The sequence below is a fragment of the Nicotiana tabacum genome, chromosome 20 (assembly GCF_000715075.1).
Source record: "Nicotiana tabacum cultivar K326 chromosome 20, ASM71507v2, whole genome shotgun sequence".
NCBI lineage: Eukaryota > Viridiplantae > Streptophyta > Magnoliopsida > Solanales > Solanaceae > Nicotiana > Nicotiana tabacum.
The window spans coordinates 44,206,299-44,278,387 of NC_134099.1; the positions used below are offsets into that span (position 1 = coordinate 44,206,299).

General features: G+C 41.6%; 1 long non-coding RNA gene across 1 annotated transcript; it reads right to left on the reverse strand.

Moving 5' to 3' along the window:
* Positions 1-38,722: 38,722 nt before the first annotated feature.
* Positions 38,723-46,282, reverse strand: LOC142174844 (uncharacterized). Its single transcript, XR_012703924.1, has 2 exons — positions 45,930-46,282; positions 38,723-39,049 (listed from the first exon to the last, which is right to left on the reverse strand). It is a non-coding gene; the product is annotated as an uncharacterized LOC142174844 (long non-coding RNA).
* Positions 46,283-72,089: the final 25,807 nt, after the last annotated feature.

Consider the following 72,089-nt stretch of genomic DNA (forward strand, 5'->3'; position numbering starts at 1 on the left):
TTGCCTCAACCTGATGCGGGAGGATCCTCTTTAACACCTGCTGCCCTACTTCAAACTTCCTGGGGCGTACCTTTTTATTATATGTTCTCGCTATTCTCTTCTGATACAGCTGACCATGGCACACTGCTGCCAATCTTTTCTCGTCTATCAAGCTCAATTGTTCCAATTGAGCTTTGACCCATTCATTGTCATCAATCTCGGCTTCAGCGACAATCCGGAGGGATGGAATTTCGACCTCCGCTGGTATTACAGCCTCAGTTTCGTACACCAACAAATAAGGAGTTGCACCTACGGAAGTCCGGACGGTAGTGCGGTAACCCAACAAAGCAAAGGGTAATCTCTCGTGCCATTGTCTAGATCCTTCCACCATCTTTCGCAGTATCTTCTTGATGTTCTTATTGGCTGCTTCGACCGCTCCATTCGCTTTGGGACGATATGGGGTGGAATTGCGGTGTGCAATCTTGAATTGTTGTCATACCTCTCTCATCAGGCTGCTGTTAAGATTTGCACCGTTATCCGTGATGATCACTTTTGGGATCCCAAATCTGCAGATGATATGGGAGTGCACAAAATCCACCACTGCCTTTTTACTTACCGACTTGAAGATTTTAGCCTCAACCTATTTGGTGAAGTGGTCAATGGTTACCAGAATGAATCTATGACCGTTGGATGCTGCCGGCTCGATAGGTCCAATGACGTCCATGCCCCATGCCACAAACGGCCAGGGTGCTGACATCGTATGTAACTCTGTTGGCGGAGAATGAATCAGATCTCCATGTATCTGACACTGATGGCATTTCCTCACGAAAGTGATACAGTCATGTTCCATGGTGAGCCAATAATACCCTGCCCGAAGGATCTTCCTTGCCAATACATATCCGCTCATATGTGGCCCGCAAACTCCAGCATGTACCTCTGCCATAACCGTCATGGCTTGACCGGCATCTATACATCTCAACAATCCCAAATCCGGGGTTCTTTTGTAAAGCACTCCTGCGCTGAGGAAGAAGCCATTTGACAAACGCCGAAGGGCTCTTTTTTGGTCTCCGGTGGCCTGTTCCGGATATATCCCCATTTTGAGGTATTCTTTGATATCATAAAACCAGGGCTCGCCATCTGCTTCCTCTTCTATGACGTTGCAATAAGCGTGCTGATCACGGACCTGGATGTGCAGAGGGTCAACATACATTTTGTCAGGGTGGTGCAACATTGATGCTAAGGTGGCCAATGTATCTGCAACCTCGTTATGAACTCTCGGGATATGTTTGAATTTCACCGATCGAAATTGCTTGCTCATATCGTGTAAGCATTGTCGATAAGGTATGAGTTTCCAGTCCCGTGTTTCCCATTCGCCCTGAATCTGATGTACCAAGAGGTCCGAGTCTCCCAAGACCAAGACGTCTTGGACATCCATGTCCGCAGCCAATCGCAGACCCAAAATGCAAGCTTCATACTCGGCCATATTATTGGTGAAATAGAAGCGTAGTTGAGCCGTAACAGGATAATGGCGTCCTGTTTCAGAAATGAGTACTGCTCCTATTCCAACCCCTTTCGCATTTGCAGCTCCATCGAAGAAAAGCTTCCAACCCGGTTCCTCAGGTAACTCCAGCTCATTTGTATGCATTACCTCTTCGTCGGGAAAATACGTTCTTAAAGGCTCGTATTTTTCATCAACGGGATTCTCTGCCAAATGGTCGGCCAGCTCCTGGGCTTTCATGGCTGTCCTTGTCACATAGATGATATCAAACTCTGTGATCAGAATTTGCCATTTTGCCAACCTTCCCGTGGGCATAGGTTTCTGAAAGATATACTTCAATGGGTCCAAACGGGATATGAGATAAGTAGTATACGAGGACAGGTAGTGCTTCAACTTCTGAGCTACCCAAGTTAGGGCGCAACATGTTTTCTCGAGTTGAGTGTACTTGACCTCATATACTGTGAATTTCTTGCTAAGATAATAAATGGCCTGCTCCTTCCTTCCTGTGTCATCATGTTGCCCCAGTACACAACCAAATGAATTTTCTAGGACCGTTAGATAAAGAATTAAGGGCTTCTCTGGCTTAGGCGGGACCAATATGGGTGGATTAGACAGATACCCTTTGATTTGGTCGAAAGCCTCTTGACACTCTGCCGTCCAACTTACCGCAGCATCCTTTCTCAGCAGCCGAAATATGGGCTCACAAGTTGCTGTGAGTTGAGCGATGAACCTGCTGATGTAATTGAGTCTACCCAGCAAACTCATTACCTCTGTTTTGTTCTTTGGCGGTGGCAAATATCGGATGGATTCGATTTTGGATGGGTCTAACTCAATCCCCTGTCGATTGACGATGAATCCTAACAGCTTTCCTGACGGAACCCCGAATGCGCATTTGGTTGGGTTAAGCTTGATATCATACCTTCGGAGTCTTTGGAAGAATCTCCTTAGGTCTGCTACATGGTCTTCCTGACGCCAAGACTTTATGATCACATCATCTACGTACACCTCAATTTCTTTGTGTATCATGTCGTGAAACACAGCAGTCATTGCTCGCATGTACGTTGCCCCGACATTCTTCAATCCGAACGGCATTAGCCGATAGCAGTAAGTTCCCCATGGCGTAATAAAAGCTGTCTTTTCCGCATCTTCCTCGTCCATCAGGATCTGATGATAACCCGCATAGCAATCCACAAAGGATCCGATCTCGCGCCCAGCGCAATTATCGATCAGTATATGAATGTTGGGCAACGGAAAATTGTCCTTGGGACTTGCTTTGTTGAGGTTGTGGTAGTCGACGCACACCCTGATTTTTCCATCCTTCTTTGGAACTGGTACCACATTGGCTAACCACTCGGGATATCGAGTGACCCGAATGACCTTCGCCTGCAACTGCTTAATCACCTCTTCTTTGATCTTTACACTCATTTCTGTTTTAAATTTCCTTAGCTTTTGCTTGACCGGAGGGTATGCCGGGTCGGTGAGCAATTTGTGAACCACTAAATTGGTGCTTAATCCCGGCATATCATCATATGACCATGCAAAAACATCTTTGAATTCCACGAGGGTTTTAATCAATTCTTCCCTGACATTCGGTTCAATATGGATGCTGATTTTGGTTTCTCGGATATTATCGGCGTCCCCTAGATTCACAGCCTCAGTTTCATTTAGGTTAGGTTTGGGTTTTTCTTCGAATTGGCACAATTCTCGGTTTATCTCTTCGAAGGCTTTATCCTCGTCATATTCGGATTCATCGTCACAAACGACCTTTTGTATCATTGAGTCGGATTCATATTGATTTATTAGACTAGGTCGAAGATCCGATGTGCATGCCATGTCATTAGAACCAATAAAAAGAGAACTGTTCAGAAAGAAAAAGAACAAAACAAAATTAAAATAGGACCAAAGAAGAGAACTTTATTAAACTTGCGGGATAAAAGGGTTCACACTTTTACAAAAAGTAAACTTTGGATTACACCCTGGAATAATCCGAACAAAACAAAACAAACAAAACATAAATCAAAGCCTACTACCAAGACTCCCCTCGGACAGGAAGATGAGTAACTGTCCAATTGTTGGTTTTGGCCTCAGGCCCCACAAACTGTATCTCTGCTATGCTGGAACCTTCTCCAGCCTCTACCATACTGACATCAGCGAATAGCTTCTCGAAACTCTGATTCAGGTCCCCATCCATACCAATCAATGGTCCTAGAATCTTCGGGACTGGCGACCCCTTGGCACTTGCACTGACAAAAGACCTTGAGAGACGTGGCACTGGTTTGGGCAGAAACCAAACCCTCTTCTTCATTTTTCGCGCTTGCTTCCTATCTGCTGCGGTTGGTTTGAACCCCAATCCGAAAGTTTCCCGATTTTTAGGCAGGGAGACAGGTTGGACAATCCCCTGAAGCTCGACTCCCAGGCCCTTTCCCGGCACAAATCCATTACCCAGCATTTCCGAGACCATCATGACTGTCGCGGCAGCTACCCTAGGGTGCGGGATGATTTCTCCTTTAGAAATTTTGTTTGCCGACACTGTATCGAAAATCTGGTAGACCCAAGGACCTTTGTCATCATCGGTCTCTATGAAAGGTACAATGGCGCCACCCATGGTGCACGCCGTGTCCTCGCCGTGTAGCACGACCTCTTGTCTTTCCCACTCGAACTTCACCATCTGATGTAGGGTGGAGGGCACTGCTTTGGCTGCATGAATCCATGGTCGTCCTAACAGAAGGTTATAAGATACTGTGGCATCTAACACCTGGAACTCCATGGTGAACAGGACTGGACCGATGGTCAATTCAAGTACAACATCCCCTACAGTGGCTGTTCCATTTCCGTCAAATCCTCGGACACAGATGCTATTCTTGTGGATTCTTCCGTGGTCGATCTTTAACTGGTTCAGAGTGGATAATGGGCAGATATTGGCACTTGACCCGTTATCCACCAATACCCGAGTAACTACCGGGTTTTCACATTTGACAGTTAGGTAGAGAGCTTTATTATGCTCTGTACCTTCCATCGGCAGGTCATCATCTGAGAATATTACCTTGTTCACCTTGAAAATCTTGTTAGCAATGGTTTCCAGGTGGTTTACAGAAATCTCGTTGGGCACATGAGCTTCGTTCAATATCTTCATCAAGGCCGGACGATGCTCCTCAGAATGGATCAGTAATGACAGCAGCGAGATCTGGGCCGGTGTTTTCCTCAGCTGTTTGACCACAGAGTAGTCCTGCACTTTCATCTTTCTCAGGAACTCCTCAGCCTTTTCTTCGGACACAGGTTTCTTGGTTGCAGCCGAGTTGGTTCTTCTTAGCTCCACCGGAGCAAAACACCGACCTGATCGAGTCAGCCCTTGCGCTTCATAACTAACTTCCTCCACCTGTTTTCCTTTGTACATCACCACTGCCTTCTCGTATTTCCAAGGCACAACCTTGCTATCAATCATCGGTAGCTGGACTACAGGATTTATAGTGACCAGTTCCCTGTACACCCCTTTCAACACAACTGCAGGCGTGGGTGGAGTCCCTGATATTACCAACTTGTTTGACTCGGGTTTACTTGTTATGGCGGACGGGCTCTTTCCCAATATCACCACTGGCTTGACGCCTTCTTCCTGCGACTGTACCCTCATCCCCCCACTGGTTGAACCTTCTTTCGGGGCGGCCTGGATCATCATCACTGTTTGTGAGGGTTTTCTCCACTCTCCTTCCCCATACACCAACTCAATCATGTGAGTCTCGTGGTGCGCTGGCAGTGGGTTCTGGTTGATGTTGGGAGCCTCCGGTGTCTGGACCTCGATCTTATTGGTATCGATAAGATCCTGTATGGCATGCCTCAATTTCCAACACTTTTCAGTATCATGCCCCAACATCCCTGAGCAGTACTCACAGCTTATTGATTGGTCCAAGTTTTGGGGCGGGGGATTTGGTCCTCGAGTCTCGACCGGACTAACCAAACCCAATTGCCTCATTTTGTGGAACAAAGTGATGTAGGTTTCTCCCAACTCAGTGAAGGTTCTCTGTTTCCGCAACCTGTCATTCCTAGCAGCCGGATTTCCCCGAAAGCCTGTACCTGGAGGGTTTCTATATGCCCCTGGTGGAGGATAGGTGTTTTGTGGTGCATATGTATTCTGGGGAGCCGGCATGCACCATTGAGGGCGAACTGGAGGCTGAGTGTATGTCTGGGCCTGGTGTACGGAACAATGTGGTTCTCGAGGTGGATTGCAATGTTGTGGTGGGTTGTATGGGTAGTTTGGCCTGTGAGGTCTGGGTTGGTTGTAGTATGGCTTGCTAGCCCTGGACCAACTGTCTGCCTCAATCGTGGCAATTTCTTCTTTCTTTCTTCTTCCTAACGCACCTCCGGTGCCGCTCTGAATAGCTTGGGTCGTGGCCTTGAGTGCCGAATAATTCAAGATTTTGTCAGACCTCAGCCCTTCTTCTATCATGACCCCTATCTTGACCACCTCGTTGAAGGATTTTCCAACCGTTGTCACCAAGTGACCAAAGTAGGTTGGATCCAATGTTTGTAAGAAATAATCCACCATCTCTCCCTCTCTCATAGGAGGATTGACTCTGGCCGCTTGCTCTCTCCAGCGAAACCTGAACTCGCGAAAGCTTTCCCCGGGTTTCTTCCCAGTTCTCAATAACGTGAGACAGTCAGGGACTATCTCGAGATTGTATTGGAAATGACCTGCGAAAGCCTGCGCCAGATCATCCCAAGTGTACCATCTACTGGAATCCTGCCTGGTATACCATTCTAGTGCAGGTCCGCTCAGACTTTGGCCGAAATAAGCTATCAGCAACTCATCTTTGCCGCCTGCCCCTCTCATTTTGCTACAGAATCCCCGCAAATGTGCCATGGGATCACCGTGACCTTCGTACAAATCAAACTTAGGCATCTTGAACCCAGCCGGGAGTTGGACGTCCGGGAAAGGGCATAGATCTTTGTAAGCTACGCTGACTTGGTTGCCCAATCCGTGCAGATTCCTGAAGGACTGCTCCAGGCTTTTGAACTTTCTCAATACCTCATCATGTTCAGGGGCTTTAACCGGCTTTTCAATCTCCGCCGGTACCTCTAAGTGCGTATTGTATGCATGTGGTTCGGGGGCATGGAATGTAGGCTCAGGGGGATAGTATTGCGTATCGTGAGCCTGAAACAATGGCTCACTGGTCGTTCTTTGCAAGGTGGCTGATGTGGGTCCCACAAAGGTGGGAACATTTGGTGTTGGGAGAGGTTGATGGAGTGGTGGAGCTTGGGAATCATGTGGGCTTCTTTCCTGATGATAACGGGGATTCGGAAGGCTTGTTGAAGGGCCGGAATGAGGGTATTCCGGCATGTGCCCCAGTGGCTCAGGGCTCTTTTGTGCTTTGGCTAGAGCTAGCTGCATTGCATTCATCTCTAGTCCCATCCTTTCACTCTTTTCCATCGCTTCTTTTAACAACTGGCTCATCGGCCTTTCTTCCTCATTACTATTTTCTGAAGTAGTCATGCTTGTTGCTACCGGTCCTTTGGATCTGGTTTGGTAAGAGTGTGTTGCCAGAATTCTTTAACAACTAACTGTCTGGATTCAGACAACAACAAACTTTGTTAGCGTTAGAGCCTTAACAGATTTGATCATAACACATAGATGATGCAATGCTCCTAGGCAGTTAACTATTTCTACATGCTTTGCTTCAAACAACATGCGTCATCCCGGCTTGCTCATTTGTCCTTTTTTTAAAGTACTTTGGGAAACCCTGTGTTTTATTTTATTTTTGTATTTTCTTTTCTTTCTTTATTAAAAGCGGTCGAATCTTATGGGGATTACCTACGTATCACGTCCCCGCGTGAATCAGACCAGGCGTAGTTCTGATTTCATTCTCAAAATTTGCTATTACACATTACTTCAAACAAAAATAGCAACAGTACAGACTCCACAGTTTTTAACTTGGTTTGACTAAAAGAAAAGAAAACAACATACAGGAAAGCAACAAAGCCAAATAAACAGGACTCGACCAAAGATTAATTTTCCAACTTAAGGGCCCGCGAGGCATCATTCGGCCTTTTCGCGGCTCTAGGTGTGAGGTCTCTCTGCAAGCTTTTCAATTCATTCATGATCCGGTGGACGCAGCCCATGATGGAATCAAGGAGGGTTTTCCAAGGCATTTGCTCGCATGCTAGGCATCTCATGTAGATGTAGTGTCCAATCTCGTCGATCCTTCCTCGAATGTTGTCCCTTTCAGCGAATAATTGCTCTATTTGCCGGTTCTTTAATCCCAGTGCTTGAGCGTTGTTGGCAAGTCGATCCTGGAACAACTCCATTTGTCTTTCCATGCAGGCCATTGCATCGTAACAATGTCTTCTGTCGGTCTGGGCATCTCGTGCTTGTTTGATGATCCGATCATGTAGAGTGGAGTTCGTTTTCCTTAATATCCCGACGCTCATTTCATAATCCCTTATGACCTGTTGCAGACGCTGCCTCCGGGCCATTGTGCATTTTGCCTATCTGTCCTTCATCCTGGCTACGCGAGCTTCTGATTGCTCTAATTCTTCTTGGCTTTGGACGACCTGATTTTTCAAACCTGCTATCAACCTTTCGTCGGAGCGACGTCTCTGTCGGTCCATGTTACTTTTGCTGGCTTGGCGTAGGCGGGCCTTTAGTGTCTGGTTCTCTTGGGCTAGCTTGTTTCTTTCAGCCTGTTCCGAGGCGACTTGCACGTTGTTCTCAAATACAAGCCTTTCAACTTGTTACTTTAGCTTCCCGATTTCAACCCGGTAACCTTCTTCCCTTTTTAACCATCCCCATTGCTCCTGTGAATCATCCATGAATTGTTGGATGTGAGCTCTTTTAGCAGGTCTCTGCCGAATGTGGAATCTTCTTTCGAACCAAGCATCGTACTTTGGGTCTACCTCACCTTTAGCTAGTTCTCGCACCATAGTCTTGGGTTCCAAGAATCTACACTCGTGCCACAGCTTTCTAATCTTTCCCTCGGGAAATATGACTCCCGGGCTTAGCTCAATGGCGTGCTTGCTCAGATCTTCATCAGTAGGGATTACCTGAAACCTGCCCAGCTGTCGTAATACCCGATGAGGAGCATATGGCTGGATGCTGCGAAGTCCCATTAAGAGAACATGACATTGTTCAGCCGACATGTAGATCACCTCAGTATCAATCAACCAACCGAATACCCATTCAATTTGGTCAGTTGTTGTTGATCTTAACCGTGTAAACCATGCTTCGACACCTTCAGGAAATCTGGCGCCTGTCATGCGCTTCTCGAAACCGCTGATACAATTCCTCTCGGTCAACCCGTGGTTCATGTATCCTACTCGGTGATGGAGGTGTTCTTGCATCCATAACTGAAGTAACAGATTGCAACCCTGGAAGAACTTGCCCCCTTCTCGGCATATAGTCAAAGCTCGGTAGATTTCGGACAAAATCAAAGGAACCACAGTACTGTCGGCTCTTTTGATTGCGACGTCGGCCATCCTTACAAGGCCTATCTCTATCTTTTTATCCTTCCTAGGACAGACCATGACTCCCAAGAACGCTGTGATGAAAGCCAAAGTACGTCTTGCTTCCCATTTGTTTCTGTTCCCTCCATGAGTTAGTCCAAGGTTTGGTTCCTCGAAACCTTGTAGAGCTCCATACCGCTGATACAAGAAATGGAGATCACAACATCCTCTCGATAAATCATCATGTTGTATCTTTCGATTGATGCTTAGCAGATCCAGAAACGCATGCGGAGATACTGGCCTCGGCGAAAGTAAATATTGCCCTCTTAACCTCTCATTCAATCCCGCATATCCGGCGACTTCCTCAAGTGTTGGTGAAAGTTCAAAGTCAACAAAGCGGAATACATTGCGGGTTGGGTCCCAAAACGGTATTAGAGCTTCCCGAATATCTGTCCTCGGCTAACACTCAACAAATTGACAAAACCTCCCAATACTCTTCCCACTATCCCTTTGCTATCGGCTTCCAAGTCATTCCACCACATGTGGAGTTGTAGAGGGACCTCGCTGAGGGCCGAGAACGGTTCATTTTGCTCTGTGCTCATCCTGCACATTTATTAAGGTGATTTTTTAGGCGAAAACAAAAAACCTTTATTTTGACTCCAAACAAAAAAAAAATCTTTGAAAACAATATATTTATTTATATACATGTGTATATACGTATATACATATATACTTTATGGTATATCATTATTGGTAAAATGAAAAAGGGAGTTGGACCCGATGAGGGTTGCCTACGTATCCCACATCCGGTGAGAATCAAACCGACGTAGTTCGGGTAATAAACTAACTAGTTTATTTATTTATTATTATATTTTTTTTTATTTGAAAATAAAGTAAACTAAAATAAAAACTCATTCCTCATTCTCAGCTTGCTATTTTTCTCTTTTCTCTTGTTTTTAGTAAAACAAACTATTAAAATAAATATACCCATTTTCTCTTCTATCTGAACTTTGTCATTTTTTTATTATTATTATTATTTTTTATTTTTTTATTTTTGTAAAAATTTCCCAACATTCAAAACCGGTCATCATGCATGTTCGAAGCAAATAAATGCACAAGCAGTGAGCAGGATGCATCAGGATGGCCTTTTCTGTTTCAGGTTGCTATTCCTAGACGGACCCAACCCCTGTGTTGAGTCCCCTAAGTCAAAAATGCACATGATGCAAATAAGCGTTCCTACTAGGGATCCGGCATGAAGTTGAGTTATTCTAGGTTCAGAACCTGGGTGTTTGTTCTAGACCTGGCTTACCCGAGCGGACAGCTCGAGCCGAGGGGGGCAGCGTACCGGGAATACAGAAGCTTCACCGGCTTAGCAACTTGTCCGAACCTCATTCTAAATTGGGATTTGACATTATACAGAAAAGAAGCCGTACAAAGTACGCCCTTCTTCATGATTTAGAAGACTCAGAGAGGATATGGGTTTCGGCACAATTTATATACAGTTCACAAAATATCAAAGCGGTAAAGCAGTTAGTTAACACATTGAGCACAGATCATGTAACAAAATCAGATAAAGCTGAATATAACAATTTATTTAAGCTCGAATTTCTAACTCTGAACCAGTGGTTCTGGGTAAGTAAATAAATTTCCCAGCAGAGTCGCCAGAGCTGTCACACCTACTTTTTACGTACCCGCGAGGGTACAAGGGAGTTTTTTCCAATTAAAGGACAATCGAAACGGGATTTGTTTATTTATTTCAGAGTCGCCACTTGGGAGATTTAGGGTGTCCCAAGTCACCAATTTTAATCCCGAATCGAGGAAGAGAATGACTCCATATTACAGTCTGCGTACCAGAAATCCGGATAAGGAATTCTGTTAACTCGGGAGAAGGTGTTAGGCATTCCCGAGTTCCGTGGTTCTAGCACGGTCGCTCAACTGTTATATTCGGCTTGATTATCTGATTTTATACAAATATGAACTTATGTGCAAATTTTAACTTTTACCGCTTTTATTATATTTTTTAAAGTAATGTGAACATTGTTTAAAACATGTCTTTGGATTGCATCACATGAAATGCACCCGCGATCCGGAACAGATTTTTATTCAATGTTTTAGGATTTGGATTTGGGTCGCATGAAATGCACACCCGAGTTTAAGAAGGTAAGATTATTAAAGTACGCGCCTAGAGCGATTAGCGTATTTATTATTTCTGGGTGAGGCCGTGGAACTTTGCTAAACGGCCGATCCCGAGTTCTAAGTAATTAAAGCACACATTTTTTTTCTGAGGGACCCGCAATCTGGGCATTTTATTTGGCGAGGCTCGTCTCATTTTATTTAAAAGGATAAACCTACAGTGACTACATTTCTTCTATTAGGTTTGTCTCTAAAAATAAAAGAAAAACTTTCTTAATTATTTACATGCTAAAAAACGTAGCTTATTAATTATTAGTTTACGGTCGATACAAATGGAAAATCGCAACGGAGTTTGTACAAGGAAATGCTGTTTTTGTTCTATATTCTCTTATTCAAGGAAAAATTGAAACACGAGATTAACGTACACTGATATCGAAGCAGATTATTTTATGTGAAGAGATTAGACATATTCGGCCTTGTTCATCATACGGACGAGGTTCAGTTAATTACTCCTTACATGCTTGATACTTGAAAAATGAGGCATTTGAAACGAACCTATCTAACTTAGTGTGATATTACTACATGTTTGACTACACGATTTTTCCTTTTTGCTTTAACCCAAATTGCCTAGTGCATTCGAATTGTGCATTACCAACTAATGAGTTAAGGTGAAGCTAATGTGCTTAATGCATTTTCAATTCAACAGACCCTATGTGAAACCATTCAACAGACCCTATGTGAAACCACTGTTGGCCGATAATCGTTACTATCCAACTAGCTTCTTCCTGACTTATATACAACCGTAGATTACCAGACTAAATTCCTTATGAAATGAAAACTGTTTTATTACATAGTTTTTAAAAAAAAACAGTCTCTACATGTTGAACACACAAATATTCTAAACTACCAGCAACAGAATAAAGGTAACTGTATTGATGTTTAGACTACAAAACTCTTTATGCCCTTATTCAGCTCCAAACTCATCATTACATCAGTGAATTTAGAATGTGTACCTGGATATTAGGACAATAAGAAGAGGAAGAGAAAGAGTATCGGCAGAAGGCAACTAACAACAACAACAACTTAGCCACAACACAGCAACAACAATGCAGCCCACAGATGATCGATCATCAAGCAGTCAAGTCCCAGAAACAGAGTAGAAAAAAACAACAGCAGGAAGCCCAGAATATTGAATGTAACAGCACCAACAGTTTAACAATCACACACAGTTCGGCAAATAGCCAACAACAATAGGCCAAGACAGCTTGGCCAGCTTAAATTCTTATGCTATTTTCAGACAGTCTTTGTTACAATGTTCTGAGATTTCTTTTTGTTTTTTTCTTTCAGCCTTTTTTAAGAAAACCTTCTCTCCAGGCTCAAAAATCCTCTTCCTTTCCAATGGAAGGTCTGCCTCTTTTATATCCTAACCTCAGCACTTTACAATCTGTTTGACAACTCAGAATTCCCCCCTCCCTGCTGTTTTTTCCACTCAGCTAATTAAACTAAACAAAAACTCCCACGAGATTCCCTAACAGCTCCTCTCTATTTGGTTGTTAAAGTGGCCTAATCTCTTATTCATTTAGTAAAGCATGGGCAGCAGGAATATAATCTGACAGCACATGCTGTCCAATTATTTAAATTCCTTAATCAGCTAACCAAGCACATGCTGCCCAAAATCTGAACCAAGTAAACATGCCATCCATTTAAGACCAAAGTCTGAACTGCCATTATAACTTACCACTAAATGTTTTTGATTCAAATTGAACAAAAATCAGTAGGCAACACACTTCAGTTCCTAATGGAATTCAAATACGATCACAGCAGAAACAAACAGCATGAATCAAATTGTTACCATTTAATGGCTGAAACTAATTGACGACATACAGCGACTCGACTATATTAATCGTGATACATGACAAGAAATCAACCCAACAAAACAACACAAAACAAAGTGTAACAACTCTCTTGGCAATTTGCAACGATACAGGAAAACAGACGGACATTATTGGTTTGACGAATACTAACTGAATTGAAATAAACACACTACCACATGAACTTATCATAACAAAATAAACTAAACAAAAGGTCTTGTATAGATGGGGAGATAAACTGCTAACAGAAATCCCCGAACTAGACAAACAACTAAACATGCTAACAAATTAATCTGAATAACAAAATGGACAATAAAAGAGACAAATGAACAAACCTGAAAAACTTTAAACATAGCTGAACCCAGGCCCGGGCTTGATTTGTTCGTTTAAAGTCGAACAAATGCTAACCGAGGTGTTATCGACCAAGAACACTTCGATTAGGGTTTACTAGACTACAAACTTGTCTAAAATTCAAACAGACCCCACGAGATCTTTATGTTCTAGGATTTGACTTTTCCAAATTTGTTTTTTTTGGGATTTGTGGGTGGATTCGGACCAAACCAAGCATGGTTTGGTCACGAGGGATGTTAGGGGAGTATTTAGTGTGAATCTGGGGTAGATCAGTGTAGATCGAGTTTTGTCTCGAATCTTCCAATGAAGATTCGAGAAGGTGGAGGAGGATTCGAGCCAAGCTGTTGATGGATTTGGATTCAGGGGGTTGGGGTGCATCAGGGGTGTTAAGGGGGTGGTCACCGGCGTCCATGCCGCCGGCTTTACGGTGAAGGTGTATAAGGGCGGCTAGGGTTTGGGGCATTAGGGTTGGGCTCTTGGGGATGATGGAATCGGGGGGTGTTTGGATGGGGGCGGTGTAGCAAGGCTAGGCCTTATATATGCTTTAAAGTTTTAGATCCTGGCCGTTGGATCAAGGAAGATCTATGGCCAGGATCTATTCCTTTATGCAGGACGTCGTCGTTTAGGTGGGAAGGTGGTTAAGACTGGGTAGGGAAATGGGTCGGATTAAATTAACGGGTCTTAAGTGTGGGCCTGGGTCTGTTGGATCAAAGGGATTGGACGGCTCAGATCAAACGCCCTGAACGGCGTCGTTATGGTTAAATGGGCGATCTGATCAAGACCGTTCATCTAAATCATATCAACGGCTCTAATAGGGATGCTGATACGACGTCGTTTGAGTCAGTGCTTGGGCAGGCCTGGCTTGGACTGGGTCTTGCATTGGCTTTGGGCCTCATTTGGGGCCCAATCCGATTTCTTCACTTCTTTTTTTTCTTTTCTTTTTTTTTCTGATTTTTAAAATACAATTAAATTAAAATGAATTTAAAACACCCATTAATCAACACCTAAACAATTATCACACACATATTAAAATTTTAAAAATGGTTAAATCGCAGCCTAGAATAAAAAGCTGCATATTTTTGTGAATTTTATTTTAAAGACCGAATTACGGCCCGATTACACACGGCATACTTATTTTGTATTTTTGTTTGATAAGATTCAATGAAAAATGGATAGAAACACAAAGGACTACCAGCACATGTCACGTAAAAATTGAAAATTTGTACGGCGAGGCCATTTGCAATTATTTTGATTTCTTTTGGAGTGATTGTTAGTGAAGCAAAAATCACGTGCTTACAAGGGCTAGAAATTATCCCAAGAGCAGATATGGGAAAAAACATAACATTTAAAGGCTCAAACATGCCTCCTCAACTTAATGACAGATTGTTTAGCATGTCTTGCATGTACTGGTTATGGTTTGAATTAAACAAAAAAAAATGTTAAAGCAGGCTGATTTATCACATATTTTTAGATAAGAAGTCCGAATTAGACCTGCCTACTGGTTGTTATTATCAAAGACTAGTGCAGTTATAACCTTTACCCTAAAGCTTGCCTAGGTGAAACCTATAGGTATGATATCTATGCATAACAGAAATATACTGATTTTAAAGAAAAAGACTTATTGATTGCAGGAACATAAGTTCTGCAAATATTAAGTAACGTTACTACTGATTTTTTAGACTTATAAGCGAGATAGATGATTCAAATTCAGTTGATTACTCCTATATGCATGCTTTGTAAGCGTTATTGATTTAAAAACATTTATAGTCAAAATAAAAATGCAGGAGTTCTATACGCATGGTATCTAAAATACTATTTGTTAGTAAAACCTGTGAATACGTTTGCCTAGTGATAGATGCATATGCAGAATTCAAAAAGTCCTATAGACAGGTTGTCTATATGATATGCAACGTTATGAAATGTAGAACCTATAGACATGTTTTCTAGATAATACAGAAATGTAGAAATTTATATACATGGTTTCTATATGAAAATGCAAGACCTGTAAACAGGATTTCTATATGAAAATGCAGAACCTATAAACAGGATTTCCATATGAAAATGCAGAACCTATAAACAAGATTTCTATATGAAAATGCAAAATTGAAAGCAGGACATGATTGCAGAAGTATAATAAATACCTATGAACATGATATCTACCCCTTTTGCATGCCTGATTTACCCTCCCCTTTTCACTAAAACAGCATAAGTTAATACAAATTATTACAACCCAGAATGAATAAGAAAAATAAATTCCATTAGAAATTAAAGTACAACCAATGGGAGCCTAATTCAGACTTCAGGTCTGAAATATGAAATGAACCAACTCCAAAGATCAAATATCCAAAGCCTTTCTCTTACTTGGGATGTGTTAGAGCTCCCTAAGAGTCTCAAATGGACTCCGGGCAGTGCTCATACCCAACTATATTGCAGAATATGAGTCATAGTGTAGTGTGGAAGGGCCAGCCCTCAAATGTCCAAGCTTAGAGGGAACTCAAGATCCCAAAGCAAGGCTCATAGGAGGGGGCAGAACTTAGAATCTAAGAGAGAGTGTAAGTGCAGAGAGGGGATTTTGGTGAAAGCCAAAACAACCTAGTGGTCATACCTAGCAATTGGAGTGCCGACACACCTCAACCAGCCTATTAGCCACATTGTTTGGGAGTTAGGATCCCCTAAGGGATCAAGTCCAGACATGAGCAACAACTTGGATGTTGCCATATTCTGAACTTCCACTCAAACACATAGAAGGGAATAGGGGTGTAGGGATTCACAGTAGAAACATATTCTAATTAACATTAAACATAGGCAGTAAAGCAGACAGGGGTGTAGAAGCTGTAAAATAAACACATTGGGCTGAGGCTGAAAATCAAACTACAATATACCAGTTTCAGGGAAACAAGAAAAGAAAGCAGTAGTCTTGTGAAGCCAAAGTGCAAGCAAATAGTCAGAATGTTATGATTAGAGAACTATAATACTTGAGTAGTATAAAAGTGTTAAATTGAGAGTGTGTTAAAGTGCAGAAGGGTCGTGCCCTTTTTATAGTGTAGAAAGCAAGCAGAATAAGGTAGGAGAATGATTTGAAAATCAATTACAAAAATTTCCCTTTGATTAAGGGATTCTAATTTCAAACGTAAAAATAATTAATGAAAGAGATTGATCAAAACCTTTTCCAAAGCAGTACAAGAAGGGTAAATACACAGAGATTTATTTAAGGAAAAATTCTGATAGCACACGGTTTGCGCAAGTAAGGAAAGGAAATCAGTTAACAGCCAAGAAATCAAAATTGAAGGCTTTGCACGAATGAGCCAAGTCAGGAAAAGTGAGGAAAGGTTTTACATAAGGAAAATCAGTAACAATCAATCAATCCTAAAAAAAGATTCTGAATCAATCATAAGTTGGAAAGCCTTTTGAAGAAAGGTTCAACACACATATAAAAGCATACAGACATACTTAAACAAGAAAGAACTGTCATGCCTTTGTAAAATCAGTAGAAAGAAAAGGTTCAACATTATATGAAAACAAAGATATCCAAACTCATTCAGAGGTTTAAAACCAGTCTAAAAGAGCTAAGGGGTTTTTGAAATAAAGCCCTAGTTCGAACAAACCAGAAAACAAAAAGGAGAGGGCAAGCAAGTTAAATCGAGACATGTGTAGAGGATTCAGAAGAGAATTGAAGCTTCTAACATGCTTCTTTCAGAACTCATGAGAGAACATGGTAGCAAAGTAACATGCAAACTGTAGCAGGCTTCAGAGGATAGAATAGAAAATACTGATAAGAATAGTAGAGGAAACATGCTTAAGAGGCTCTTTTAGAAGAACTCAAACAAAATTCAGTAGAAGAAAAGTAGTAAGCACACTTAAGAAAATGGTAGAAAAATATAGTAGGGGGATTCACAGAACATAATGGAAATACTGGTAGGAATAGTAGAAGAAATATTCTTAAGGAGTTTTCTAAAAGGAACTTAAACAGGGCTTAGTAGAAGGTAAACAAAGAACTTTAAGAACTTTGTAGGAAAATACAGTAGAAGAACACAAAAACATCAAAAAATTATAGCAGAAAAACACATATAGAAGAACACAGTAAGATAGTCATACAAGAGCATGGTAAAAGGAAGAATACAAGAACACAGTAGGAGAAAGTACACGTAAAGGAAAAGGAAACTCATAAATCACTTAAACATTTTCAAAACCCTAGATCGGAAAAGAAAGACCTTAAAAAATAATTTTTGAAAGAAGAAATTGGGGAAATGGTTTGAAAACTCAAGTAGAGCATAGATATATAACAGATCTAAGAAAAATCGGAGAAAACCTCGAAGGGTTAGGGTTTCAGAAGAACCCTAGAATGAGAAAAGCTTTGAAAAGGTCTACGATCTAAGTTGAAGAAGCCAGAAACAGGCTCATAAGACCAGGATACGCCGGAGCAAAGCCGGAGATGGCCGTGAAACCTCGAGCCGGCAAAGATCTCAATGAGAACCATCAAGGTCAGACCCCGAATCTTCAAGTACCAAGTATATAAGAGCAAAGGGAGGTGAGTTTAATACTCCCATGGCCTGAGAAGCCATGGATTCCGGTGAGTTTAAGGTGGAGACGGTGAGAGAGGGCTAGGGTTAGGGAAGGTTGAGAGTGTTTAAGAGAGTTTGAGAGTTCAGAGGCGGCGGTTGGTGAGAAATGAAGTAGGGTTAGGGGGTGTTTGTGAATTAAAAAGGAAAGGGGAAATCGTGGTTGTTGATCAAAATGATCAATGCCCTGGATCAAAAGGGAAGGCCGTGCGGGTTAAATTAGTTGGGTCAGGGGCGGGTTAAATTAGTTGGGTCAGGGGCGGGTTAAATTGAAATTGTGCTGGTCCGAAATTGGGCTTGAAATTAGTTCAATTAAGGGGATCAAATTTGGCTATAATTGAAATACAAATGGGTCAAATTTTAAATAGCCAATTTTTTCCTTTCTATTTTATAAAAATAGTAAAAATGACTTTGAAAGCAAATTAAAAGTACTGTATCAGTTAATAATATATAAATATTAATTTAAAAATATTGGAACCAATTTCGTAATTATAAAATTCTATTAGTCTTAAAATAGGCTAAAATTACAATTATATGCAATTTATCTTTTAAAATACCAAATAAATTTGTAAAAAATGTATAAAAATTACCCTAGCTATATTTTGGTATAAATATGAGAATAAAGTAAGTTATTCACCAAAATAATAATTTTGGGAATAATTATTGGTTTTTGTGCTGCTAAAATGGGCAATAAATCATCTTAAAAATCTTTTAGAAATTAGGAAAATTATTGAAACACTTGGACATACTTATATATGCATATATATGCTATTTTGAAAGTATTTGCATGTAAAAATACATAGGAAAAAATTGGGTATCAACAACTGCCCCTCTTTACCTGGGAAGGTGCGATTACATCAGCTGAGTCCAAACTTCAGCAGCCTTCCCACTCCAAAGCTTAGTCCGTTAACCACCTGAAACACACCCGAGGCCCTAGGTACCTCAACCCAACATACCAACAAGTCATATAACCCATTATGAACTTAGTTGAACCCTCGAATCACCCCAACAACACCAAAAACACGAATTACACTCGGATTCAAGTCTAAAGAATTTCTAAACTTCTAAATTCCACAAACGATGCCGAAACCTATCAAACCATGTTCGATTGACCTCAAATTTTGCACACAAGTCATAAATGACACCACGAACCTACTTTAATTCCCGAAAATCAATTCCGTCCTTGATATCAAAATTTCCACTACCGGCCAAATTCGCCAAAATTCCAACTTTCGCCAATTCAAGCCTAATTCTACTACGGACCTCCAAATCATATTCCGGACGCGCTCCTAAGGCCAAAATCACCTAACGGAGCTAAAGGAACCATCAAAGTTCAAATATGAGGTTGTTTACATATAAGTCGACATCCGATCAACTTTTCCAATTTAAACTTCGAATTAAGAGACTAAGTGTCTCAATTCACTCTGAAATCACTTCGGACCTGAACCGACTAACCCGGTAAGCCATAATACAGTTGTAGAACACAAAAAAGCAGAAAATGGGGGAACTAGGCTACAACTCTCAAAACGGTTGGATGGGTCGTTACATCCCCCTTTTAAACAAACGTTCGTTCTCGAATGGGTCTAGAAACATACCTGGAGTCTCAAATAGGTGTAGATATCTGCTCCGCATCTCTCGTTCGATCTCCCAAGCACACTCCTCCATGGGCTGACCTATCTACTGTACTTCCATCGAAACTATATCCTTTGACCTCAACTTTTGAACCTGCAGCCCCAAAATGGCCACCGATTCCACATCATAAGTCAAATCACCATCCAATCGGATCGTGCGGAAATCCAAAACATGAGACGGATTGCCGATATACTTCTAAAGCATAGATATATGTAATACTGGATGCATACTCGACAAGCTAGGTGGCAAGGCAGGCTTATAAGCCACCTCCCAATCCTCTGAAGTACCTTAAAAGGTCCAATGAACCGAAGGCTCAACTTGCCCCTCTTCCCAAACCTCATAACACCCTTATGGGTGATACCTTTATCAAAACCTTCTCCCGACCACATAAGACACATCACAGACTTTCCTGTCAGCATAGCTGTCACACCTCCTTTTTGCGCGCCCCGCCCAGAAGGGTTAAATGCGCGAGGGAGTTTTTCCAATTTAAGTGACAATATTCGAAATGAGATTATTTATTTAATTCAGAGTCGCCACTTGGGAAAGGTTTGGCTTTTGGTGTCCCAAGTCACCGGTTTATCTTGAATCCCAAATCGAGGAAATTTTCGACTTTTCCAAATGAAGTCTGCGAACCAGAAATTCTAAGTAAGGAATTCTGTTGACCCGAGGGAAGGTGTAAGGCACCCTCGAATCCCGTGGTTCTAGCACGGTCGCTTAAATTGTTATAATGGCTAAATATCTGATTTAAATACATGTTGTGACGTGCTTTTATTAAGTTTAAATCGCTTTTATTATTATCATTTATTTTTATAGAATTTGCAACGTCGCGAAAATATTTCTCAAACCACGTCGCAATCAATGCACCCGTAGTTGTTGACCATTTCGACTCCGTTGAGATTTGGATTCGGGTCACATCAATGCGCACCCGAGTTTAAGAATGTAGTTTAATTAAGCCGCGCCTAAAGAGTCTAGCGCGTTATTATTTTTGTAGGAGACCATGAAATTCACTAAAACGGCCTATCCTGAATTCTAAATAATTATTATGGTTACTTATTGAGTGCCCCGCAATTTTGCATTTTTTTTTATTTGGCGAGGCTCGTCTCTATTTTAGAAAGGATATCCTAAAGTGGCTACATTTCTAATGCGTTTGTCTCTAAAACTAGAAGGAAAAGGTACATGCTAATTTAATTATATGCTTTGGCCTAATCCGGATTCTTATCAACTTCTGATTAATTATTTACAAAGTGGAGAAACCATTATAATTCATGGAAAGAATGCTTTAATTTGACAAAGAGACTACATGCGAGCTGATGATATGCTATACTTGCATCCAAACGTTTCTTTAATTGAATTTCACTAGACTTATTTAGGCTAGATTAAGGGAATTAACTACTAGGCGTTATTACTGATAGGGATTCGAACGCGCTTCCATATACTGCCCAGCGGGTCCTGATAAAGGAAACTAAAAATAGAACAGAACATCAAAAAATGGAAGTACTCTATCATATGCATATCATTATAGCTAACAGGAATCTGGTCAGTCGCAATGTCAATTATCTGTACATCCTGTGTACTGTACAATTACATACCTCGTAACAACAAACGACTATAAACTAAGACGCAAGAGACTATAACTTAGTTAAGCATCAACTGATCTTTCCCTGCTATTGAAATTACAAACTAATCAATTATATAGAAAGAAATCAATTATGCCATGAGTATTACAACAGACATTTAAACTTCTCCAACTTTTCATTTCATGCTTTCAGATTGTTACAGTTACACCAACATGGGACTTGAAACGTGTACCTGGATACTGAAATGCAAAGAAGAAGTGGAAGCAGAAGAGTCAGCAGCAGCAGCACAAGAATGGTAGTAACAACAAAAGCATCACAGCAGCAATGACAATCCCAGACCAAACAGACCAAAGCAGTGAACCAATGGTACAGTACTCAATGTTGATCTTTTCCAAAACTCAAAGGAAGATCCTAAAATCTGATAGAAACAGACCAAACTGGATGCTGGATTTCAAACACGAAAGGATGAGGAAAAGTAGTGTTTCCAGTCGAACAAAGAATTTCTTTTCTAAATTCCCCCTCCTGATTTCCAAAATAAACTCTCTTTCTCACTTAGAAACTGATTCTGTTTGGTTTCAGCTTCCCTTTATGTGTGTCTCTCTCAATGTGTATCTGTATCTCCCTTCTATTTCTCTCTTCCTTTCAAAAATCTCTCCCCTCCCTGTTGTTATCCTCTCCTCTTATCAGATCTATCCTCTGTCTGTGTGTGTTAATGTGTGTGTATTTTTGCTCTCTCTTCTCGGATCTCTCTGATGTCCTCCTCCTCCTCCTTTAACTGAAACCATCCCTTTAACAGCCTTTTTAGATCATCAGAACACTTTCCCATGTGCTGCCCCTTTTCAGTTTTCACTTAGCTAATTAAGTATAAACCTCCCCCATCATATTCCCTGGCAGTCTTACTTTTGAGTAATGTTTATTATTTTTGAATTAAAGTAGAGTATGGGCAGCAGAAAGTAGTCTGACAGCATATGCTGTCAAACTGTTTTAATTCAGAAAGAGGGCCTTTATGCACATGTTGTGCACAAGTGCACGTGCTATCAATTCAATTTGCAATTACAGACCACACCTTAGATTTCTGAAATCCAATTAATAACTATAAGTAACTAGACTCGGTTCCTAATTAGATTCAGGCAATGCTTGACAGCAGCAGGTCAATTTGTTATTGTTTGGACAATCGAAACTAATTGACGACATATGTCGACTCGACTATACTAATCATAACATGTACAATAGTAGTCAAAAATCAGGCATTTAACAGTATCGAACACATGACTCGAATCATACTGACCAAGCAGAATTGTACTGGGGAATCAGTTGATCAGTCAAATTTGAGGTTCGATTAATTGCACCGCACACACATATACACATTATCAGTAAAAATAGAAGATGGATTCAATCAAACACAGAGGTTCAGGTAAGGTGGACAAACAACAGTTGATAAAAATTCAAAGACACAAATTAAAACAAAACATGAACAGACCTTTAATCAGCACATGGAATAAAGAAAAGAAAACAAAACAAAACTCACCTTAAATCCCGAAAAAATCAAAGAGCCTCAGGTTGGATTCGAACAGGCCTTTCTTAAGGCTGAACGGACTTTAATCGAAGTGTTTCTCAGATGAGAAACACTTCGATTAAGGTCCATTAGACCTTAATCTCTTTGGCTTAAACGGATGCGGACCAGTGACGAGGAACCCTAAGGTTCCAAAAATCAGATCTGGGATTCATGCTTCCCTGGTCAGATTCGGACCAAACCAAACATGTTTTGGTCACGAGGGGGGTCTGGGGAGTGTCTGGTGTGAAACTGGGGTCAAGCAGTGTAAGTCAGGTTCCGACTCAAATCTTCAAATGAAGATTCGATAAGGTGGGAAGGGATTCGAGCTAAGTGGTTAACAGATCCATGTTCAGGGTTGTGAGGGGGTTCTATGGTGTTCAGGCGGAGGTCACCGACGTTCATGCCGCCGGGTTTCTGGTGAAAGGGAGATGGGGGCGGCTCTAGGGTTTGGGGTTCTTGTGAAGATGATGAAAGCTAGGGTATTGGATAGGGGGGCAGGGTACGAGTGGGAGCTTATATATGGAGTGGATGAACGGATCCTGGCCGTCGGATGAGACACGATGAAGGGCCAGGATCCTTCAACTAATAGGAAACGGTGTCGTTTCAAAACTAGAGGGGTTGGGTCGGTCCGGGTGGAATGGGTCGGGTTCATCAGTGGGTTATGGGGAAGTGATCTTGGCCGTTGATCAATCTGAGATCAACGGCTCAGATCAGACTGGATTAAAACGGCGTCGTTTGGACGCTCTGGGTATCAGCTGGTCTGGACCGCGTTACACAGGGGTTTTGGGTTTGAGTTTTGGGCCTCGAATTAAAAATGAAAATAGCCCAACTGATTTTCAACCCAATTTTGCACTCTCTTTTATTATTATTTTATTTCATTTTTTTATTTTAAAACAAAACCTAAGTAAATCAAATTAAAATTAAATAAACACTTAATACAATTATTTGCACACACATATTAAAATATTTAAAACAGGTAAAATCAAACAAAACAAAAATCACGGACAAAGACGCATATTTATGATTTTCTATTTAACAACCGGATTGCGGTTCAAATTACGCATGCCACGTACATTTTGTATTTTATTTTAATAAAATGGGCAAAAATCATAAATAATTAACAAAATGCCACGTAAAATCCGAAAATTGTACAGCATGACCATTTGTTATTATTTTTCATTTTTTTTAAGCGACTGTCGCGTAAGACAAAAATCACGTGCTCACAGCTGCCCCTCTTTGTTCGGACACACGAAGAGTTTTCGTGCAAAGATAAAGTGAGCGGATATGAGCGATTTTTGCCTATGGACTACTCCGTGTGAAGCATGTTTTTTTTTTGAAAGATTTGACCGAATCTTTGCTTCAAAGATTTCCTACATATCCTGGGCTAAACAGGAATCAGGTTAATGTAGTTCGGGAAGCTTCGGTAGCTGGGACTACCATGAGATTGCAATGCTTACTGTTACTGCTGTTGCTGTTGTCAATGCTGCATCACTGACCACCTTATTACAACCAAAGGAAAATTGAAACTGAACTATATACTTATATGCATGTCAACTGCTAGTTACAAGATCCCTATCTATGATTCTTTTGCGACTTGATCTTGGGTCTCAGCTGATTTTGCTTGTAGACTTCGATCCGAATCTTGATGCTTGCAAGTTGTAGGTGCTTGCTCACTCTGGGCTACTCAGTGAGACGTGACTGGCAGAGTTCAGGACCTTAATCGAACGTTGGAGTCGATCCGCCTTCCATTTACCTCGATATCTCGGGACATCTTCTTTTTGTCTTTTTCTTCTTTGATTCTGAGTCGAGACTCATCTCGTGGGTCATTTCGATCCGTGTGGCTCGAGGTTAGACCTGCGGGAGAAAACAAACAAACGAACGAAATTTTCTGCCCCAGTTTCACTAGGAAAATTCCGTGAATTATTCGCCAGGAAGTTCATAAAATTGATGAAAGAGGATATGCATGCTCAGTTCAGGGTTGAGGCCCTAAACCGACTAGCTGGGGAGAAGTTCGGTTTTGGAGTTGAAACTCTAATACTGACCAACTGGGGGGAAAGTTCAGTTTAGGATTCAAAACCCTAATGCTGATCAAAGGAAAAATTCAGTTTAGGGTTTAAAACCCTAATGCTGACTAAAGGAAAAATTCAGTTTAGGGTTTGAAACCCTAATGCTGACTGCATGAAAAAGCTCAATTTAGGCTTTAAAACCCTAATGCTGGCTAAATGGAAAAAGTTCAGTTTAGGGTTTAAAACCCTAATGCTGATTGCATGGAAGAACTCAGTTTAGGGTTTAAAACCCTAATGCTGGCTGAAAGGAAAAAGTTCAGTTTAGGGTTTAAAACCCTAATGCTGACTGCATGAAAGAGCTCAGTTTAGGGTTTAAAGCCCTAATGCTGGTTGAATGGAAAAAAGTTTAGTTTAGGGTTTAAAACCCTAATGCTGACTAAAGGAAAAATTCAGTTTAGGGTTTAAAACCCTAATTCTGACTGGCTGGGACAAAATTCGAGAACAACAACTGACCTCTTTTTTTTGAATTTTCTTGTTTTAGTAGAAGATAAAAGGGGGTTTCGTGGAAACTTACCTTTCGAGCGAATTCCTTATTGCCAAAATATTTCTTGTACCCATGTACCTTCTTCTTTGGGCGACACCTGCTTCTCGCATGGTTGTCTTGGATCATACCTGTTTCAACTTTTCAGACAAAAATCAATTGTTAGTTCGGAAATGCCAGTCGGTTCGGTGACCTTGATCGTTCCCAGCTGCTTTGTTGCGTCGTTATTTCTATTGCGAAGTCCCGCCATTGATTTGATTCATATGTCGAAACCCTTTAGACTGCTCAGGCTTGTATTTCCAGATTCTGTGATGATTTGCCTCGTAAGGCTCTTTTTTTCTTTTCTCTCTTTTTTTTGTCCCGTTTTGCTTGGAGGTTCTCAACGGGGATTTTATTGGAGGTATTCTGCGAGGATTTGTACAAAAGGAAGCTCTGTGGGGGAATATTTACAAAGTGGACTCTTTGTGTGGATTTTTGTACCATGGGGCATGCTGGGGATTTGTTTCGAAGCGGGCTTTCTAGGATTTGTTTGGGTAAGCTTGTTGGGGAATTTTTACAAAGGGACTCGCTGGGGATGTGCTGGGGAAATTCAAATGGGGATTTTTTTTTTATATCGGGGAGACTCTGTGGGGGATTGTACAAGGGGAGACTCTGTGGGGATTCTTCCGAAGGCGGACTTGCTGGGGGAAATTTCTCTTTTTCCTCTTTTCTTCGAACGCCATTAAACATCATGATTCATCAGGCTTGGACAAACGTACCAACGAAACGAGGTGTTTTCCTTCACGAAACGGAATTCCGTGCAACCAAACCTGCCACCTGTCCTTTCCGGTGTATCCTGAACTTGGGGTTAAAACATAAAAGGGATTCAAAGAGAAACAAAGAAAGGAGAACACAAATTTCAGGAAGGGAGGGTCCCTTTTGGGACGAGAAAGACTTATCTGAGGAAGATAATGCTGGCTTTAAATGACATGACATGCTCTTTGGACTGGATGCCTGACTTTCCATGGGCTTGCGTTTCCCTGAACCAGAACGGATCTGTGATTCCAAACCTAGTGGAACTTTGCCGAAACCTCCTTGGGTGGAGTCATTCTTTCGGCCAACAACGCCCTTTGCGGGTTTTCGCTGGCTGACCTCTCTCATTTCTATTCCTGTCATCGCTTGATAGCACTCTTTGTGAGTTTTTGCTAAACAAGCTCTCTCATTTTGGTCTCTCTACTCCCGTCTCCTAGCGGTGCCCGAAGGTTTTCACCGACGAGACTCTCTCATTTTATTTCTCTCAATTCAGAGTGTGCCGGTATCCATTTGTGACGCTTATTGGTTTCCCACTATCTTTGGTAATTGATCTGAAGGCTTGTGCTTGGTAAAGAGAGGTAGATGATACTAACTTCTAAACTGCTCGACGTGCCCCGGTTTCAATTTCAGGGTGAATGGGATTTTATTGTTGGTGTGACTGAACCTCAGGGAGAGGCTGCATACGTATCCTTTCGGAATCAAGTCAAACATAGTTCAGGCCTCAATCAATGTTTTCTTTTGTTTTCTTTTGTTTTGTTGTTTTTTTTTTTGTAAGCGGCTCAAAGGCTTGTAGTGTTTGGGGAGTAGTGGGGAATAAAACCTTCGTCATTTCAAAAGTGTCAAGACTATTGGAGTATAATTCAGACGTAGTATCTCTTGACTGCATCTGCATTTACTGCTGTTTCGGGATCATTTCCTTCGATATCACCTAGATACAATGCTCCTCTCGGCAATATCTTCCTTATGATGTATGGGCCTTTCCAATTTGGAGCAAATTTCCCTTTTGCTTCCTCGTGATGCGGCAGAATATGCCTCAGTACCAACTGACCTACTTCGAAATTCCTGGGTCGGACTTTCTTGTTGTAAGCACGGGCCATCCTTCGTTGGTACAACTGTCCGTGACAAACCGCGACCATTCGCTTTTCATCAATCAAAGTTAATTGCTCTAACCAAGTCTTGACCCACTCGCTGTCTTCGATCTCTGCCTCGACAATGGTTCGAAGCGAAGGAATTTCTACCTCTGCCGGTATTACAGCCTCTGTCCTATAAACCAAAAGATAAGGAGTTGCTCCTACTGACGTGCGTACAGTAGTGCGATACCCCAACAATGCAAATGGTTAACTGCTCATGCCACTGTCGGGAACTTTGGATCGTTTTCCTCAAAATCTTCTTGATGTTTTTGTTCGCCGCTTCCACAACACCATTGGCTTTCGGCCGATAAGGAGTAGAATTCCTATGCGTTATCTTGAATTGCTCGCATACATCTCCCATCAAGTGACTGTTCAAGTTTGCTGCGTTATCTGTAATTATAGTCGCAGGAATACCGAAACGACAGATAAGATTTGAGTGTACAAAATCCACTACAGCTTTTTTAGTGACCGACTTGAGAGTGACAGCCTCTACCCATTTTGTGAAGTAATCGATGGCAACCAGTATAAACCTGTGTCCATTCGAAGCCTTTGGTTCGATTGGTCCAATGACGTCCATGCCCCAGGCGACAAATGGCCAAGTTGCAGACATGGGATGCAGCTCCGTGGGAGGTGCATGAATCAAATCACCGTGCACCTGACACTGATGACACTTCTGAACGAAGCTAAAGCAATCCTTTTCCATGGTCATCCAGTAATAACCTGCTCGAAGGATTTTCTTCGCTAAGACATACCCATTCATATGAGGTCCGCACACACCTGCGTGTACTTCGTGCATGATCTTTCTCGCCTCCTCAATATCGACACATCTTAGGAGATTGAGGTCCGGGGTCCTCTTATACAACAATTCACCGCTCAGAAAGAAACCACTTGCATGTCGCCTAATGGTCCTCTTTTGATCTCCAGTAGCATGCTCGGGGTATTCTTGCATTTTCAAGAACCTCTTGATGTCATGGTACCAAGGCTGCGTATTTGATCCTGCCTCGATTACATTGCAGTAACCGTGTCTTTCCCTGATTTGGATTTCCAAAGGATCGACGTGGGCGTTGCCCGGGTAGGGTAGCATTGAAGCCAGAGTAGCAAGTGCATCTGCCAGTTCATTGTGACACCTCGGGATATACCTGAACTCTATTGATGTAAAGCGCTTGCCGAGGTCCTCCACATGCTGTCGGTAAGGGATAAGTTTGACATCCCGAGTTTCCCATTCGCCTTGGGCTTGCCGGATAATCAGGTCAGAATCTCCCATAATCAGTAAGTCTTCGACATCCTGATCGATTGCCATATGCATGCCCATGATGCAGGCTTCATACTCAGCTGTATTATTTGTGCAAAAGAAACGAAGTCTAGCTGTGGCGGGATAATGCTGACCAGAAGGCGAGATCAAAATTGCCCCAATCCCTACACCCTTGGCGTTCACGGCTCCATCAAAGAACATCTTCCAGACATGAGCGTCCTCCGAGACCACTTCTACGGTGTTTACTTCTTCATCTGGAAAGTAGGTACTCAATGGCTGGTATTCCTCATCGACCGGATTTTCGGCCAAATGATCTGCTAGCGCCTGGGCTTTCATTGCCGTGCGAGTGACATAGACTATGTCGAATTCCGTAAGCAAGATTTGCCATTTAGCCAGTCTCCCAGTAGGCATTAGTTTCTGAAATATATACTTCAAAGGATCCAACCTGCTTATGAGGAACGTAGTGTGGGCTTGGAGATAATGTCTTAGCTTTTGAGCAACCCACGTGAGAGCGCAGCATGTCCTTTCCAGCAGAGTGTATTTGGCCTCGTATCCAGTGAATTTCTTGCTCAAGTAGTAGATTGCTTGCTCCTTCTTTCCGGTTACGTCGTGTTGCCCGATGACGTAACCGAAAGAGTTCTCCAAGACTGTCAGATACAAGAAAAGTGGCCTCCCTGGTTCTGGAGGGACCAAGACTGGGGGATTTGAAAGGTATTCTTTGACTTTATCAAAGGCTTCTTGACACTCAGTTGTCCATTTAATCGCCGCATCTTTCCTTAACAGCTTGAATATGGGCTCACACGTGCTTGTCAGCTGGGCAATAAACCGACTGATGTAGTTCAACCTGCCCAACAGACTCATCACGTCTTTCTTTGTTCTCGGGGGAGGCAGATATCTGATGGATTTTATCTTAGTTGGATCTAGCTCGATACCTCTCCTGCTTATGATGAAGCCCAAAAGTTTGCCCGACGGAACTCCGAAAGCCAATTTGGCTGGGTTCAGCTTCAAGTCATACTTCCTTAATCTCTCGAAGAATTTCCTCAAGTCTTGGATGTGATTATCCTACGTCCTGGACTTGACTATCACGTCGTCCACGTACACCTCTATTTCCTGATGCATCATGTCATGAAAAATGGCAGTCATGGCCCTCATGTAAGTAGCCCCAGCATTCTTCAAACCAAATGGCATGACCCGGTAACAGTAGGTGCCCCAAGACGTGGTGAAGGCAGTTTTCTCAGCATCCTCTTCATCCATCAATACCTGATGATACCCAGTGTAACAATCTACGAAAGACTGTATCTCGTGTTTGGCGCAATTATCAATGAGGATGTGGATGTTGGGCAGCGGGAAATTATCTTTAGGACTTGCTCTGTTCAGATCTCGGTAATCTACACATACCCGAGTTTTCCCGTCCTTTTTCAGTACTGGAACCACATTTGCCAACCAAGTTGTATACTGGACTACCCGAATCACTCCCGTTTTCAATTGTTTGGTGATCTCCTCTTTAATCTTGTCACTGACCTCAGTTTTGAACTTTCGTTGCTTTTGTTGAACTGGAGGACAATCAGGATGAATCGGCAATTTATGAACCACTAGATCAACACCTAGACCCGACATGTCATCATATGACCAAGCAAACACGTCTTTAAATTCAAAAAGAAGTTGAATTATCGCCTCTCGCATTTTCTTGTCCGTGTGAATGCTTATCTTGGTCTCCCGGATTTCTTCCGGGGTTCCTAAATTTACCGGTTCAGTGTCATTCAGATTTGGCTTAGGTTTATTCTCGAAATGTTCCAACTCTCGGTTTATTTCCCTAAAAGTCTCTTCTTCGTCATATTCTGGTTCTGAGTTCATTAATTCACAGTTAAATAGCTCGTTGTGATCTGGGCATGAAGTCCGCAAGCATGTCATATTTAAAGCCGCATTATTATAACTGAAAGGAAAGATAAAAGGAAAAATAACAAAAATCAGAACAAAAGAAAAAATGGGAAAACAATGACGATTTTTTTTTATTTTTCTTTGGGAAGTTGGAAGACAACAATGTTTACAACTTAGGAATTCAAAACAACAACTGAAAGGAAGAAAATGTTCAAGTTATGTCCTGGAGATAACTTGCGACACAGGAAAGGTGGCAGGACAGGTCTACCCGGACTTCCGTCTAGTCGGGAATGGCGTGGCCTCCCAGTTTTGAAGTTTGGCGTTCGGTCCCACGTACAGTATCTCAGCAGTGCTTGTGCCTTCACCTGGTTGAACCATGTGAGTCTCGTAGAGCATTTCCCTCATTGCCCCACATATCTCCTCGATTTCCTCAGCCGTGAAGACCTCGTTGTCCTCTTCTTCGGTGTATCTTGGCCTGATGAAGGTTTCATACAAATCCGCCCAATGGTTGAGGTAACTTCCAACCCTCATTTCTCCTTTTCTTTGCCCACTCTTTGTCTGCTGGAGTAGGTTTGAAGCCTAGTCCAAAAGGTGTCTTGGTGACTGGCAAGGTAATGGGTTTTGTTATTCCCTGAAGGGTTCGTCCAAGCCCTTTCCCTGGCCTAAATCCGTGCCGGATCATCTCTTTGGCCACCATAACCGAGGCGTTAGACAAGAAAGGCTGGGGGCAGGGTATTCCCTCTTCGTGCTGCTCTGCCAGTACAATCTCGAAAGCTTGATAGACAGTATGTTCGCTCCCTTCTCTCGGTTCAGGATATGGGATGGATGGGTCCCGATAGATAGCATGCTCGTCTTCCCCATGGACCACGATCTCTCGGTCTTCGTACTCGAACTTCACCATCTGGTGAAGAGTGGAAGGCACAACTCCTGCCGCATGGATCCAAGGTCTGCCGAGGAGGAAATTGTAGGATGTATCCATGTCGAGCACCTGAAAGGTTACTTCAAACTCGACTGGTCCTATGACCAACAACAGGTCTATTTCCCCCATGGTATCTCTCTTGATGTCGTCGAAAGCCCTTACGCAGACATTGTTGGGTCGGATTCTTCCGGTCCCAATTTCCATTCTTTGTAGCGTGGAGAGCGGGCAAATGTCAACACCTGATCCCCCATCCAACATTACCCGCTTGACATAGTAGTCCTCGCATTTAACTGTTAGATGCAAGGCCTTGTTGTGTGCCGCTCCCTCTGGGGGTAAATCGTTTTTGCTGAAAGAGATTTGGTTGACGGCGAAGAATCTTTCCGTCATCCGCTCTAGTTGTTCAACCGAGGTTTCAACTGGCACATGTGCTTCATTCAGGGTCTTCAGTAAGATCTTTTGATGCTCGGCCGACCTCATCAACAATGATAGCATAGACACTTGCTCGGGGTACTTGCGCAGTTGATCTATCACTTCGTAATCCGGCATTTTCATTTGTTGGAAGAACACTTCTACTTCTTCAACGCTTACAGGCTTCTTTGGTGGGAAGCGCCTTTGTGTGGCGTTGTTCAGCTCTTGGGTATTTGAATACCTTCCAATGAAAGTATTTTCTGGAAGTTCTCCCATGACCTCTTTACCTTTGTACATTACCAAAGTCTTCTGATAATTCCATGGTACTGTGGACGAGTTGGTCATCGGCTTTTGTGGCATGCGTCCGATAACCACTGGCTCATTCAGTCGAGGTGGTTGAATCGTCCCCCGGGCCACATAGGCCCCTTTTGGCATGTACGTAGGTTTTGTCTTTTTGATCTCGAAGTTCTGCATCTTCTCAGCTCGACCTCGTGGTATGTAAAGAACTCCATCCTTTACCGGTACCACTTTCTTCTCCACCTTCTCTTCGGGCTCGCTCTTTATAGCCTTGGCCTCCTCCCCCTTTTCTGGTTTCTGGTCTGTCTCAGGCCTCTTCCCCGTGTCGACAATGGCAATTATAGCTTTCAGAGCAGGGTCGAATTCTTTGTCTTCGCAAATCATTCCGATCAGCGGCCCATTATTGTGAGTAGGCAATGGATTGTTAGTTACATTCGGGATCTCCTCGTACCTTAGCACTATTTTCCCTTGCTCTATCAAATTCTCGACCACTCTTTTCAACGACCAGCAGTCATTTGTATCATGTCCCTCGGCCCCTGAATGATAGGCGCATCTGACTCTAGCTTTGTAAGAAGGTGACGTCGGGTTTTGCCTTGTTTGAGGGATTGGTTGCAAGAAACCCAACTGGACTAGCTTCGGGAACAAAGTAGAGTATGGTTCACCGATGGGCGTGAAAGTCCGCCTTCGAGGTGGCTCCTGTGGGCGGAAGTTATTCTGCGGGGGTTGTGGATTATAGTGGTTGCGGTAAGGAGGCTGATTTCTGGGAGGTGGAGCTGGGCCTCGGTTGGCTTGTTGCGGCGGATGGACATAAGGCTGGGCGTTCATGACCATATAGGGTTGATGAGCATATGCCAGATTTGAGTGGGGGTAGTAGTGTTGTGGGGTCCTTTCCGGAAAACGGGGCCTGGGATGACGATACTCCCTTGCTTCCAAGGCTGCCATGGTCGTTTCTTCCTTCTTCTTCCCTCTGGCCATTCCTCCGGACCCGCTCTGGACGGCTTGGGAGGTTGCCCTTATGGCTGCTTGACTCAGAATCCTACCTGTCTTCAGACCATTCTCCACCATCTCTCCAATCTTAATTGCTTCTGCAAATGGCTTTCCCATGGCTGACATCATGTTTTGGAAATAGTCAGACTCTTGAGCCTGGAGAAAGGTAGTGACCATTTCCACTTCATCCATGGGAGGCTTCACCCTTGACGCCTGCTCACGCCACTTAATAGCATATTATCTGAAGCTTTATGAAGGTTTCTTCTTCAAATTCGACAGAGAATTTCGGTCTGGCGCAATGTCGATGTTATACTGGAATTATTTCACAAATCTCTGGCGAGATCATCCCATATATGCCACCGGGACATTTCCTGGTCCATATACCATTCCGAGGCTATCCCTACTAGACTTTCCCCAAAATATGCCATTAGAAGTTCTTCTTTTCCGTCGGCTCCTCGCAATTGGTTGCAGTATTTCTTAAGATGTGCAATGGGGTCACCGTGCCCATCGTATTTCTCTAACTTTGGGGTCTTGAAACCCGATGGCAGGTGCACGTGAGGGAACATGCATAGGTCGGCGTAAGAGACGCTCATCTGCCCGCTCAATCCTTGCATGTTCTTTAAAATTTGTTCAAGGCTTCTCATTCTCTTGGCAATCTCATTTTGTTCTGCAATTCTGGGGTTCTGATCCTGCCCGGGTGCAAGCTCGCACTGAGGCGGTGGAGGATTAGTGCTGGTAGAGAACCTAGTTGGGTCAATTGAGAACGATGGTGCTTGGAATGTAAAAGAGGATGAGTCAAAGCTTGGCTTGTACGTGGCAGGCTGTGCCGTAATCGGGCAAGGCGGTGCAGTAAAGATGTTCATGCTTGCATCAGTGGCTGACATTCGGGGATGAGGCTCAGAAGGCGATCCAGCAGAGAAGGCTGAGGTGGCTGGGTACCCGAATGGGGTAGCAGGATAATTTATGGGGACATTAGAAGTCCCACTTGACCTGGAGAATAATTCAGGGAATCCGGGGACGACACTTGGCAGCTCTTTCCCATTATTCCAGTCATCCAGAATTTCCAACATGCGGAGCCGTAGGATTCTATTTTCCTCCGCAGTTGCGGATTCAGGTGTGAGGACGGCTGAGATCGAGCTCTCCTCGGAAACAGGGATTGTTTGTAACGGAATTTCTGAAGACATTTCCACACTTCCTTTTGACCTGGTGAAGTAAGTGTGAGTACTGCTTCTGGTCCTAACAAAAGGTAGTTGAACACTTCTCTTTGACCTCATGAAGTATGAGTGCGAGGCCAGACTTTCACCAAACCAACCATCTTTCCAAAAAACCTGGAGGTACTCAACGACAAACGCAGGGTTAATTTGTAGCAAACAACAGATAGGCAATCTCACGTTGGGCATGATGCACCTATACAGTTAAGTGGATTCCTACATGTTTGCTACGAGAGCATGTGTCGTTCCGGCATTTTTCCTCTTATTATTATTTTTCCCTCTCTTTTTTTCTTTTTCTTCTTCTTTTTTTTTTGTTTTTTTTTATTTTGCAGTAAAAGAAATGCGACCGGATCCGATGAGGATTGCCTACGTATCACGATGCCTACGTGAATCAGATCATTACGTAGTTCGAAACACAAATGAAAGAAACACACCTTTTATTATTGAAATGGTCTATTACAAACTACATTTTGCAAAAGAAAGAGCAAATTTTGAAAATAAACCCAGACTAAAAATCACCCTGATGGGAAAACAGGCAGAAGATGCTAAGATACAGACTTGACTTATGAGTGCATTATGGTTTTGAAAATTGGTGTCCGCGGGGCATCGTTCCGCCTCGCTGCGGTCCTAGGTGTGAGATCCCTCTCAAGTTGCTCCAGCTCATGCATGGTCTGTTTGACATAACTCATCACTGCCAAGAGGACGGTAACGCTGGTCATGTTCTCACATCGTAGACACTGTCTGGTGATGGCATGGGCAATGGCCCTGATCTTATCTCTGGTTTGCTTTTTCTCTATGATTAGACGTTTTATCTGATCACTACATGTCTTGAATACCTGAGCATCCTGTGTATGTTGATTCTTCAGTTGCCGTACTTCTAACTTCATCTGGGCCAATAAGTCGTACCAGTATCTGCTCTCAATTTGGAAATCCTTAGCCTGATTAAATGCTTTGGTCTCAAGTATAGCCATCTCTCTCTTCATTTTGGCAACAGTTTTCTCGTGGTCGCGTTTCGATTGGTTCAAGTATCGGCGATGCTTCTCTACTTTTACTCCCCATTGTGCCTTGAGCTTCGCCATAATCTTTCCCGACTCTTCTAAACCATCTCGCCATTCCGCGACTTCTCTTCTCAAACCCTTAATCAACTGTTGGTCTGATCGACTTCTGGGCTGTTCATCAAGAGACAATCTCAATTTTTGGATTTGGGCCTTAAGTTCTTCATTCTCTCGGACCAATTTATTCTTTTAGCTTCGATCCGCCGCGATCTGCATGCTGTTACTGAATTTCAGACTGTCAATTTGTAGCTTCAAATCACCGATCTCGGCCCGATACCCCTTTTCTTTTGCTAACCAGTTCCATTGCCCTTAGGATGATTCCACAAAATCTTTGAGATGCGGTCTCTTAGTCGGTCTTTCACAAGACAGGTCGCCCCTGAACCAAGCGTGATATCCTGGGGCAACTTCCCCTTTTGCTATATCCATTACACAAGTGCTTGCCGTTAGATGTTGGCACTCACTCCAGATTTGGCGAACTTCTTCTTCGGGGAAACGACCATCTGGACTGATCTCAATCACTTGGGTACTCAGATCTTCATCTTTCGGCACCACTTGATACCTCCCAAGTTGCCTCAAAACCCGATATGGTGCATAGGGTTGGATGCTTTTAAGTCCCATCAACAGAAAGTGGGGCCTGGTTGCCGGCATGTATATGATTTCCTCAATAGGCGACCATCCGAGCGTCCACTGGAGGTCCATGATGTGACGCCCTCAGGTAGATTGAAACCTTTGACTCTAGTGTAGAATTCTCCAATGCAAGTCTTCTCATTCGAACCGTAACCCAAGAGTGGAGAGTGGCGGCATAAGTGATCGGTCATCCATATTTGCAATAGTAGGTTACATCCTTCGAAAAAGTCACCCCTGGCTCGACAAGCAGTGAGAGCCCGAAAAATGTCAGCCATAATCATAGGCGCTAGAGTACTCTTATCTTGGGTGAGCAAACTACTGACGACCCCAGCTACTTTTAGATCGATGTTGCCGTACTTCCTTGGGAACACTATAAGACCTAAGAAGGCTGTCATAAAAGCTAACTGCCTGTGTTCATCCCACTTTTGTCGGTTGCCTTTACTACACAGTTTGAAATCCGGCTTATTGAACCCGCCCTCATGACCATATCTAGCATACATGAGATGGAGACTGCAGAAACCTTTGGCAAGATCTAGATGGTGAAATGTTCGGGGTATTTTCAGAAAATCCAGAAACCGGTGTACCGTGACGGCCCTAGGTGCAATCAAGTATTTGAACCTTAATAGAGCTTCATCACCCCCAATGTATCCCGCTATTTCCTCCAACGTCGGGGTGAGTTCGAAGTCTGAAAAATGAAATCCATTGTGCGCCGAATCCCAGTAAGTGACCAATGATCTGATAATATCGCCCTGAGGTTGAATGTCTAGTAAATCCGGGAGATTTTTCAGATATTTCCTCACTTTTCCTTGCCCCTCCTTGCCTAAGTCATTCCACCATAATCGCAACTCAAAAGGGATCTTGGTCATTATTGAAAACGGTTCATTTTATATCGTGCTCATCCTGCACATTTATTTAGGGTGATAAGCTTTATTAGACTCAAAAATTAAAATTATCTAGATTTTCTTCTTTTTTTCCAAAAACGGGAGGTTGGACCCCCGAGGGTTGCCTACATATCTCACCCCGTGCGAGAATCAAACCGGCGTAGTTCGGTCGGATCAAAATAGGGAAAGAAAAATAAAATCCTTTAAAGAAAAGAAGAATAACCCTTCTTTTTTTTGAAATTTTGTTATATGTTTTGTTTTTCATTTTATTATTTATTTTTGAAAAGAGACCAAGGAAATATTTACACATTTTAAACTTCCTCTTTTTTTGAAATTTTGAAAATCTTTTAAAGAGGTGCTACAAATGAAACAAAAATTTTTTTTTTGGTTTTTTTTTATTTATATATTTTTTGGATTTTGAAAGTGACTAAAAGGAATAGTCGAAACTGAAAGGCAAGCTTTTTTTTCATTTTTTTTTATTTCAGAAAATTCCGGTTAGGTTTGACATTACTCGGACATGGTTTTTTTTCAAAAGACTAAGTAATTATCTCCCTACCCTGCTATTTTCTTTTTTCTCTTTTTTTTGACATTTTTCGGAAACCGGTCAACATGCAGATCCGAAGCAAATAGGTGCGCACAACAAACGGGATGCAGCAGGATGGTCTTTTCATTCCAGGTTGCTTGTCCTAGACGGACCCAACCCCTGTGTTGAGTCCCCTATGTCAAATGCAACATGATGCAGATAAGCGTTCCTACTAGGGATCAGGCATGAGGTTTCGTTATACTAAGTTTATAACCTGGGTAGATGTTCTAGACTGTGCACCCGAGCGGACAACTCGAGTCGAGGAAGGGCAACTTACCGGGAACCAAAAGGCCGTCCGGCTTCGTAACTTATCCGTCCTCTTTCTTATTTTGGGTATCGATAATATTAAAGCGGTAAAAGACAACAGTTAGCACGTTATGTCAAAACAATGTAATAAATATCAGATAATAAAGCCAAATATAACAATTATTCTAAGCTCGAATTCTTGAACCCTGAACCAGTGGTTCTGGGTTCGATCTCCCCAGCGGAGTTGCCAGAGCTGTCACACCTCCTTTTTGCGCGCCCCGCCCCGAAGGGTTAAATGCGCGAGGGAGTTTTTCCAATTTAAGTGACAATATTCGAAATGGGATTATTTATTTAATTCAGAGTCGCCACTTGGGAAAGGTTTGGCTTTTGGTGTTCCAAGTCACCGGTTTATCTTGAATCCCAAATCGAGGAAATTTTCGACTTTTCCAAATGAAGTCTGCGAACCAGAAATTCAAAGTAAGGAATTCTGTTGACCCGAGGGAAGGTGTTAGGCACCCTCGAATCCCGTGGTTCTAGCACGGTCGCTTAAATTGTTATAATGGCTAAATATCTGATTTAAATACATGTTGTGACTTATGTGCTTTTATTAAGTTTAAATCGCTTTTATTATTATCATTTATTTTTATAGAATTTGCAACGTCGCGAAAATGTATCTCGAACCACGTCGCAATCAATGCACCCGTAGTTGTTGACCATTTCGACTCCGTTAAGATTTGGATTCGGGTCACATCAATGCGCACCCGAGTTTAAGAATGTAGTTTAATTAAGCCGCGCCTAAAGAGTCTAGCGCGTTATTATTTTTGTAGGAGGCCATGAAATTCACTAATACGGCCTATCCTGAATTCTAAATAATTATTATGGTTACTTATTGAGGGCCCCGCAATTTTGCATTTTTTTATTTGGCGAGGCTCGTCTCTATTTTAGAAAGGATATCCTAAAGTGGCTACATTTCTAATGCGTTTGTCTCTAAAACTAGAAGGAAAAGGTACATGCTAATTTAATTATATGCTTTGGCCTAATCCGGATTCTTATCAACTTCTGATTAATTATTTACAAAGTGGAGAAAACATTATAATTCATGGAAAGAATGCTTTAATTTGACAAAGAGACTACATGCGAGCTGATGATATGCTATACTTGCATCCAAACGTTTCTTTAATTGAATTTCACTAGACTTATTTAGGCTAGATTAAGGGAATTAACTACTAGGCGTTATTACTGATAGGGATTCGAACGCGCTTCCATATACTGCCTAGCGGGTCCTGATAAAGGAAACTAAAAATAGAACAGAACATCAAAAAATGGAAGTACTCTATCGTATGCATATCATTATAGCTAACAGGAATCTGGTCAGTCGCTATGTCAATTATCTGTACATCCTGTGTACTGTACAATTACATACCTCGTAACAACAAACGACTATAAACTAAGACGCAAGAGACTAGAACTTAGTTAAGCATCAACTGATCTTTCCCTACTATTGAAATTACAAACTAATCAATTATATAGAAAGAAATCAATTATGCCATGAGTATTACAACAGACATTTAAACTTCTCCAACTTTTCATTTCATGCTTTCAGATTGTTACAGTTACACCAACATGGGACTTGAAACATGTACCTGGATACTGAAATGCAAAGAAGAAGTGGAAGCAGAAGAGTCAGCAGCAGCAGCACAAGAATGGTAGTAACAACAAAAGCATCACAGCAACAATGACAATCCCAGACCAAACAGACCAAAGCAGTGAACCAATGGTACAGTACTCAATGTTGATCTTTTCCAAAACTCAAAGGAAGATCCTAAAATCTGATAGAAACAGACCAAACTGGATGCTGGATTTCAAACACGAAAGGATGAGGAAAAGTAGTGTTTCCAGTCGAACAAAGAATTTCTTTTCTTAATTCCCCCTCCTGATTTCCAAAATAAACTCTCTTTCTCACTTAGAAACTGATTCTGCTTGGTTTCAGCTTCCCTTTATGTGTATCTCTCTCAATGTGTATCTGTATCTCCCTTCTATTTCTCTCTTCCTTTCAAAAATCTCTCCCCTCCCTGTTGTTATCCTCTCCTCTTATCAGATCTATCCTCTGTCTGTGTGTGTTAATGTGTGTGTATTTTTGCTCTCTCTTCTCGGATCTCCCTTGTTTTTGAACTGATTGGAAGTCCTCCTTTTATAAGCCTCAAACCATCCCTTTAACAGCCTGTTTAGATCATCAGAACACCTTCCCATGTGCTGCCCCTTTTCAGTTTTCACTTAGCTAATTAAGTATAAACCTCCCCCATCATATTCCCTGGCAGTCTTACTTTTGAGTAATGTTTATTATTTTTGAATTAAAGTAGAGTATGGGCAGCAGAAAGTAGTCTGACAGCATATGCTGTCAAACTGTTTTAATTCAGAAAGAGGGCCTTTATGCACATGTTGTGCACAAGTGCACGTGCTATCAATTCAATTTGCAATTACAGACCACACCTTAGATTTCTGAAATCCAATTAATAACTATAAGTAACTAGACTCAGTTCCTAATTAGATTCAGGCAATGCTTGACAGCAGCAGGTCAATTTGTTATTGTTTGGACAATCGAAACTAATTGACGACATATGTCGACTCGACTATACTAATCATAACATGTACAATCGTAGTCAAAAATCAGGCATTTAACAGTATCGAACACATGACTCGAATCATACTGACCAAGCAGAATTGTACTGGGGAATCAGTTGATCAGTCAAATTTGAGGTTCGATTAATTGCACAGCACACACATATACACATTATCAGTAAAAATAGAAGAGGGATTCAATCAAACACAGAGGTTCAGGTAAGGTGGACAAACAACAGTTGATAAAAATTCAAAGACACAAATTAAAACAAAACATGAACAGACCTTTAATCAGCACATGGAATAAAGAAAAGAAAACAAAACAAAACTCACCTTAAATCCCGAAAAAATCAAAGAGCCTCAGGTTGGATTCGAACAGGCCTTTCTTAAGGCTGAACGGACTTTAATCGAAGTGTTTCTCAGATGAGAAACACTTCGATTAAGGTCCATTAGACCTTAATCTCTTTGGCTTAAACGGATGCGGACCAGTGACGAGGAACCCTAAGGTTCCAAAAATCAGATCTGGGATTCATGCTTCCCTGGTCAGATTCGGACCAAACCAAGCATGGTTTGGTCACGAGGGGGGTCTGGGGAGTGTCTGGTATGAAACTGGGGTCAAACGGTGTAAGTCAGGTTCCAACTCGAAACTTCAAATGAAGATTCGAGAAGGCGGGAAGGGATTCGAGCTAAGTGGTTAACAGATCCATGTTCAGGGTTGTGAGGGGGTTCTATGGTGTTCAGGCGGAGGTCACCGGCATTCATGCCGCCGGGTTTCTGGTGAAAGGGAGATGGGGGCGGCTCTAGGGTTTGGGGTTCTTGTGAAGATGATGAAAGCTAGGGTATTGGATAGGGGGCAGGGTACGAGTGGGAGCTTATATATGGAGTGGATGAACGGATCCTGGCCGTCGGATGAGACATGATGAAGGGCCAGGATCCTTCAACTAATAGGAAACAATGTCGTTTCAAAACTAGAGGGGTTGGGTCAGTCCGGGTGGAATGGGTCGGGTTCATCAGTGGGTTATGGGGAAGTGATCTTGGCCGTTAATCAATCTGAGATCAACGGCCCAGATCAGACTGGATTAAAACGGCGTCGTTTGGACGCTCTGGGTATCAGCTGGTCTGGACCGGGTTACACAGGGGTTTTGGGTTTGAGTTTTGGGCCTCGAATTAAAAATGAAAAATAAGCCCAACTGATTTTCAACCCAATTTTGCACTCTCTTTTATTATTATTTTATTTTATTTTTTTATTTTAAAACAAAACCTAAGTAAATCAAATTAAAATTAAATAAACACTTAATACAATTATTTGCACACACATATTAAAATATTTAAAACAGGTAAAATCAAACAAAACAAAAATCACGGACAAAGACGCATATTTATGATTTTCTATTTAACAACCGGATTGCGGTTCAAATTACGCATGCCACGTACATTTTGTATTTTATTTTAATAAAATGGGCAAAAATCATAAATAATTAACAAAATGCCACGTAAAATCCGAAAATTGTACAACATGACCATTTGTTATTATTTTTCATTTCTTTTTTTTTTGAAGCGACTGTCGCGTAAGACAAAAATCACGTGCTCACAATAGCTCTTCTGTGTTGACTACGCTGTGCGAAGCCGCTCCTGAATCAATTTCACCTTGTCCAATGCATCTTGAACCAAGTCTATACCCAAAAGTTTAGCCTTACCCGGCTCAAACCAACCCACCGGAGATTTACACCGCCTCCCATATAAATCCTTGTACGGAGCCATCTAAATGCTTAACTTATAACTGTTGTTGTAAGCAAACTCCGTGAGTGACAGAAACTGGTCCCATGAACCCCCAAAATCAATGACACAAGTGCGTAGCATGTCCTCCATATCTGGATAGTGCACTCGGACTGTCCGTCCGTCTGAAGGTGAAACGCTGTGCTCAACCCAACCTGAGTGCCCAACTCTCGCTGCACGGCTCTCTAGAACTGCAATGTAAACTGCGTGCCTCTATATGAAATGATGGAAACCGGCATACGGTAAAGGCAAACAATCTCTCCGATGTAAATCTCAGCCAACCGCTCTGGCGAATAAGTAGTACCAACTGGAATAAAGTGTGTGAACTTTGTTAGCCGATCCACAATCACCCAAATAGCATCGAACTTCCTCGAAGTCCAAGGGTCCATGGTGATTCGCTCCCACTTCTACTCCGGGATATCTAACCTCTGAAGCAAGCAACCAGGTCTCTGATGCTCATATTTTACCTGCTGACAGTTGAGACACCGAGCTACAAACCCAACAATATCCTTCTTCATTCTCCTTTACCAATAGTGCTATCTCAAATCCTAGTACATCTTTGCGGCACCCGAATGAATGGAATACCGCGAGCTGTGGTCCTCCTCAAGAATCAACTCCCGTAGCCCATCTACATTGGGCACATATATTCGGCCCTACATCCTCAATACCCCATAATCACCAATAGTCACATCTCTGACATCACTGTAATAAACCCTGTACTTGAGGAAAAGCAAATGAGGATCATCATACTAGTGCTCTCTAATGGTATCAAACAAGGAAGACCGAGAAACTACACAAGCTAGAACCCGACCAGGCTCCGAAATATCCAATCTTACGAACAGGTTCGCCAAGGCCTGAACATCAACTGCAAGGGGTCTCTCACCAACAGGAAGGAATGCAAGACTACCCATACTCACTGCCTTTCTACTCAAGGCATCGACCACCACATTGGCCTTTCCCGGATGGTACAAAATGGTAATATCATAGTCCTTTAGTAGCTCCAACCATCTCCGTTGCCTCAGATTGAGATCCTTCTGCTTAAATAAGTGCTGGAGGCTACGATGATCAGTAAATACCTCACAAAACACACCATAGAGGTAGTGCCTCCAAATCTTCAACGTGTGAACAATGGCAACCAACTCCAAATCATGACTGGGGTAGTTCTTCTCATGGGGCTTCAACTGATGTGAAGCATAAGCAATCACTCTACCCTCCTGCATCAAAACACACCCAATACCAATCCGAGAAGTGTCACAATATACTGTATAAGAAGCAAAAGCTGGTGGTAGAACTAGAACTAGAGTTGTGGTCAAGGCAGTCTTGAGCTTCTGAAAGCACGCCTCACACTCATCCGACCACCTGAAAGGAGCACCCTTTTGGGTCAATTTGGTCAAGGGTGATGCAATCGACGAGAAACCCTGCACGAATCAACAGTAATAATCGGACAAACCAAGAAAGCTCCAAATCTCTGTAGTTGAGGGCGTTCTGGGCTAACTCTAAACAACCTCTATCTTCTTCGGATCTACTTGAATACCCTCACTGGACACCACGTGCCCCAAAAACGCCACTGAACTGAACCAAAATTGACACTTGGAGAACTTGGCATAAAGCTTCTCCTCCCCCAGCTGCTGTAATTCAACTCTTAAATGCTGGATGTGCTCCTCCTGGCTACGAGAGTACACCAGGATATCATCAATGAACACAATAATGAACGAGTCGAGATAAGGCTGAAACACGCTGTTCATCAAATGCATGAACGCTGCTGGACGTTGTTCAGCCCAAAAGACATAATGACCACAACAGGTCCTGAAAGCTGTCTTAAGAATGTTCGAGTCCCGAATCTTCAGTTGGTGATACCCAGACCTCAGATCGATCTTGGAGAACACCCTCACTCCCCGAATCTGGTCAAATAGATCATTAATACGAGGCAAATAATACTTGTTCTTGATTGTGACTTTGTTCAGCTGCCTGTAATCAATGCACATTCTCATACTACCATCTTTCTTCTTCACAAACAGAACTGGTGCACCCTAAGGCGACACACTAGGCCTAATAAACCCCTTCTCAAGAAGTTCCTGAAGCTGCTCCTTCAACTCCTTCAATTCCGCCGGTGCCATGCGATACGGTGGAATAGAAATGGGCTGAATGCCCGGCACCAAATTAATATCGAAGTCAACATCTCTACTCAGCGGCATGCTAGGTAGGTGACTAGGAAACACATCCAGAAAATGTCGCACCACCAAAACAGAATCAATCGTAGGGGTCTCTATACTGATATCCCTCACAAAGGCCAAATAAGAAAGACAACCCTTTCCAACCATCTGATGGGCCTTCAAGTATGAAATAACTCTACTAGGAACATAGTCTAAAGAACCTCGCCAGTCAATCCGCGGCAACCCCGACATTGCCAACGCCACAGTCTTAGCGTGATAGTCCAGAAGAGCATGATATGGAGATAGCCAATCTATACCTAATATTACATCAAAATCAACCATACTAAGCAACAACAGATCAATGCTAGTCTCTAATCCCCCAACAGTCACTACACACAGGTATATATGGTCCACAATAATAATATCACCCACCAGCATAGATACATGAGCAGGTGAAACTAAGGACTCACGGGGCATGTCCAAATAATGAGCAAAATATGAAGACACATATGAATAGGTGGAGCCAGGGTCAAATAATACAGAAGCATCTCGATGACATACTGAGATAATACTTGTGTCTGAAGCAATGACATCTGGTCTGGCAGGGAGTGCATTGATAAGTAGGGATTTTGACCGCTTATTTGCTCTCTTTTACTTACGTTTTTGCTCAAAAATGCTTAACGGTATTCCCGAAAACTAACAAAATGTGCTTACTTGTAGGTGTCACACCTCCTTTTTCTACCCCGAAAGGGGTATAAGGGAGTTTTTTCTAATTTAAGTGACAATCAAAACGGGATTATTTATTTATTTCAGAGTCGCCACTTGAGATAATTTATGGTGTCCCAAGTCACCGATTTCAAATCCCGAATCGAGGAAAGATTGACTCTGTTGTACAGTCCGCAAACACAGAAATCCGGGTAAGGAATTCTGTTAACTCGGGAGAAGGTGTTAGGCATTCCCGGATTTCGTGGTTTTAGCATGGTCGCGCAACTGTTATTATTGGCCTATTATCTGATTTTAATAAATGTTTAGACCTATGTGCATTCTAACTTTTGAAAACCTCTTTTGCTTATTTAAAGAATTAATTCAAGGTTATTTAAAACATATGGCAAGCCACGCCATATGAAATGCACCCATGGTTCATGACACGTTCTAGTTAACCTTGTTGAGAATTGGAATTGGGTCACATGAAATGCATACCCGAGTTTAATAAATAAAAGAAAATCAATTCACATGGCGCGCCTGAAGCGACTACGAAGGTTCAAATTAATAACAAGGTTTGCGAGGGCCATGGAAAGTTTAATTAATGGCACATCCCGATTTTAAGAAGTTAGTAACAATTATACGAGGGCCATGAGTTATTGATGAAAATGGCACACCTCAAATTTTCTATAAAAGTTAACTAGTTTTATGAGGGCCATGGAATTAGGGATTTTATTTGGCATGTCACACCTCAAGTGATACGACAAAGATGAACCTTCGATTCAAATTAGTTTCTCTTGACCCGATTGTTATCTTCAGTAACCCATGTCATGCAAACATAATAATTAAAGATCAAATCTAATTCTTTTATGATCAAACTATCATGCAAAATCAAATAGAACCCCAACCTCTTTTGTGTTTCAAAATTAACTCTAGTGGCCTAACAAATCAATGGCCCAATATGGTAAGTCCTAATCTCTTTTACAATTTTGAAATTCTTATCCAACAGCCCATACCACACATTACCAAATGAGAAGCAATATCACACGAAACAAACAAAATACGTTAAAAATGGTTGGTAACATGTAACTCATGAACACGAAAATTCAAGGCATCAATTTATCAATTTATATACTCCTTTTCAGCATCCAAATATAGCAAATCATTCACCAAACAATTAGATTAGTTCCCAAAAACACTAAACAAATTTTACTACCTAACTATCACATATTAATCATTAAATCTAAAAATAAATAACAGAGAAAAGTTAGAAATGAAACCTCAGCTGCTTTTATTCATGAAGCTCGAATTAAAAAGGAAAGGTTGAAATGAACATGTCAGGAACTCCAAATGAACTTGAAAGCAAATTGAGCCAACGAACCAGAAACTCGGACGACAACCTCAGGCAAAAACTAACGAACGAAGATCAAACACGACCTTGAACTCGACTCTTGGAGCTGCCTTTTTCGTGTGAAAGGGAACCGTTTTGAGCTGATTTATGTAAGGTTTTCCAGCTGGGTTTGGTGTGGATTTTGGGACTGTTTTAGAGTGAAAAAAAGCTGGTTATTGCTGATTTGCGGCTGTTTTCGCTAGGAAACAGAGCTAATTTTGAGGTCGTTTTCATGGCTTTTGGGTGGTTGATTTTGTGAGACTTACATGGATGGATGTTTGGAGCTTTGTAGTTTTTCTATGGTGAGAAAATGAGGGAGGAAGAAGATGAATATTTTGTGAAGAAAGAGAGAGAACAGAGAGGCAGCTTTTTTAGTCCTTTCTCGTCAGCTTTTGGTCTTCATTTTTGTTTATTTGCTGATGAAAACGACGGATTAGTTTTATAGAGTCCCGGTCAATTTAGGGATTACGTACTATTATATAGGGGTAGAGATTAGGTTAGGGGTATGGTCCTAGGAATTATGGGCTAGGTCCAAAATTAGGCCTAAAAAGGGTTGCTCGAGCCCAAGCTTTATTTTTTCCCTGCAAACGAGATTAAAATACGATCTCATTTATTAATTAGTCCTACGTAAGTAAAATAACTGTTAAAATGAGACTAACCGTCAAAACAATACTATTTTTGGAATTATTCAAGATTAAAAATGACTACAAAACATTAATAAAACTATTTTTTTTGTAATTTTTATTTTCTTGTAATAAAATAAAGTAAAAGAGTCAAAATTTGTTGAAATAGTGATATTAGGCCTAAATTAAATATTTACGTGCTATAACATGAAAAATCTTGTGGAGGGTCAAAAATCACATGTCTACAGCTGCCCCTCTTTGACTGGAAATACGAAGTATTTTTAGGCAAAGAACGACTAGACATGTTTTTGGACCCGACCCTTATTTAAGGAGACCAAAACTAAGAGAAAAGGGAAATGTCACCGAGCCCTGGTATCTGAACTGCCTACATATCCTTGGCTATAAAGGAATCAGACCACGTGTAGTTTAGAGGTGAGTGAGATGATGGAGTATACCGAGGTGGAGAGCCGGTCGAGGTGCCATTCCGTCGAGTTTCCGGTCTGCGGTCTTGACGTTACATAAAAATCAAAACATGAAAAAGACTAGCTAAGCCTATCAACTACGAGTTACAAGATTCCTATCTATAAGTCTTTTGAAGCTTGATCTTGAGTCTTGAGCGGTTCTTCATGCAGACTTTAGATTTGAACCCTGATGCTTGCTAGTTGCAGGTGCTAGTTCATCCTTCTTCAGCTTTTCGGATCAAGACCAGGCATGCAGTGCTTGTAACCTCGGCTATGTCTTGAGCAGCCCACATCTTTCATCAACTTCTACATTTGGATTAACTTCTTGCCTTTCTCTTTTTTTCTTTATTGTGACTAACTTCTATTGATCACCTCGGACTGTTGACTCGCATTTTTTCCACGAGCTTCTTTTGTTGCTAACTTGAATTGTATTCTGAAGTGAATTCTCTTATTCTCCAGGTAGGCACCTGATTGCCAATACTCGACCTGTCTTCCTTCGAAACTTGTTGCTTTCCCTTTGTTCTCCAGGTGGGCTCCTGATTACCAACACTTGCGCTGCTTTTCCTCGAAACTTGAACTTCTTCCCTTTGTTCTTCATGTGAGCTCCTGATTTCTAAACTCCTTTAAACCTTGTTGCTTCCCTTCATTCTCTACGTGGGCTCCTGATTGCTGTCTTCCTTTGAACATTGTTTCTTACCTTCGTTCTCTAGGTAGGCTCCTGATTACCAACACCTGCGCTGCTTTTCCTCGAAACTTGAACTGCTTCCTTTTGTTCTTCAGGTGGGCTCCTGAATGCTAAACTCCTTTGAACCTAGCCGCTTCCCTTCGTTTTCTAGGTGGGCTCCTGATTGCTGTCTTCCTTTGAACATTGCTGCTTCCCTTCGTTCTCTAGGTGTCCTCCTAATTACCAACACTTGCGCTACTTTTCCTCAAACTTGAACTGCTTCCCTTTGTTCTTCAGGCGAGCTCCTGATTGCTGAACTCCTAACCTTACTGTTTCCCTTTGTTCTCCAGGTGTGCTCCTGATTGCTATCTTCCTTTGAACATTGCTGCTTCCCTTCGTTCTCCAGGCGGGCTCCTGATTACCAACACCTACGTTGCTTTTCCTCAAAACTTGAACTGCTTCCCTTTGTTCATCAGGTGGGCTCATGATTGCTGAACTCCTTTGAACCTCGCTGCTTTCCTTCATTCTCTAGGTGGGATCCTGATTGTTGTCTTCCTTTGAACATTGCTGCTTCCCTTCGTTCTCCAGGTGGGCTCCTGATTACCAACACTTGCGCTGCTTTTCGTCGAAACTTGAACTACTTCCCTTTGTTCTCCAGGTGGGTGCCTGATTTCCAACACTTGAACTGACTCCTCTGAAACTACTGCCTGTGAACCTGATTACAACAAAACAAACAAAACAAAAGAAATTTTTCTACCCCAGTTTGGTATTGGGAACATCTGTGAGTGTTAATCGAATTATAGTACCAAAAGCTCTACGAATTTAAAAGATAAATCCCATTATCCAGGAGGGTCCTGAAAAGCCGAGAATGAACTTACCTAAGCCGCGCTCTCTTCCTGGAGGATCTCTGTAGACCGAACAAAATTCCTTGCCCCTGAACTACGCTTTTCCTTATGGAGGGTTCCTGTAGATCGAACAAATTTTCTTTCCCCTTCTCAAACCGTCTTTGTGCTGACAAAATTTGGGCACGACACTTGAAAAAATTCAAACTTCCAAGCTTTGATTTGGACACAATTTTCGTCCCTGTTTCAAACAAAGAGAACTTGTGAGTTTATAAATATGGTGGTTGGTTTGTGGCCTTGACTTTGAGGGCGATTGCTCCTTCACTTCCCATGATAACTTTGATTTCCACTCGAAAGACCTTGCTTGTTTATTGACTAACTACTTTCTCTGTCACCCTTATCACGAAAAATACCTCTGATCTGTTCAAACCCAATACCATTCATCTGTTGCATTGTGCTCTTGCATTGACATGTACTGAACCTTTGTGTTTCACATGAATCCTAAAGCACATCAATTGTCACCCGCTCAGTGCGCAGGCTGTTCTTTCCTGACTTAACCCATTAGCCTTGGCCTTGAGGTCTATTGCTCCTTCACTTGCCATGATAACTTTGATTTCCGCTTGGAGGACCTTGCTTGTCATTGGTTAACCACTTTCTCTATCAACCTTATCACAGAAAATACCTTTGATCTATTCACCTAACATCCTCGATCTGTTGCATTGTTCATGAATTGACATATACCAAACCTTTGTATTTCACATGAATCCCAAAGCACGTTGATTGTTACCAACTCAGTGTGCATGTTGTTCTTTCTCGACTTATGCCACTGTGATGGGTTAGCTAGATCCTGTTTTGTGCAATTGGAAAGCTGGTGGCAAATTTTGAAGTCATTTCTCACTTGCTCTGACCAAACAGACTCAGGAAGAGGAAGTAAACAAGACAAAAGGAACAGAGTAAAGGACGATGGAAAGAGATGATTCATAACAGGAAAACTACAAGGTAGAAACTTATCAGATGTAGATACCAACTCTAATGACCATGACATGCACCTGTGGCCCAATCTGTCAAGCAAGTCTGATGTTCAACTCTTGTTATACCCCCAAGCCGTGAAACTGGGCTTCGATGCTCCGATTATCCAATCCGATTCCCGATCCTTATTCGACTTGTAGTGCCCTAAGGGTTTTCACTATCAAGCCTCTCTCATTTTGTTATTTCTCTCGACTCACCGTCGCCTTATGGTGCATGTGAAGGTTTTCACCAATAAGACTCTCATTTTGTTCTTTACTTCTATTTCCTCCGATTCTGCATATGACAAGGCATTACCCATAGTAAAACATCATATACCCTTGGCATGCCTAAACTCAACGCTCTCAAAGATTATCTGGGAGGTTTGTTTTAGATCGTAATGTGGCTTTTGGACAGGATTAGAAAGAAAGGATATCATAAAGGCTCAAAGTAACTATGACAACGAGGTTATTTATTTACAACTTTTGGAATCTATTCTAAAACCTTTGCCCCAATTTCTAAAGCAAGGGAATTTGATTCTTTTCTTTTTGAGATGGAATTTCTGCCCACTCTCGACTTCGTGGGATCATGAAATATTTTATTTGGTGTGACCGAACCGTGAGGCTACCTACGTATCTTGTGGTGACAAGAATCAGGTCGAACGTAGTTCACAAGACTGCTTTTGTTACTATTTTCCTTTTTTCTTTCTTTTTTCTTTTTTTTCTTTTTTTTCTTTTTTGTCTTTTTCCCTTTTTTCTTTTTTGTTTCTTTTTTTTTATCTCTATTTTTCTCTTTTTTTTTGAATCTTCCTTTTGGAATGAACTTCTAAAATAAACATATAGGGACATGAACTTTTTTTTCTTTTTTCGTATGACTCTAACTTGATTCCAAAAGAGGGAAGGTCAAAAGAAATTAATACAGGCTCAAAAGGGTATTGAATAATATAAGTATTTCGGTAGCTGAAAGAGGGCCTCCCAATTCCTGAAAATGCCAAGTACAACACATGCAACTTGAAATAAAAAAGGAATAGCGCGCACAACGTTTCTTTTACAGCTTTGGCATTGATATCAGTGATGTGCTTTCCACTTTATTTTAGTGCCTTTTCAAGTACCGAACCCTCGTTGGGTGATCCCCCCTTCACAATGGATATCCTCCATCAATTCGGTGACAACTTTCTTGACTTTATCTTGTAACTTGAGATACACTTGAACTCAAGGTTGTTTGCTTCAAACTGTCTAGGATGCACTCTCCTTTAACGAATTCTTGTCACCCCATTAACTTTCCCAATTATCTGCCCCAGTTTCACATAGTTTGGGCTTCAAATGATCTCGAAATGCCTTTACTTATTTCTTTCAAATATCCCTATCATCTTCACAATTGTTTTATTGCTTCATGATTAAACTAACCTTTAAGACCAGGCCTAGAATTATGCATGCATGTCATGTCACCAGAACCAGCATGAAGAGAACCATAAAAGGAGAGGAGAACTAAACGGAAATGACTAGTAATAACATAAAACAGAAAATTGTATTAAACAAACGGTGAAGGGGTTTGAACAACAAAACAAGCACTAAACTGGGGTTACAACCCTGGAACAAACCTAGACAGCACTAAACGAGTTACTACGACTAAACAAACCAGGCAAAATAAAATGATAGAAGGGTTTGAGCCACAAGACAATATCCGGATTACAACCCTGAAATAAACCGGACAACAGAAATGACAACAAAATAAACCACCAATACTCCTCCCTGGCTAACCAAGAAAGGAGCATCTTTCCAATCACCAAGATCAACATCTTAGCCACTGAATTCTGCATCAGCAATACTAGGACCTTCACAAGTCATCAATACATTGTTCTTAACAAATTGCTTTTGGGTACCCTTTGTCGGTTCGTTCTTAAGATCAACCTCTGATAGCGCTGAAAGCTTTGCAGCGCGTGGACCTCCGAGGATCTCAGAAGAATTCTCATATTCCTTTTCAACACAAATCATACTCACCATATGCGTCTCATTACGAACATGCGATGGACTTTGGCTAGTGTCTGCTGCATCTAGATTTTGCACGACAATGTCACCTGCATCAATAAGCTTCTGAATTGCATTTTTAGGTGCCAACACTTTTTTGTACTGAGACCCGGGGCAAAGAAGCAATATGCGCACCTTTGAGAAAAATCAAACTTCTTTGGCAGAGGGTTTGGCATTTTTATCTGAATCGGCTTCAACATGTCCAATTGCCTCAACCTTTGGAACAAACTGGCATATGATTCTCCAATAGGGGTGAAAGCCTTTTCTTTTTTCAGCAGTCTTTTCAGTTTGTATTCTAGCCTCGGTTGGAACCTTTTGCGGGAAGGTGGCTGATATGTTTGAGGGGGCGGGTAAGACATTTAGGGAAGTGGTGCGGGCCATCGTGGGCCTCGTGGGTATGGAGCATATGGTGGTGCATTGTGGATAGGGAACTGGGAAAGTGATGTATGACTTTTGGGGTTTCTGTGGAGAGAAGTAGCATTGGGGAGGATCATCTGGTGCACAAGGATATCCATGGGGTCGATGTCGAGGCTGAAAGCGTTGAGCAGGAATGCCCAGCGGATCATCTTTTCTATTTGTCTTTCTTCCACCCAAACTTACTGGGATGTTCTGAATGTCTTTCGTAGTATCTTTCAATGCCAAATAACTCATGATTTTGCCTGACTTGATTCCCTCTTCTGTCATCTCCCCCATTTTTACCACATCATTGAAAGGTCTACCCAAGGTTGGAATCAAATGACTGAAGTAGGTAGGCCCCTGAGCTTGTAGGAAAAGCTCAACCATTTCTTCTTCACCAATTGGGGGGATGACTCGAGCGGCTTGCTCCCTCCATCTGAGCCTAAACTCCCTAAAGCTTTCCTTCGGCTTCTTTTTCATTTTAGATAGGGAGGAACGGTCTGGGGTAATGTCTAATTTGTATTGAAAGTGTCGAACAAAATCTTGAGCCATGTCGCCCAATGTATGCCACTTACCGACATCTTGACAATTATGCCATTCCAAAGCTTCCCCAGTCAAGCTCTCACTGAAATACGCCATCAACAAATCATCTTTCTCGCCAACACTTCTCATTTCACTACAATAAACCCTCAAATGGGCTACCGGATCTCTACACCCATCATACAAGTTAAATTTTGGCACTTTAAACCCCGCGGGCAGGCGAACGTTAGGGAGCATACACAATTCTTTGTAAGACATGTTAACTTTGTCTCCCATCCCTTGCATGTTTTTCAGCTTCCTGGATATCTCAACCCGCCTTTTTTTTCTTGCTGACCTCTCATTTTCTACATGAAGCTCATTCCGAGGGTTCTGATTGTATGAGTCAGGAACCTTGTGGGCAACCTCTGAGGGGTAATATTGGGCATCGTGAGCTTTGAGTGAGTGTTCATTGCTGGGGATAGTGGAAAATACAGGAGGGCAATTTATGGGAAATGTAATTGGAATATGAGTGATGGAGCTACTAGGGTGGTTGGGAAAGCCATGATAAGCGGGTGGATCTGGAGAGTATGGGGGATCATCTGGCACTGTGTCTGGAGTTTGGGTAAGGGTAGCATCTAGGAAGCTAGGTGGTGCCTTCCCAGTCATCCAGGCCTGATACATGTCTGTCATGTGTTGTCTTAACATCCTTACCTCATCATCCAAACCGGTGTCCTGTTCAACCAATTGCTTTTGGGCACCCGTATCAACCAACTCAATTCTAGTGTCGTCTGCCATTGCCTTTCGACCTTATGTTGTAGAGAAGAGTTATCACTTTAAGAACTACAAACCAACCACCTTTCTGCTATGGAGATGAAGTCATCACGTTAGCATTAGGGCATTTAACATAAGATAATATCACTTTATGTGCAATGCACCTAGCCACAGTTATCAGTTCTAAAATGACTTCGAGGGTACGAAGGTCAGTTGGCATCATCCCAATTTGTTTATTTCAATCCTTTCTTTTCTTTGCTTTTCTAGCACTTGCTTGCTCATTTTCTTTCCTTTTTTTTTCTAATTATCACTCTTTTCTTTCCTCTCATTTCTCACGTCGTATAATTCCACCCATTTTTTTTCTTCCTCTTTTATTTATCTGAATTATAAAAAAATAATTCGATTGAACCCTATGTAGGTTGCCTACGTATCATGAAGCCGCATGAATCAGATCTTTGCGTAGTTCTGGAAGATCGGGAATAAAGTAAACAAACTAACGTTCTCTTTTTCTTTCTTTTTTACCTTAAAGACTATTCTTATAAGAAAAGAGAAATAAAAGTAGCAAATCTCTTTTTTTTTGAATTTTCTAGACTTAATGTTCTATAACCTATTCTAAACTCAAGCTTAACGATCATATATTTTTCTTTTTTTTCTTTTTGAAACAAATACTCTATGTGAATTATTAAGGAAAAATACCTAGAAGAGAAAAAATATTTTTTGATTCTTTTTTTTTCTTTAGGAAGGAAGTCTAAAGAATGAACCATAGAAGAGCATTTTGAATTTTCACTTGATATCCTGAAGAAAGATTTCGAAACAAGAAGTGAAAAGATAAAACTGTTTTTGTATTTAAATTTTTAATTACCTAAAGGAGAAATTCTAAAGATAAAAAAATAATGTATGTTATTTTCTTCTATGTACAATGTTCTAAAGTTCTAGTAAAAATAAAAGAAATTTTTTTCTATTCATTTTTCGTTAATTTCGCAAAGAAACTCAAAAGAAAATCTTTTTGGATTTTTGAAATTAATACCTTGAAGAAAACTTTTTAAAGAGGTACAAAAAGAAAATTCTCTTTTTTTGTTTAGTCCTAATATAATAAAGAAAATATAAAATAATTTTTATTTTAAGTTCTAGATATTAATTGCCTAAAGGAAAAACCACCTCAAATGATTTTTTTAATTCCTAGAATTAGTATTCTAAGGAAGACTTCTAACGGAAATATGAAACGCAAAATCTCTTTGTTTTTTGGATTTTTGAGTTACAACACACATTTTCAAATACAAAGTAGAAAGTACAATAACAAAAGACTCGACATTACTGTACAAAACTAGAAGGTAAAAGACTACTTACAAAGAAAAACAGACTTAAAACATAAAAAGAAAAATCTTTAAGCAAGCTCCTGAATGAGCGATCTTGACTGGATAGTCCTAAGGCGTCTGTCATGCCAAACTATGTAAGTAGATCCATACCTGTATGAGAAAACTGAAATCAACACTATGTAGGACAATAACATTCCCTACTAGACTCATGCAAGACATGGTTATGACTATTTTTCTAAAATTAATCTATGTGGCTAAAAGTAGCTAAATATGCAAGATTTGGCTAAGACCCCGCGAAGCCAAGAACCTAAATTCACTAGGACGACCGGACCCTATGTGGGTTGCCTACGTATCACACCCCGAAATATGAGAATCAGGTATGCGTAGTTCGGGCAGATTGGATACGAGCAAGAAATAAAAATAGCAACTAATTCAGAGAAAAAAATATTTTTTGTCTTTTGTTTCAAAAAAAATGATGAAACATGTAAACATCTTTTTGGATTTTCTTGTCTATTTTAATTATGAAATGTTGTTAATTGTAAAATAGGCTATAATTGCAATTACATGCAATTTAGCTTTTAAATACCAAATAAATTTGTAAAAATATGCAAAAAAATCACCTTAATTATATTTTGGTGTAAATATGAGAATGGAAATAAATTATTCACCAAAATGATAATTTTGGGAATAATTATTCGATTTTGCACTGCTAAAATAGATAATAAACTTGTTTTTTAAAAAATCTTAAAAATTAGGGAAAAATACCAAAACTCTTGGGCATACTTATATATACATACACATGTTATTTTGAAAGTATTTTGATTATAAAAAATACATAGGGAAAAATTGGGTATCAACAACTGCCCCTCTTTACCCGGGAAGGATGAAAGAGTTGTCGGTTAAAGATAAGATGGCCAATTTTGACCGAAAGTGGCGATTTGAAAGGAGTTTTGACCGAGCTCTGGTTCCTGAGCTACCTACATATCCCTGGTCTTACAGGAATCAGGCCACATATAGTTCAGGACCCATCTGCGGAATATGCCGATGGGGATTTTAAAATAACGGACGAGATATTCGGTCTTGAGAAGGATGGTTGAAGTCTGATGGGCTGCAGGAACCGGAGCAGGATCGCTCCTGCTGAGACGGTCGTTGCCAGCCAGTGTACCTGCAAGTGAGCAATACGAGCGCATATTGTGCATAAAATTAAACGTGATGCAAATTCCCATTGGACCACGAATGCTGTCTTTGGATGGTTAGGATGACGTCCTCAGACCATGATGTCCTGGGCCATGAAGCATATGGTAAAGGATTCTCAGACTATGAAATGATGTTCTCGGACTATGAGAATGATGCCTCCGAACTATGATGCCTTTGAATAATGATATGCTAAAGGTAAAATGGGTCATCAGGCCATGGCATGGCGTTCTCGGGCTATGCAAATGGTGCCTCCGAACAATGATGCCTTTGGACAATTCGGCGATCTTTCAGCCCATGAAATACAGAAGGTGGCGATCTTTCAACCGATGTAAGAAAAATAAAGTGGCTATATTTCAGCCATGCAAGAAAATAAAGTGGCGATATTTCAGCCATGCAAGAAAATAAAGTGGCGATATTTCAGCCATGCAGGATGGAGACAGAGTTTAGTCTCGGAAGGCAGAAAGGTAGCCTTATGCAATGCAGGGAATGCAGATAGAGGTAGAGCTTAACCTCGGAAGGCAGAAAGGTAGCCTTATGCAAAATGCAGATGGAGACAGAGCTTAGTCTCGAAAGGCAGAAAAGTAGCCTTATGCAGATGATGATGGAGGTAGAGCTTAACCTCGGAAGGCATATAAGTAGCCTTATGCAAAATGTAGATGGAGACAGGGCTTAGTCTCGAAAGGCAGACAAGGTAGCCTTATGCAATGCAAGGAAATGCAAGATGGAGACAGTGCTTAGTCTCGGAAGGCAGAAAGGTAGCCTTGTGCAATGCAGAGAAATGCGGGATGGAGACAATGCTTAGTCTCGGAAGGCAGAAAGGTAGCCTTATGCAATGCAAAAATATGCAGGATGGAGACAATGCTTAGTCTCGAAAGGCAGAAAAGTAGCCTTATGCAAAATGCAAATTGAGACAGATCTTAGTCTCGAAAGGCAGAAAGGTAGCCTTATGCGATGCAGAGAAATGCAGATGGAGGTAGAGCTTAACCTCGGAAGGCAGAAAGGTAGCCTTATGCAGTGCAAGAATGTAAAAGGATGATTAGTAGTAAGATCTCTTAGCTGATAGCCGATTACGACAATATGACTACTGGGGAGATTGTATACGGATAGCAATTGCGGACAAGTGATGATTCTGAGAAGTTGTATTCTTGAGAGTGCATAAATATACCTAATGATATTGCGAATTGAGTGCCTGCATCCAAAGAAAAATCGTGAGTTCTGTAAGGGGAAAGGTTAGTTCGTCTTCCCCGGGCTCTTAATGTTGTGTGTTATTGGGGTAGCATCGCTAAACAATAGCAATTCGGATAATAGTTATGCATGCTCTAGTAAATCTATAATCAAAAATAGTTTTCTTTAGATGAACCAACAACTGCGACGTTGTTCAAGACATTGCAACCTCTTTTTCTCCTGAATTTTGAGGGTCCTCCTCAAAATCTGCCCCAGTTTGCTGAGCGGACATTTCTAACGGCTGTGCTGAATGACTAAAAAACATCTTTGGAATTTTGAGGGTCTTCCTCAAAATTATGCCCCAGTTTACTAGGCTGGCACTTCTGGCGATGCATGAACTAAAATTAACTTTGGAATTTTGAGGGTCCTCCTTAAAATTCTGCCCCAGTTCTAATAGCGGGGGAAAATGGAATTTTTGTTAAATTATGACTGAACCCGTAGGACTGCCTACGTATCCCCTCTTAAATGGGAATCAGGTCAGGCATAGTTCAATTACATCATTAAGGGAATCATAAGTGGTTACACATAATACCGTTTTAGTGCATCTGAATTGATTGGCTTCGGCCAGACTTCTCCATCCATCTCTGTAAGAATAAGGGCTCCTCCAGTTAGAACCCGGTGAACCATGTACGGACCCTGCCAATTGTGAGAGAACTTCCCCTTGGCTTCATCTTGATGTGGGAATATTTTCTTCAACACCAGTTGCCCAGTGTAAACTTCCTTGGTTTAACTTTTTTGTTGAAGGCTTTGGACATTCTGTTCTGATACAACTGACCGTGGCAAACCGCATTCATCCTTTTCCCATCTATAAGGGCTAACTGCTCGTAGCGACCTTTTACCCATTCTGCATCATCCAATTCTACTTCTTGTATGATCCTTAAGGAGGGAATTTCTATCTCAGCGGGGATGACCACCTCTGTACCATAAACCAGCATGTAGGGAGTTGCTCCAGTCGATGTGCGGACTGTAGTGCGGTATCCCAATAAGGCGAATGATAACTTCTCATGCCATTGTTTGTGCCTTTCGACCATATTCCTTAGTATCTTCTTGATATTCTTGTTGGCTGCTTCCACAGCTCCATTCATCTGAGGCATGTAGGTTGTAGAGTTCTTGTGTTTGATCTTAAAAGTTTCACACAATGCTTTCATCAAGTCGCTATTGAGATTGGAACCATTATCGGTGATGATTGATTCCGGAACTCCGAATCGACAAACAATTTGGTCGCGGACGAAACCCGCTACAACCTTCTTAGTGACTGCCTTGTATGATGTTGCTTCAACCCATTTGGTAAAATAATCGATCACCACTAAGATGAACCTGTGCCCATTTGATGCGGCAGGCTCGATAGGTCCGATAACATCCATTCCCCAAGCGGCGAATGGCCGTGGTGAGCTTGTTGCAGTAAGCTCGTTTGGAGGTGCCTTTATCATATCTGCATGTATCTGACAGTGATGGCATTTGCGAACATACTGGATACAGTCTGTTTCCATAGTCATCCAAAAATACCGTGCTCGGAGTATCTTCTTTGCTAAGACAAAACCATTCATGTGCGGCCCGCAGGTCCCTACATGCACTTCGTCCAATAGCCTGGATGCTTCTTTTGCTTCGACACACCTTAGTAAACCCAAATCGGGAGTCCTTCTGTATAGGATTCCTCCACTGTGAAAAAAGTTGTAGGATAGCCTACGAATTGTACGCTTCTGAGTACCGTTGGCAAGTCATGGATATTCCCATGTTGTCAAGTACTCCTTGATGTCATGGAACCAAGGTTTTCCATCCGCTTCTTCCTTAACGTGGGCACAATAAGCTGGCTGATCGTGAATCTTTACTGGAATGGGGTCAATGAAATTTGTATCTATATGGTGGATCATGGACGATAAAGTAGCTAATGCATCAGCAAATTTGTTCTGGACTCTGGGGACGTGCTGAAATTCTGTCTTTGTGAACCTTTTCCTTAACTCCTGTATATGATGCAAGTAGGGAAGTATCTTAGAGTTCTTGGTTGCCCACTCTCCTCGAACGTGATGTATGAGCAAGTTTGAATCTCTGATCACTAGCAACTCCTGAACGTTCATGTCAATGGCCATTTTGAGCCCCAAGATGCAGGCTTCATATTCGGCCATATTATTGGTGCAAGGGAACCTGAGCTTGGCGGATACCAGGTAGTGCTGGCCGGTTTCGGATACTAGGACTGCTCCTATGCCAACTCCTTTGAAATTTGCAGCTCCATCGAAAAACAACCTCCAACCATCATAGGATTCTATAATATCTTCTCCTATGAAAGATACCTCTTCATCGGAAAAATATGTTTTTAGGGGCTCGTATTCTCCGTCCACGGGATTCTCGGCGAGATGGTCCGCCAAGGCTTGCCCTTTGATTGCTTTCTGGGTCACGTAAACAATGTCGAATTCACTTAGCAGGATCTGCCACTTGGCTAGCTTGCCAGTGGGCATGGGCTTCTGGAAGATATACTTCAGAGGGTCCATTCTGGATATGAGATAAGTAGTGTAAGCACAGAAGTAATGCCTTAACTTCTGTGTGACCCAAATCAGAGCACATCAAGTGCGTTCTAAAAGAGAATACCGGGCCTCGTACGGTGTGAACTTCTTACTGAGATAGTAGATGGCTTGCTCCTTTCTCTCTGTTTCATCATGTTGTCCTAGAACACAACCGAATGCTCTATCCGATACCGCAAGGTAAAGCAATAGGGGACTTCCTAGCTCAGGCGGAACCAAGACCGGCGGCGTTGACAGGTATTCCTTAATTCTGTCAAAAGCTTTCTGACAATCATTAGTCCATTTGGTAGCAGCGTCCTTCTTCAACATTTTGAAGATAGGTTCACAAATGACCGTGGATTGAGCTATGAACCGGCTGATATAGTTGAGTCTTCCCAGGAAACTCATCACGTCCTTCTTGTTCTTTGGTGACGACAATTCTTGGATAGCTTTGACCTTTGATGGATCCAATTCTATTCCTCGACGACTCACGATGAAACCCAATAATTTTCCAGCAAGAACCCCGAATACACACTTGGCGGGATTCAGTTTCAGATTGTACCTCCTCAGTCTGTTGAAGAACTTTCTTAGGTCTTCCATGTGATCCCTGGCTCTCTTGGATTTGATGATGACATCATCCACATATACCTCGATCTCCTTATGTATCATGTCATGAAAGATGGTAGTCATGGCTCGCATGTAGGTGGAACCAGTGTTCTTCAAACCGAACGACATCATTTTGTAACAGTACATTCCCCATGGCGTGATGAAAGTCATTTTCTCTGCATCTTCCTCATCCATCCATATCTGATGATACCCAGCAAAACAATCAACAAAAGACTGCAACTCGTGCTTAGCGCAGTTGTCGATAAGAATGTGTATGTTAGGCAAGGGGAAGTCGTTTTTGGGACTGGCCCGATTGAGATCCCGGTAGTCAACACAAACTCTAGCTTTCCCATCCTTTTTTGGAACTGGCACGATGTTGGCTAACCATGTCGGATACTCTACTCCCCTGAGAACCTTGGCTTTGACTTGCTTGGTAACCTCTTCTTTGATTTTCAAACTCATGTCGGGTTTGAATTTCCTGAGCTTCTGCTTTACCGGCGGGCATGTTGGATCTGTTGGTAGTTTGTGAGCTACAATGGATGTGCTGAGACCAGTCATATCATCATATGACCACGCGAATATGTCTTCATATTCCTTCAGGAACTCCGTGTACTCTTTATTTTCTAATGGTGACAGGTGAACACTGATGCATGTTTCTTTGACATTCCCTGTATCTCCCAGATTAACGACCTCAGTTTCGGCCAAGTTAGACTTAGGCCTATTTTCAAAATTCTCAACTCCTCTGACGACCTCTTCTGGTATATCATCCTCTTCTGAGTCCGTATCAGTTTGTCGCGTCGTCTCGTTGCAAGTCACAATCGTTCGTTCATCGTCAAGGCAAGTAATAGTAATGCTGTGTAAAATAAAGTGAATGATAGAAAAATAATAAGAGCGAGATATATAATAAACTGAAATGCTTCTATTAAATTCGTAATTGTTTTGAGTATCAGAGCTCTGTTCAGAATTAAAGACAATGCAGATATAAAATCAGCTAGTAAAAAGTAAAATGTGATGCATGGTGCTTTTGTTCAGCCTTGCTACCCCGAAGGTTTCCGGGCCTTGGTGGTTCTGATCGACCAATTGCTGAGGCATTCTCCTTGGTTCACAACTTGTATAGAAGGGCCTTCCTCCCCTTCCTCCTCGAAAATAACACAGCAGTCCATATCATCATCCTCCAGGAATAGATTCTTCACGGCTGCCAATGCTTTTTCTTCCTCCGACCCATATATAATATTTGTCGGCTGGAAAGTCTACTCTAGGTGAGGTATCGGATTCTCCAGTGGGTAGTAGGGACCGTGCCATGGTGGTGACCAGTGATTGAACTCCTCCCAAGTGTACTCATACCCCAAACCAAATGTAATGCCATGTTTCTTCAGCTTGATAGGTTTGGTGATTCCCTGGAGTTTTTGCTGAGTCCCTTTCCAGTTTCGTATCCACACCAATTCAGGATACTTTCAATCTTGTTATCCCACCATTTATCTTTGTCCATAGCGTTGACTCTTTCAATGTGGTGGTATGTTTCTCCGCCTATTCTCCTTCTTCCTCCAATCATCGGGATGGTCTAGCGACTATATATGGGGATGTACCATCGCCATGAATGATCACCTCTTGGTGATTCCATTCGAACTTCACTGCTTGATGCAGGGTCGATGCTACAGCTCCAGCGGCATAGATCCATGGTCGTCCTAACAGCAAATTGTAGGATGCTGGGACATCTATCACTTGAAAGTCAACGTCGAACCAGGTTGGCCCCATTTGCAAGCATAGGCTGATTTCCCCGATAGTAGACCTTTGGGACCCATCGAAGGCTTTGACATTGATGGCCCCATCTTTGATCTCGTGCAGGCTCTTTCCCAATGTCCTGAGAGTTATCAACGGACAGATGTTGAGGCTGGAGCCTCCATCGATCAAGACTCTAGTGACGAAGTAATCCTCGCATTGCAGGGTGATGTGTAGAGCCATGTTGTAACTCAGTCCTTCCGGCGGTAGCTCATCTTCATGGAAGGTGATTTTGTGGCTTTCCGGTATTTGTCCTACCATATTTGCCATTTCTCCCCCAGTTATGTTGTTGGGCACATAAGCTTCGCTCAATATCTTCATCAAGGCCTTTTTGTGTGCATCAGAGCTCTGTAGAAGAGCTAGGATAGAGATCTGTGCTGGTGTTTTGTTCAACTGCTCAACAACCGAATACTTCTTATCTTGTATTTTCCTCCAAATATCATCGGGACCAGTTTCAGTAGTCCGTCCCGAGGCTTGCTTACTGGACTCAGCTAGGTGCTCTGGAGTGTAAACCCTGCCTGTTCTGGTCATACCCTGCGCAACAATTGCTTCTCCCTTCTTGGTCTTTCCTTTCCTCCTTTCTTCAGCTGTGTAATCCCATGGTATGGCATTTGAGTGGAATGGTGTTATGTCTGACATTGCTACAGGGATGGGTACCCTCGGTGGTAACACAGCAACTTCAAAGAGTACAGGTGTCTTTAGAGCCCCAAACTCAACCTCAATTGGCCCGGCCACCTTCGCAGAAGAAGGTGTTTCAAATTCGAGAGGCATAGACATGTTTACTTCATTGCCTCTGGAGGGCTAGTTCTGCACAATAATCGGGTTAAGTGTGACTGTTGGTTTCTTTTGCTCATCATCCTCAGCAATCAGTCCTATCGATCCTTCGGGGTCCCAGTCATCTTCGATCTCGATCATGTGAATGTCCCCACCTCTGTGATCAGGCAGAGGGTTGTTGCGGACATTAGGAGCAGGCTCCTTTGCTACGATAACCTTATTGTCGATCAAAGTTTGAATCTTGTCCTTCAACGAGCGGCATTCATCAATGGTGTGACCTTTCATACCGGAGTGGTACGCACAGGTCTTATTAGGGTTGACCCACTGGGAAGGATTTTCTGGAGTTATGGAAGGGATAAGGGAGACATAACCAGCAGCTTTAAGTTTCTCATACAGCTGGTCAATTGGCTTAGCGATGGCTGTGTATTGCCTGGGAGGTCTGCGGTCTAAATTTGGTCTAGGTCTAGGGAAATTTTGGCGAATGGGAGGTGATTGGTAGTGAGAGGGTTGGGCATTATAAGCTTGGTAAACAGGTGCAGGTTGAGAGTATCTAGGTGAAGTGGGTTGATATGTGGGAGGTGGAGATGATTGGTAAACGGGTGGTGGATTTTGGTAAGAGGGTGTGGGTGCTTGGTAATTCGGGATAGGTTGATATGTAAGTGGAGGTGACGGGTAAGTATGGTATTTTAGTGATGATTTGGCTCCCTGTGCGACCATCACGGCATTGACATTCTTCTTCTTGGACGTGCCACCAGACTGTAAAGCCTTGTTGGTAGCCTGCAATGCTTCAAGGTTAGTAACCATACCGTTCTTAATGCCTTCCTCAATTCTTTCTCCCAGCTTGATGATATCGGAGAATTTCTGTCCCTCGATCAGCATCAACCTCTCATAATATTGTGGGTCCTGAGCCTGGACGAAGACTCTATTCATTTTTCCTCTTCTAGGGCCGGCCTGACCTTAGCAGCCTCTGATCTCCAACGAGTAGCATACTCGCGGAATGTCTCGGTAGGCTTCTTCTTCAGATTCTGGATGTAGAATACATCCGGTGCATTCTCTGTATTGAATCGGAGCCTATCCATGAAATCCGATGCCATACCTACCCAGCTTGTCCATTTCTTGGGGTCCTGACTGATGTACCAGGATAAAGCATCCCCCTTCAGGCTTCTCAAGAAGAGTTTCATACGGATTTTCTCATTCCTTCCGACTTCGACCATCTTATCACAATATGTCCTCAAATGGACTCTGGGATCTCCCATGCCATCGAACATTTCGAACATGGGAGGTTTGTATCCCTCCGAAAGTTCAACATCTGGCTGAATGCAGAGGTCTTCATAATTCAGCCCCTCTATGCCACTATTTCCTTCCATGCCCTGGACTCGGTTGGTCAACTTCTTGAGTTCTACTGCCAAGTTTCTGATAAGAGAGTCCTGTCATCCGACTCAGGTGCACTTGATATTGGTTGAGTGTAGTGGGGTATGGTATCTACGTTGATGGGAATGTTGTGGGGGTGGTTGTTTGTGGTTTTCAGTGGTTCATGAATGAGTAGTGGAGTGTGGCATGTGTTGCAATGTTGAGCATGAGTGGGTTGCATCTGTGGTTGTGGGGTGTTCTGTGGTGGTGCGGGATTTTGAGCATTTGGAAAGTTGACACCAGGAGCGGTGAGAGTGAATGATAAATTTGCCAAGTTCCAAACTTGATCCAGCTCTTCTTGGAACTTCAACAGTTTCTGCTCAAGTTGGGCAGCAGTTTCCTTAGCAACCGGGGTACCCTGAGGAATCTCAATCCTTTCAATTTCCTTTCGGGCGCTTGAATCGCTCATTCTACCTTTGTTCTTGTTCCGGATAAGACTCGGAGGAGGAGGTAGAGGGCCCTTGGATCTCATACTGTATGATGATGGTGCCAGAATGCACGAACTAACCTTTGGGAAGGGGAATAAAAATAAAGAAAAACAAAAAAGGTAACAAGTTAGTGCGGTGCGGGTTATGAGAAGAAAATGTTGCAATATTTAAACACATTGTGCAAGAATATAAATTGTGTCCTAATTTGGGTGCCTCGTTGTGCCCGAGGTAGGCCTAGCGACAAGTTAATTTGGAGAACTTATAATGCTAAATGCCTCATCTTATTGATAAAAATAAGACGAATCCCAAAACGACACTAAAATAGCGGAAAGTAAAAATGTCACTAATGGCCATTGGCTTTATTACATCAAAAGTGAAAAGAAAGACTCCTAACTACTTGGTCCCAGAAGGACCTTCTTTAGGTTGAATGTTCTCATTGATCAAGTCCTCTAGATCGCGCAGATTTTCCAGTAAAAATGCTATCGCCAGACGTTCTCCTTTGCCTTCCTCAGCATTTTGATAGTTGGTGACTCTTTTCCTCACTTTCCCTTCCATCTCCAGCAAGTTGTACTCCAGGTATTCGAGCTTCTCACTAGCCTTGGTGACTCTCTCTTTCCATTCGTTGATTTGGTTGCTCGATGGGAGGTTTCTCCCCAAAGTCTACAAGAGTGAAAGTATGTTTACCATACCGAAGTCAGGAACTTTGTCATTCATTTTCTGCAAAACAAAAGGGTTAAGATCTCACCCTCCACCGGACTCGACTATTTAATACCAATAATCAGCATAAAAGCATTTAGTTCTCCAAATAAATGCACAGAACATGTAGGTGTCTGTTTGGGTTTCAGGGAAACCCAGTGGACTTCGGACAAGGCTATCTTAAAGAGTCATTATGTGGACAACATAACTAACTCGGCTAGGTTTAACCATGATGCATGCACAATTAAATAGAGTAAGGTTTCTATTGGGGTATTAGACAGGTACCCTTGAGCGGACAACTCAAGAGGGAAAGGCACGGAACCGTCGACTGCATCGCTGATCGACTGGTTTTACCGCAAATACGCCTTTGCCAAATTTAAAGGGTGATAATATTGGAAGAGCGCAACCACTCATTATAAGCGTTGCTATGGTATTTGTTTGGCACGAGTGGAATATGATGTTGAAGATGCAATTTACAAGAATGAAACAAATTGACATGTATTTCCACGTTCATAAGATAAATGATTACAGTAATTGCAGTAATTACAACAGTATTGAAATAAAGCAGTAAAAGAAAGCAGTTAAAGGAAAGAAAAGACATGAATAGCCAAGTAAGTTTCGTAGTGAAAGAATAAAAGACAGCAAATAAAGTAATTAATGAGATAGTAAAGTCACAAGCAACATGCAATGGTAAAAGCCTAAAGAATCTCCACAACGGAGTCGCCATGCTGTCGACGCCCCCTTTTTCTCTAACCGTGGGGTCAGAAATTGGGTATACGACATTGGGAGGACAACTCTATTCCCTTTCGAGAATTGGGTTTAGAAGATGAAGAATCGCCACCTAATGATTATAGTGCATTAGGACACTTTTTAGAAGAGTTTGAGATGAAGAGACCAGAGATTAGGGTAAGGGCTAGAAATTATCCCGAGGGGAAGGTGTTAGGCACCCCTCAGGATCCACAAGTGTGGTTCCCGGCCATGCTACAATTGTGACTTTACAAGTAAACAATCAAAGCTCAAATAAGGACTTGCATACAACATTGCAATTAGGTTGAAACTTATGAAAGTAAGTAGAAAGAGAGCAAGGATTTGAAAAGTTTAAACAACTCTAAAGGAAGCGAATAAAGAAAAGGGGTCCTAGGTTTGTGATTAATATGGATCACTTCAATGCAATATCCAACAATCACTCCTCAGAAAAGGGGTCGCACATGATATTAGCGCACTGGTCATCATATCCATATTCTACCCTTCCCACCCCGTTAAGGTACTAAAGCGCGGAATGGTATCGTTACTTATTGCATGTTATTACCCGTCCTGTCCTATAAGTCCTAGAGGGTATTTAGGACTACTATTCCTACAAGGTGAGGACTAGGTTGAACCCTTAGGTTTAAAGGCTAAAATTCTAAGTGACATACATAACAAATAGGACTGCACATAAATGGGACACACAAACACAAATAAAGGCTCACAGATCCCTCCACAAACGAACACGTAATTAGCATGCCTCAAACACATTTAAAGTCTCAAAGATAAGAGTTTACAAGCAGGATTGTTGAAAAAGTAAGTTTCAGTGAAAGCAGAAGGCTTAATTAAAACTGAGTGACTCGAAGAATGTTCGATTTTCAAAAATACAACTAAAGACAGCAGTAAGTATACAACAGTTTAGAAATTAGTAAAGTATAGATAAAACTTGTTAAAACACACTTTGAAGATATAGTAGAGGCAATAAAGATGCAGTAACCCAACGAGGCATATGATAAATACTTAAAAATAGCACGATTCTGGGCAGGAAAGGTAACCTAGTAGAAAGACATAATAGAAAAGATGCATGATTTTGAGATTATTTCAAAATAGGGCGGGAGTTTTAGTAAAACAGAGTGAACTTTAGAGAGGCAGACAAGAAGCAGAGTTCAGAATGTTAAAGGCTGATTAGTCTGAAACTGGTAAAAGCATGATTAATCGATTTTATTAGGCCTAAAGCTTGCCTAGGCATCGTATGCATTGCCTAATTATCTTAAAGGGTGAACATGCATATTTGATCTCCAATTTTTAAAGGGACACACATACAGTTAACTGTACTTGTATTATTAGATTAAGCATGCTAATCAGGCGTTTGACAATTGCAACTCATACAAGTATAACACCCTAAATAACAGGATGTCTAATGCACATAGGAGTTCATAAAACATGATTTCTAAATGCCAGTGAGAATGCACTAGTTATTTTAACAGTTATTCGTTAGTTATTATCTAGTCGTGATTACGAAATGAGTATGACAACATGCTGAAAGTAAAGAGTCTAAAGCAGGATTACTACTATACGAGATGCATGTCTTATACATGATATCTATTGCACAAACAAGTAAGTAAAGCCCTATAAGCATGTTTTCTACCCATTATTTAAACTAAGCATACATAACCCCGCCCATATTTCATTATAACCCCCAATCAGTAGTTTACAAGTTATTACAAACCATGATAGCTGAATTACATTAATAAAGAATAAAAATAAGAAGTTATTCTATCGGGAGCCTTCAATCAGGCCAATCTTCCAACCATACTCCTTTCGAGTTTCACAGCCTTGACATGGTCAGGGTGCAGCAAAGATCCCTAGGGCCCCCATTGGGTCCCTGGCCAATACCAGCACCCCTACAATTGCCAAAATATTGAACAAGTGCAGTGTGGGATTACCAGCCTTGTGTGTCAAAGTTCAGTAAGTACTCAAAGGTACCCAAGGCAATGCTCACACGAAGGGGTAGAACCTATTCTCTAAGAGTAGTGTGAAGTGAAGGAGGAGAGAAAAGTTGGTATTTTAAAGGGTTTAAAAAAAGTTGGAGAGTTGAACACAAGGGTAATGGGCATAGGGGACAAATATATCACATGCAAACTCACAAAACCAAAAGAGCTTTAAGAGACCTTGACATAGTCAGATTTATCCACAAAGTAAGTAGCAACAGAATATAGTCATAATAGGTAAATAGTAGTTATGAGCATGCAAGTTCCAACAGGCAAACTAGGAATCAATCACATGTTGCACAGCAGAAACATAAGTAGAAAAACGATTAGGAATAGAACTTACTGAAGTAGTAATAACCACATTGGTTTGGAACATGGAATTCAATCAGGACATACCAGCAAAAAAGAGAGCACAGCAGAATGCAAGAGCCAAGTATAAGCATAATATTAGCCTTAGCTTTTCAGCTGGCTAATGACAGTCAGGAGGAGGGAGCAGCAACAACACAAGAGAGAAAAGGAGAGAAATAGCACAAGAGAGAGCAATGTGATTACTGTGTGTGTGTGTGTGTGTGTGTGTTTTTTTATGAAATGCAATGTGTTGGTGTCATGCAAAAGAGAATGGGGGGTACTTATAGTACTGAATACGAGTAAACGAACAAGGTAGCAACCCCTAATTAAGAAACTGGCATCAATCATAATCAAATCAGTATATGTACTCCCCTTTAATTAAGGAATCAAAGTCAAATGATAATAAGCAGTTTTTTTTAAAAAGGAAAGAAATCACAAGGTATAGTATAATCACATAAGGAAACGGAATAACATAAAGTATGCAATAAAAACTAGGCACATGATACTCTAATTAGGGCAATAGGTCAGGCAAATCAATCAACACATTCGTGCCCACATATAGGGCAAGATACTACTCCAATTTTGGAAAATAGTCCCCAAAAATAAGGACGAGATTGAAAACTTAGGAGACCAATATTAATTGAGGAAAGTATCCCACAGATGGAGGAAGAAATTCAAAATTAATCGCAAACTATAAGGAAAATACGCAGAATCACAATTTTAAGGCAAGTATCACAGTCTCAAAGAGGGTTTGTAAGAATCAGTATAAAAATCACCATGTAAACAATCAGAGAGACCTTAAGCGGGGAACACAGAATGGTAGGAGAATGAAACACTAGTAACCAAAATTAAAGCAAAGAACACGGAAATTAGAGAAGAACCCAGAAGAACACACAAACCAGCAAATAATACAAACACAAACATATAAAGCTAGGGTTTCATCAGACTTGAGCAAAAGTTTAGGAATAGTACTGAGAATCACGAATTAGTACTCAAAATCATAAAATAAAGTGTTTTCGCAAAGGGTTAAGAAACCCTAGTTTCAAAAAGGGAACGAAAACATTTAAAACTTGAACAATCGTAAAGATCGAGTAGAGAGTAGTGCAAACATAAAGGTGTGAGTTAAAATCATTAAAAAAATCAAAGATCTAAGAGGTTTGGGTCGAGATTAGGGTTTCATAAGAAACCAGTGAGAGAAGCAAGAGAAACCTGGCTGTGAAACTTAAGGATAATGGTGTTTACAACACCATCGGACCAAAATCCATCGGAGAAAGGCCGAAAACAAACCCTAGCAAAGCTTCAGTGACCATCTTGCATGGTGAAGACTCCTGGAGTCTCAGGGACGGAGGGAACCGGTGAGATAAGGATTCAAGGCGGCTGGTGGTCGAAAGAGGCGAGCTGGAGGTGGCCGGAGAGATGGTGAAAGTCATCAGAGAAGATGAACTAGAAGGTTCTGGAGAGAAGGAGGAGAGGACAAGACAGATAGAGAGAGAGAGAGACCGGTCTCGAGGAATGAGGGGTCAGGGGGAGTAGTTGGATTTTAATTAAGGAAATAAAATATGGGCCGTTGATCTCATTTGATCAACGACTCAGATTAAATCGGAGCTGGGTTGGGTTGATTAATTGAAAATATGGGTCGGTCCAATTGTGGTTAAGAATGGGTAAATTGAGGGCTAAAATTGAAATCCGAATGGGCTATAATTGCAATGAAATGAGGCTAAATGTTAAATAGCCAGTTTTCCCTTTTTATTTTATATAAAATAGTTAAAATGGTTTTTTTAAAACAAATTAAAAGTACTGAACTAATTAATAAGGTATAAGTATTAATTTAAAAATACTGGAAATAATTTGATAATTATGAAATGCTGTTAATTGTAAAATAGGCTATAATTGCAAGTATATGCAATTTAGCTTTTAAATACCAAATAAATTTGTAAAAATATGCAAAACAATCACCTTAATTATATTTTGGTGTAAATATGAGAATGGAAATAAATTATTCACCAAAATAATAATTTTGGGAATAATTATTGGATTTTGCACTGCTAAAATAGACAATAAACTGGTTTTTTAAAAAATCTTAAAAATTAGGAAAAAATACCAAAACTCTTGGGCATGCTTATATATGCATACACATGCTATTTTGAAAGTATTTTGATTATAAAAAATATATAGGGAAAAATTGGGTATCAATAGACTTGCGGTCCGGATATCATCAATTGAAGATAAGGGAGCAGGATATTCCAAAGACAGCTTTCAGGACTCGGTATGGGCACTTTGAATTTCTGGTAATGTCTTTTGGGCTAACAAATGCCCCGGCAGCTTTCGTGGATCTTATGAATCGAGTCTTCAAGCCATTTTTAGACTCCTTTGTGATAGTATGCATTGGCGATATTCTCGTATATTCCCGAAGTCAAGAAGATCATGCTAACCATCTCAGGGCAGTTCTGCAGACCCTTCAGCAACATCAACTGTATGCTAAGTTTTCGAAATGTGAATTTTGGCTTAAATCTGTCGCGTTCTTGGGTCATGTCGTTTCTAGGGAAGGAATTATGGTTGATCCTCAAAAGATCGCAGCAGTGAAGAATTGGCCTAGACCTACCACTCCAACTGAAATTCGTAGTTTCTTGGGTTAAGTTAGGTACTACAGGAGGTTTGTGGAGGGGTTTTCTACTCTTTCCTCTCCATTGACTAAATTTACGCATAAAGCAGTTAAATTTCAATGGTTTGATACTTGTAAAAAGAGTTTCCAAGAATTGAAATCAAGGTTGACAACAGCACCGGTACTAACTCTGCCGGAGGGTACAGAGAGATTTGTGGTGTATTGCGATGCTTCCAGGATTGGGCTCGGGTGCATGTTAATGCAGCATGACAAGGTAATAGCTTACGCTTCTAGGCAACTCAAGAATCATGAAAAGAACTATCCAACCCATGACTTAGAGCTAGCGGCAGTGGTGTTTGCGCTAAAAATTTGACGACATTATTTGTATGGGGTCCATGTGGATGTGTTTACGGATCATAAGAGCCTTCAATATATTTTCAAGCAGAAGGAGTTGAATCTGAGGAAAAGAAGATGGCTAGAGTTACTCAAGGACTATGACATTGATATTTTGTATCACCCGGTAAAGGCTAATGTTGTGGCAGACGCTCTTAGTCGAAAATCTATGGGAAGTTTGGCTCATTTGGAGGCATATCAGAGGTCGTTAGCCAGGGAGGTTTACCAGTTGGCTTGTTTGGGAGTTCGCCTTGATGACTCTAATGAAGGACGGGTAATTGTGCAGAATAGGGCTGAATCATCGTTGGTGGCGGAGGTGAAAGAAAAGCAATACAATGATCCATTGATAGCACAACTAGGAGAGGGGATTCACAAACACAAGACCACAACTTTTTCCCTTGGCAAGGATGATGGTACCCTACGGTACCAAGACCGCCTATGTATTCCTGATATTGACGGTCTTCGGGAAAGGATCATGGTAGAAGCTCACACTTCCAGGTATTCTGTGCACCTAGGTTCTACGAAAATGTATCATGATCTCAAGGAAATTTATTGGTGGAACAACATGAAGAAGGATGTGGTAGACTTTGTGGCAAAATGTCTGAATTGTCAGCAAGTGAAGGCCGAACATCAAAGGCCCGGTGGATTGTCTCAAAGCATAGAAATTCCAATATGGGAATGGGAGATGATTAACATGGATTTTGTGGTAGGGTTGCCACTCACTCCGTGCAAGTTTAAC